Consider the following 60,948-nt stretch of genomic DNA (forward strand, 5'->3'; position numbering starts at 1 on the left):
AGTGATGTTGGACTGGACAACACCAATGTAAGCAGAAGGAATGAACATTGTATTGGTTGTGTTATGTATTTGAAAACAAATATTTATAGGAAAACAACAACCTATAAATACAATTAAGGTGTGGTTCTTTAAAAATGGTTATGATGCAGTATGTGTTTGCTGCATCATAAAGAGTTCATTTCAGTACAAATAACTTAAAATGTGTCACATGCACTACTCTATTAGTGGATATCTGCCTTTTCATCTTTATTACCCATTATTCTCATGAATAGAAACTTAATGAGAAAATCCTGAATCTTGAAATACATGAGCCATGGAATTTCAAAAGAAATTATTGGGGTAATAATTATGAAGATCATTTTCTTCATAGTACACAGATGTTCTATGATCACCTGAAAGTAAAACTGTGTTGTCTATATTTAAGCAAAACTCCTAGTGAAAGGCCTACTGTGAACAGAGCTAGCCAATTCAAGTTCTGAAAGTTGTCTGCAGCAAGAGGTTAAAAGTTTGTAAATATTTTTAAAAGCTTATTTAATAGTTTTGTTCTTGTCAAACATCACATGGTTAAAGAAAATAAAACACATTGTAGGGATATTCAACAGTACAGTTTAAAATATGTGTAAACTCTTCCTATGTAAAAAATACATTGTTCTAAATTAACAAAATGTACATAATCGAATGTAATGCCAGCATTACAAATCTCAGAAATAATCACAGAACTGTTTTCATAGAGGTGAATGTATGTGAACATTCTACAGTACTGTCGTAGAATCTGAGGCACTTTTTGTGCTGTAGGAGTTTTTCTGCAAGGATGCTGCTCTTTATATCTTGTCCAGGTTCTTCAGAGAGATCGCTGTATCTACAATAAATCAAAAGTAACAGTGCAGTGAATATTTTAATCTTAATTAATTATGTTAATCCATCAGAGGGTAGAAGCTGCTTGTACAGCTTGTAAACCTGTAAAAATATTGTACTGTTTTCAATATTATTTGATCAGCTTATTTATTTATTTTTGCATCATGATTAACACTTTCCTCATAAAAAAATCTTGCTTTACATGCAGTTGGTATTACTCTTCAGTTGTAGTCTTTCAGAAACATAGTAGAATTGCTTCCGTTACCCTCAACGATCATTCAAGTGACTTTGACTATTGGTCGTAGGTTTAATTGGGTTGTGTTTGGTCACAGGAGATGACGCGATTTAACTTGTTGAATATCAAGCCTCGTGAAAATTAAGAAAGGAAAATGCAGAAATACAACCTGTCTATCAAGAGAACAATGTCTGGGTGTCACAGATACAGTATGTTAGGGACTGGACTGAGTCACCTCAGGAGGTCTCACCAGTAATGGAGTTACTGTATGTCCTCTTTAGTGATGAAGCAAGAATTTGTTGAGATCACCTTGATGAAATGTAGTATCTAGTTGCTACAAAACTCCACGTGTAGTTTTTGATGGCAATCTGACTACACAGCGTTACATTGACCAAATCCTGTGATATGTTTTTTGCCCCTCTTGAGAGCAGATGCATTTTTCTTTTGCATTCTGCCTTCCAGCATGCTAATATGTGCTCTCATGCTTTTTATGTAACAATATTTTTTTTTCAAAATGAGAGTGTGTCAGTTACCCTAATTATCTGACTTGACACCTATTCAGTATCTGTGGGATAAGCTGAGATGATATATGGCAGGCACATGCCTGTGAGATGACTGGGACAGAATCCGAGAAAACCTGTTGCACAGTTTGCATTATGAGATGCACAACTCCCATGGCTTGCTTCTAATAGTGCCAACACACACTACTAAAGTGTGAACTTCATTGTACAACACCTGTTGATAAACCTTTTTGCAGCAGTGCACTTACTACAAAAAATACATTTTGCTGATAACTTTGTGAATTTGTGGCAGAGATAAGAGATAAATTCCTTTTGATAGTCCACATACACAGTATGCATTTGAAACCCAGATAGGAATCACTGTGTGAAGCACATTCTTGAGTATTCAATTCACAGGGACCAAATCCCAATCATTACTTCGGTGAAAAAAATACTAAGACAGAGATATCTAAAACCCAAGAGGATTGACATTATTTACTTATTTTCTGTTTTATGTTTATAATTATTTTAGGATGCTCTGAAGAAATTTTGTTTTCAATTTAACATTGTAGAGTGCTTTGTGTTGATCATTCTATATTTCAGCACAGTAAAAAATGAAAAAGTCCAATAACTTCTGATAGCCACTTTAAACCCACACCACTCTATGAAGGCAGTCTCTTTTAAACAGGTACTGTATGTACTGTACCGTACATGGCAATTTTCAATGTTAGTCATAGAATGTGTACTTAGCTGAATACAGGGATGCTATGGAAACTATTTTGCTCATATTATGAAGAATAATTTAAAAAATCTAGAAACACATCAGTAACCATTAAATGGTTACTAAATCTTAACTGCCCTGTCACTTTACATGGTTCCAGTCATTTTTGTATTAATTCTTCAGAATTTTCTACAACCTAACTTGACAATGTCCAACACCACATTCTCACCTCTAATCATGCTTCTACAGCTCTGTCTCTTTGTATGCCTGACCTTGCTAGTTCTGCATTTTCTCACGTTACTCCTGCCTGTCATACTGAATTGGTATCTCATATCACCCATCTGCAGTTTGTTGGAACCCATTCTTTCTGTTTTGTTTCACTCCTGTTCCTCTGCCCTTTATTCCTTGGTGGTTAACATAATAAATTACTCCTGCAGTCAAACCAGTGACAAGCAAACCTAGCCTGGCTTTCAATAAACTGACTTGATCTTTCCTGGGAAAATATTAGAATGTGCTGTGCAGTGCAACTAGCTGATATACTGAATAGAATTAGTATAGAAATATTAATTCTATTAGAGCTCAGTTCTGTATTCAATACTGTAAATGGTGACATCATACTGAGTTAGAGGGCTTGTCTGGAATCTTCACCACTATCAGATTTTTTTTCTCTTGGTGGTTTTAATTATGAAGTTGCTTCGGGTAAACCCAGTGTTCAAGACACAGTATTGGGGCCTGTGTTATTTAGTGTTCAGTATTAAGTTTCCTCTTGGGTCAAATACTAAATCTACATTGTTTAAATGATAATTTCTATTCTGATACTCAAATGTATTAATACACTAACCTCATACCAAGGTACAGTAGATCTTTCATCTCCAATATAAGTTCAAATAACACAAAATGTTTTGCAATTCTTAATTTTGATAAGACCTAGTTCATGGTTTGGGGTTTCTCCCCTCAGTTATACTGTACAAAACCAATGCTGTAACTTTGTTTCTTAAAAGCATTGTGCTTGAGCGTCAGACCAAAATTAAGAATTTGTAGTAGATTTGTGATTCTGAATTGACTTTTGAACCCAGTGTGCAGAATACTGGGAAGATATCATTTCACCAGCTAAGAAATATTGCTAGGTGTAGAGAAGTGGTTTTCAATCCTAGATCTGTAGTTCCTGTCAGCTGCTATGTTCCAAATGGACCCTTAATCACCAGTGATAACTTCTTCTTAGGCTTTTTTTCTGAACTCGGGTCTTAGCTTAACAAAAAAAACCTCAACACAAAGGTTCTCGGTCCTCTCTCTGGGTAACCCCTCTGTCTTCTGGTTATGCTTCAGGTGAAATCATAATTTTAGACTAATTTATTTTAATTTTCTTTATGAAGCCTTATTTTTAATTTGCTTACAGCTCTTGAAAAGTTTAATGGGATTTGCAATTGGTTTGAACCATGTGCTAATTAGTGAGGTTTAGGACAGCCCTCATTCAGGCGTGCTAGCTGAAATATAACAATTTGGATTTAAGCAGAAGAGAAAACACTGACACTTTGTAGGAGTGATACAGTGTCATTCCCACCTGTGCTACTCATCATAAACTGACCACCTACTAAGAACAGTTTAGCCTTATATAAGTGAGCAAATTCTTAATTTGCAAACTGAGGAAAGACTGCACAAAGTTCTGTGTACTGATGTTATTGGAATTAATGTACTGTACTGTAAGTAGACTATTTTTGAAATCATGAACTCAGAGTAGAAAAAAAGTCTAAACCAGCAAGCAAATCATTTACAAGCACCAATCAGCACTGGTGATTAATGGCCCAGCTGAAACAAAAACCAGCAGACGAAGGCACATCACACAGCTTGTAACTGGACATGCAATCACGTTATGGCTGTCTTTGAGTTCTTGCACTGGCTTCTTGTCAATTTTCAAATTCATGGTAAAGTCCCTATGCTTATGTTCAAGGCTCAGTCTACATGGTATGATTCCTCAGCATCCAACTAATATGTTATCTCTTTGCTCCCTTCCATGAGAGCTTTAGCCAGTTGGTTCTGGTTGTTTCCCTGCACTCTACAGGTGACTCCATAGGCCTTTTATTTCTATGATCCAAAGCTCTGGAACTCCATTCTGAAAGAAACCGGAGACTCGGTACATCATGTTATTTTAAATCGAGAATGAGAAATGACTATTTCGAATTATTTTAATTTTTCTTATCTTCAACTTTTGGTTTTGCTTTGCTTTGTTCTCAGCTTTGATTTTTTTTATTTAATTTTCTTTTATTGTGATACTGTCTGTGCTTTTCATGTATTGTAAATTAGTTTCTGATTGCAGCTTTAAAAGACACTAGGTAAAATTAAGTTGTTTTTAATTATTCCACAAATATGCATTGAGTTTGTTTTCTGCAGAAAATATGATTCTAAAATTGAAATGAGGAGTTTGCACATATTGAACATGTTTTTTTTTAAGTACCACAGAAGTACTATGTGCTAGTGAAACATTTTCCACAGTATTTTTTAAAATCTGCCCATTCTAACATCCACCTCCAGAATCCCAACAACTGGAAATGAGAATCTGTATTCAGCTTAACCTCTGACACATGTCCTAGGATGTCAGAGCTCAAAAAGCACAGAGTTTGTTAGAGCATCAGTGACATACTGTACAGTACACAGCTTTAATCCACAAGAAGTGCCTACTGATCTGTGAATCCCTGGACAAAATAACAAGGGATTAACCCACAATCTAGAACCTGCTTTTTACTCAAGAATCAGTGTCTATAGAGGAGGCATCCTGTGGGCTTTGGGTGCCCAGTGATTTCTTATCTTTCCTTGGTCATGGAGGAAATGAAAACAAAATCTCCCAATGGTTTACTAAATCTATACATAAAGCATAAACCATGTAAATACAGTAGTTGTAAATTTCTCTGTGGGACTGTTGTTGTAAAGGGAGCTGAAACAAAATGATTGACATCTGCCGATATTGTGTGGAAATGCTGAGTTTCACATGTCCTATCTTCTAAACCTCCAAACAAAATTTAATCAGTATCTAAACAGAGAGTGAGCACGCGTCCTATGTTCATACCTGTGAATAAGAAGAAAATACAGAAAAATATTTTTTCAAAGTGCTAAAGACCAAAGATTCTGATTTTACATACAGTATAAGTGGGAATCAACGAATCGTTTGCACACATTTTGCTGCACCTGACTCTCTTAATTGAGATGGTAGGGTGCCCTTACATTTTCACACAAAGCTATTGAATGCTGGCTGATGTTTTTAAAATAAATAATGACAAAGTAGAATTATTATTTTTGATGCATCAAATTAAGTTTTATCTACAATTAGAACTTGGTAAGGACTCAGTGAAGGTCAAATATGTGTAAACATAATAGCTATAAAATATGAGGGGGGTATACTTTCTCACCACACTGTAGAGGTTACAAAGACAGCACATTTCTGAAAAAAGGAAGTTGCTTAACAGTGTACAAATTAATTTTATATGTGCAATGAAGTACATTTACCTGTAAGACACCTTCCAGAATATGGCTGCATTTATGGCCATTAAAGAAGCTAGCAGAAAGAAGAATCTTTCCAAATGACCATTGCTCAAGCTATTTGGAAAGCAGGTACCTGTAACAAGAAACCAACAATTATTTTGAGTTTTAAACTCAGATATGTGACTCCGGTAGCTCTATCTATTTGTGACATGGAAAATGTATCATTTCACATTGTATTTTGTTCAATTTTTAAGCTTAAACTATACCTAAAATAAAATCTCTATACTGTAGCCATTTGTGAGTAAAAGGCCTTGAGAATCTCCTCATATATAGTTAATCACCTGAGAAACGATTAGCAATGCTGTATTGCCTGAAGCACTTTCCTCTTATAGTTTTCTGCCCCTTGAGAGTATCCCTTAGATACCCTCTGAGAACACATCCCCTTGGCAGGGTTGCTCCGCTTTCAGATTGTGAGCTTCCATTTAAGCTTCATGCAATAAGACTTGCTCTTCTCTTCCATGTGCCACCTGTGGCTACTGCTGTCATCCATTTTTGATAACTCCAGCTAAAACGCCGATGGTTTACTTTATTAACCTAGGTAGGACCATCTTTGAACATATTTTCTTTTCCATGTGTGGCCCACTGAAGGTTGCAGAGCAAAACTGGAGACTGACAATAAGTGTGTTATTATGAATTTGGGTATCTGCCTACCTCCTGAGAGCACATACACCAGCTGAATAACAAGCGCCCCAAGAAAGCAGCCCCCTCCATAGGAGAGAGTGAGGAAGTTCATGGAGATTCCCCGAACACTGCCAGGAGCCAGGCGAAATGATATGAGCGAGCCTGTGAGAGGACAACAATGTGGAAAGCAAGGTTCACAAGAAATTCTCAAGGGCCAAACTCTCCTTGCAGTTTTGTCGCCCGAGGCTATAACAGATTCGAATTCATCTGCTCACTCTCCGCCCTCCATGTCACAGGCTTGCATGCAGGATGTAATCTACCAGAGTCTTCAGAAGGTTGGAAGTTGCTTTTTTCAAAGTGAGTTCAGAGGTCTATTTAAAAGATAACTTTTCTCAATAAGTAAAATTTCATGTGTCGGTGACCTAACTAAATCACCCTCAAAAAAGATTATTTTTTCTCCTTGCACGAGGCATATCATAGAATGATGAAGTTTTCCATTTATTATTAGCAGTCATACTGCTTGAGTCACATTGGGGGGGAAAAAGTGTTTGGTGTTTCTAAGCACTTAAATGTTATTGTACTTAAGATGTTGAAATTTGTGTAACATAGATTATCTGTGCTTTCATACAGTATAATGTTTAGTATAACAGGTAATTTAAATGTAGAATGACTTACAATCATCAATAATGAAGACAAAATGAAGTATTATTAATCCTTCTGTGAGTAAGATTACATTTTTGGATAAGAATATGCCCGGCCTCCTCAAAAAATGAAATTTAAAATAAAACAACAATATTAGAGTAAAAGAGTACTGTGCGGATCAAACAAAATATGGACATTTCAAAACAGTCATTTTAAAATAAGTATTTTTAAATAAATCTAAATTCTGGCAAATAATACCCCAGGCCAGACACAATAAAGAAACCAAAAAAGAACTGCCTGCTTTAAAAAACATGGTATTACACTAGAGCAAATACAGTATCTTCAAAGCTCCCCAATATCTTTGTGGCTTTACTTAAGTATATCCTAAAATCAAAAAGAACGATTAAAACAACATGCATAAGAAAGAATTGATTCTCACAGGCTGGAGTGACCAATGCTTCTGCTACCCCCAAAAGAATATAGTGAGGCACCAGCTGGAAACAGATCATGGATGAGACATGCAGGACTTTCCCTGAGAGAACCTGCTCCATAGTAGCGAACCCTTTCCTGTGTATCTCCAATAGCCCAGCAGCAATTGCTGAGACTGCAGCACAGAGGTGACCAGCAACTGGAAAACACAGGGGCACAACTGTAAATAGGCTTGCTAATGCTTCTTAATAATGTCAAATTTTCTAATTGATTCTTGGGCAAAACTGTGTTAAGACACTTCCAAATAAATTGTTTTTTTTTTTAAATAAAAGCCTTCATATTTGTTTTGAAATGCAATTATTTGGAAAATGTTTAGCTAAACAAATTGGAGCAGCATGGTGTTGCAGCTCACAGTGCTGAGGCCCTGGGTTCATTTCCAGAACTGGAGTGCTATCTGTGTGGAGTTTGTATGTTCTTTACACATTCACATTTGTTTCCTCTGGGTGCCCTGGTGTCCTCCCACAGTCCAAAGACATGCTGGTACAGTAGGTTCATGACTTCTGGGCCCTGGTGTGAGTGTGTGGCAGTGTTTGTGTCTGTATGTGTCCTGTGATGGACCGTCATCCTGTTCTGAGTGTACCCTGCCTTGTGCACCTTGCTTGCCAGGATAAATTCTGGCTCTCCTGTAACCCTTTCTTAGAGAGGTTAGAAAATGGATGAATGGATAAATATACAGTACGATCTTTTCTGGAACAGCTTAGAGGAAAACAGCACCAGATACAGTATATGAGGCCTTTGCACTACAATTCTTACTACTGTCTTCATGGAAAGCAAACCAGTATGTAAAGTATGTTGTCTGAAATATGTAAAACATGATATACAGCATACAGTACTTAAAGAAAAAGACAAGGCACATCTGGATGCAAGGGAGATGTGCAAGTAAAATGTTATTCTTACATTTTAAGGCACATCATTAATTATTCCAGATTACTCCTCACTTGTTTGTATTTTTTCCTTTCCTTTAACATTATTTTTTTGCAGAGGCTCCAGGTCAGTAGTATAGATCGGCGAAATCGTTCTATACTCAGATTTATGATTCTCAGTGCTGTGACACTGATGCTGTGTTAGGGCTCTATGGCAATTCAGTGATTAAAACATGCAGTATATCTACTGTATAACACCCCTATTCTTATGTCAGTCTTCTTTTTTAAGTTTTATTTCTTCACCTTCAAGAGTATGTTATTTTATCCATTAATAAATACAAATAGAGAATTAAGGGTTGAACAGATATACAGTTGTGCAATGAAGCACAATTTCTACCACAGATAAATTAACGGATCAGTTTTACTTGTTCTCAATATCCTCCAGCAGAGGGATCCAAGCATTAAAACTGGCTTGTGTACTGTAGATCCTCTGTTGTCTGCTGTACTGAAGCTTTATTTGTCTGAATTAAAGATAAGGATACACTAACCCCGCAGGAATGAAATAAACATGTTCAAGTAATTTAAATACTGAAGCTAAACAGCACGCTCCAGCCGTCTGATGGTGCCACCTGTATCTATTTTGTTTTAATCCTAGACAGGATAAATAGGACGGGGAAGAACCCTCGCAAGCAAAGAATGAAACAGTTAAGGAACTACTGTACATTTTCTGATTGTTTTTTTTAAATACAACAGCATCAACACTTACATATCAGTGCAGTTGGAGACAGGCCACCTTTCCGCAAGGCCAAGGAGCAGGAGGCAATGCACTCCAACACAGGCGCAAACACTAATAAGGGCAGAATGCTGACCACATTCATCGCTGCGATAGGTAGAAGAAATCCATTGATATTCAGGTTGGAATTCATGGTTTGTATGTAATAGCCTGAAGGAATCTAAAAATTGAGAAATATAATTAGATGCATACTGTATGCACTAGTGCAAAAAAAAAAAACTAATTATAACAATGTTTTATACTATACCATTTAAAAAAGAAATAATAGCACTGGTATTCCCAGAAGTAATACAATAATTACAATGGCTCACAACATTACATATTGGCCCACAGTATCCGGCGCAGTTGGAAAACATTTTTTTTGAATAGCCTGTTACTTGTGACAAAACGTTTAAAAGGACCACACAAAAGTAATAAGGCAGTAAGCTGTAACTGTGGTACTCTGATCTTATTGGATATTGGTTAAATATTGCCGAGATTGTGTAATGCTCAGATGCTTCCTTAATTCATTCTCTCACATTCATATTTACTGTATATCTTTTGTTCAAACAAGTATCATACTGTAAGTGCCAGTGTGAAACAAATGGTCAAAGCAGAAATGACAACAGAGAACCTCCAATAAAGGTTGGATATGATATAATAAACTAATTATAATAAACTATTCTTTCAAAGTAGAAAACAAATTGACATCTGGTTGTCAGCACAGGAACCAAAAGGACAGCGTGCACCTTGTTTCGCTTGTATTAAATGTAGGTTAGTTACAGGGTGCGAGTCACAGTTAGCCTTAGGGGAAAGAGCTAGGTTTACACTCCAGTTTGCTAGGGTTTGTCACCAGTGATCCCCTTGATATATTAAAACGACAAATACAAAGCTTCTTAAACTTGCCTGTGTGACACAAGCTCGGTAGACAAGCTGCAGGGCAAACAGGGGGAAGAGCTTGACCAAGATTTTCACATTTTCAACATGAGCCTCGCTGTAGCGTCCTCCATTGTTTTCCTTGGCCCGGTCCAGCCAGCATGTCACGTCACCACTGAGGAGACGATATCTGATGCAGCTCATTTTCAAAGAATTCAGGAAGACCCCAAATGTGGCCAGCATTGAACCCCCTAAGGACAACCACATAAGTGAAAATGAAATATATACTGTACAGTATTTTTGTCAGAACTTTAGCCAATAATTTTTGTCCAATACAGAGTAATGGGGGAGTCGGAGTCTATCCCGGCAAGCAACAGGCGCATGGCAGGGTACACCCTGGACAGGACACGAGTCAATATGCAGGGAACATGCAGACACAAACACACACCAGGGCCAACATTTTTCAGATGCCAGTTAGCCTACCAGTATGTCATTGGACTATGGGTGTAAACTGGAGCACCTGGAGGAAGCCCAGGTGAACACAGAGAGAACATTCAAATTCCATGCAGATAACACCCCAGGACCCCAGTGCTGCAAGACAGCGTTGCTAATTACCGTGCCACAGTGCCGCCCCCTTATCATTATAAAGGAAAATGAAATCAGAAACGCATAAAGAAGTAATCCATTAATACTTTCATTACCTTTCTTGGGACGGAAGGTGAGATTGTTGCGTGCCATGTGGATGGCAATGAGCGCCAGCAGGACAGAGGTAAAAGGAATGAGAAAGCCAAGGTTTTTAGCCACAGATTGCTGTATATAAGCTATGCCCACAAACACTACCATTGAATTCAGATTCACGATCCAGTAAAACCTGCAAGAATTAAGTAGGAGTAAATCTTGAGAAGGTTTTAAAATTAAGCAATTGTGCTCTCATATTGCAAGTACTGTATAGTGTACTTCAAAAAGCCTATCCACTTGTGAGCAATGTTTAATTTGCATTGTTACTGTACTTTCAAAGCAGGGAAGTAATCAACCAGATTCTGTTTGCTAATTTCCAAGCATGTTATCTTAGTTTGTGAAGGAACTTAGCCCTGTGCTTCATTTTCAAGTCACACCTCACTGGCTAGTGAAAGTAAAGGTCCATGCCAGAGCCACAGCTCATTCTTAACTTCATATTTAAAGCATTAAACATCACAGAGAGCAAATGATTGACCCCCCCACCCCCAGCCAGTGGATGGGACCTTGAGCGATGCTGGTCCTCACTTTTACAGCTGGTATACCGTAACAACTGGGGTAAAACACTCAGTCTGGGGTACAACCACAGTCTCTGCAGCAGAGACTGGAACCCACAAGCTGTCTGTTTCGAGGCAAAAAGCTCACTTGCTAAAGTGTGTCCCCCCATTTGCTAGTTGTTGGTTGACTGTCGTGTTTGTGTTTAAATCATAAATGATGTGAGCTATCAAATGTACTGTATCAAAACCTGAAGAATTCATTGTCACTGCACTAAATCTAATGTATGTGTGCTATACTGTAGTAGTGTATACCAGCATCACTGAAATGACAGCCAGTTAAGGCATTTTTGAAACCATTTCCTCTGGCACTGAGAAATCGATTAAGTGCAGGCACCTAACCCAGTGTAATGCTAATGTAAAATATTAATACAAATATCAATAAAATAATAAATCAGACCTGTATTGAATGATATACAGCAAAGCTTACCAAAAGAGCATCTATGTACTGTAAGTCATTCTGAAGATCTTAAAAGTTCCTTATTAATTGAATTAATTGTGCTTGTTTCATTCTTTTCCTTTGTACCTGACCATACTGTAAACTTTATATAGTAACACAGTCTGTATAAAGGTGTATGTTAACAATAATTTAAAGTTATGCAATGGCTGTAAATACTCCTTTATTTTATCCATAAGTTATGTTGGTTAAGTGGGTTAACAGACTGTAACTATGGTACAGTATGTGATGCTGCAGTAATGTATAAGCAAAAGTTTTTGACTGATGACTAACCAGTTAAAGAAGGAGAGTAGCTCATGCTGGTTGTAGTCTTGCAGGCTATAGGCAGCCAATGGGCAGAGAATGGCTCTGATTCCCCCTATTCCCAGAGAGACAGCCAGGAGCCCAGTGTAAAAGAGAATTTGCTGCTCCTTTTTAGCTACAGTGTGCATAATGTGGTGTGTGTCAATGTAGAAATCTTCAAAGGGGAAAGCCACTGCAGGAAGCATGGCAGTACCTGGAAAACATTTCATAGAGACAAGTTATTTTAGAAAATAATAATAATAATAATAATAATAATAATAATACAACCGAGCTAGATTTTCAAAAGACTATGGTTTTACTGCAGATTGCTGAAATGAATTAGGACTCCATGTACAGCCGTACAGTATAACATGTCAACCTGATTGTACTGTATCAAAAAGTGGATCAGTACAGCCTGTTCCTGATCCAATGCATCCAACACATTTTCAACACATGGCCAATGAGGCCAGATCTAATACATACATTACATTGCTTATGAGACACCATCATTAATATATAGCAATATCAGAGGGTGCCTTTGACAAAGTAGTACAAAACAGTGAATTAAGGATTCACAACAAACCAATGTATGAAGAATATTATTTTTTTCTTAACATAAAAACATGCTGCTGCATAATGGCTTCTTAATCCCTTCATAAGTGCTGTACAAAATGTTATAATAACACACATAATGCTTTACAGGGACAGGTGCAAATTACATGACAAATTCCAGTCTTAAGATCACATGAAATGGTGTTGAACCATTTATACAGTAACAGCTATTCATAATTTCAGTGTTTCATAGCTTAACCGAATAGCACTTCATCATGCTGTAGCTACCGTGATACAGTACTGTTGTCCATAAAAGTGAGATTTACACCTCCAAAAGGCAGAACTTCGCTAACTTTTCACTTTCTGAAGTTAGACCCAGCTTTCCTGAAGAAAGATTCCTACATGAGTTCAAAGTTTTAAAGACTTCAATACAGTATGTGAGTGTGAGGTAGCATCCTAATGTGTGTGTCTCAGCAACTCTGGGTTACCTGCCACACTGTGATGAATCTAAAATCATTCATACAATATTCCTGACTTTTTTTAGATCTTGGTGCGAAATATCAAATTTCTTTTTTGGACTTAGCTTTCAAGCCAAGAGAAACTACTTCCTAAATAAATAAATTCAATTTAAACCATTGCTGGCATCCTTGGCAAAGCACGAGACTGGCATAACATAAATGAGGACAAAGCAAAGAAACAAGCCTTGCAAGAACAGACAGAGGAAGAATTCATGAAAAAAACATGAAGGAGAAAATTTGCGATATAGAAAAGGAGTAAACTGGAAACTATTAAACAACTTCTCTCTGGTAAATATTTCTAGGGGGAATTTCACAAAATCTTTTATCAACCCACAATATAACAGATTGTCATGTGCTCTTTGAAGTCTGGCATTGCTGTCACTGTGGAGTCAAAATGAGTAAATAAAACATCACACTTTACTTTTGCTTTGCTGGTTAACAGTATAACCCTGCTGATCAAAAGAACATTAGCTTTGATTAATCAATCAATACCCCAGAGGGCAAATCCTGTCAATTGATCTTGCTGCTAATAAGATCCCAGTAAGGAGGCTTCTGCATGAACAAGCAGCTCAGCATGTGAAGTGTTATACTGCATTTTCATGCTGAGCAGTTCTAATTTGGAACTGAACTGGTTCAAGGTGTACATTTTTCATTTTCCAATAATCTTGTGTCTTTAAAAAAAAAATACAGCTTAGGATCATCAAGTAGTTTGTGCCCATTCATGTCCCAGATTTGAAGTGCTGATTGAAATTCTACCCAACTTGCCACTGCACTCCTGCAGAAAAGGCATCCTGAGCCATTTGTTGTTAGGTCTTCTTTCACACCGCAAATCAGGAGCAACGGTGGAGCTTGCGTGTCAGCTGGAGGACAGACTTTGTCAGCAACATGAGTAAACTCTTGCATGCCAAGGTAAGAAGCACCTAGCTTAACCTCATTTGTAACCCAGAAATGTCTGCACTCCCCTGTTGGCACAAGCTTGAGTCTGTCTGAACCTGCAGCCTACAAAGCTCAGAGATTCATCCTCTGCTCTACTGTAGGTGCTGGCGTTGCCTGGATGTCTCATTCGGAAGCCCTCACTTTAATTCTTTTCCATTGTCAAAGGCCACGCAAAAGAAATAAACTGGTACATGTGCAAGTAAAATATGAGAAAATCACAAAAAACTGAGATAAGTGCTAGGACAGCATTTCAACTGGTCCCCGAACTTCAGAACTTTGGAACATAAAGTTACAGATCACACTGGTTTTAATCACATTAATATTAACAAATATAAATAACACATTATTTAATGATTTATATAAGTGAATTCAATGAAACTGGATATACTTCAGTTTTTCAAAAAGGCTAATAAAAACTTTTAAAATGATTGTGCCTTATTATCATTTCCAAATCCAAATCGACTCTTGTGATTCGTTCAGAATGTGAACAAAATGCCAGAGAAAAGATGACAATCATGTGAAAGGATGAAAGTGAACTGCAGCAGTGGAAGTATCGCAGTGCTAACACTCCTTTTAGGGAACAGAAGTCTTAAAATGCAGTAGACAGAATCAAAAAACCTCTAATACTTTATGACAAACAACAAAGCAAAGTGGAGGAAAAGTTAACACAAACTTTGAAATCACTGTTCAGTATAACACAATGACAGAATTGGAACAAGATTTCAAGCTCTCTATTCCACTGGGAGCCATTCACAAACAATCAGAAACTTTATTTTCCTTTCGAGAATAATATTGATTTGATTTCTAGATGAAAAATGTATAACAGTGTATAGATTCAGGATTAGATTTAGTATTCAGAAGCACAAAACAAAGACGAACATACTGTATAAAGGACAATTCATCAAAAGATTACCATAAGGATTTCAATGTCCAAGGAGCTGCATTTGCCAAAGAGTAATGTCATTTGCCTCCGAGTTTGCGCTGGAATCACAGATGCACTTCAAAGGATAGTACTCATTCTTCTAAGACATATTTTCCATTAGCAGAATACATTTCACCCACCTCCATCTACTTTAGGTGCCCAGGACAAGTTCTAACTACTGTAGGCGTTATGTTGATTAGCCTCTTATTCTTTTACACTTTGAAAAAAAAAAAAAACTCCTTTAACTTATTACTTGTCTCACTTGAGACAAGGTAATATTATATTTAACTAGAAAGTTAGATTGTTAGATTCTTAAAGTCATTTAAGCAGGCTTTCTTAAATGTAAGATAATGGTAAAGGTGAATTCCCTGACATAATATAATACCCAGATCAATTATCACTTAATTATTTACCACCTACTGGTTACATTTATGCTATTTAGCATTATTAAAATTGGTGAACTAAAGATAAAAATTACTTATGATACTACTGCAATAACTGAAAATTTGTATGAAAATCTGAGCTATTTTACATGCTTTAAAGTTAAAACATGAATTCACCAGTTTGACTACTTGAGGGCTGATGAATGTCCTTTTAAAATATTAACTGTTTAAGACTGAGACAAAGACTCACGGTATGACTGGACCAAGTTTACTGTTCTTCACAGGTATTCACAAAGTTGTTCATTTTAAAGACCTAGACAACCTGCTGGACTGAAGCCCTTGAAGATCTGGACTGGGAACCCTTGCTTTAAACCTCATAAAAAATTTCAGTGCTCTAATATTGGTCTAATATTGATTCTTTTTAAGAAACTATTGAGCATGTTTGATCTGGTCTATAAAGCATATTCGGTCTTCCTTTGAACTATAATGTTAAGCTCTTTAGAAATGGCCTTTCATTTTTTTTTCCACTGGAATACCTAATGGCTGCTTTGACTTTTAAGTGTATTTTAAGGTCAAGCAAAAGGAAAGTTCCAGTGGCTTCACTTTGCCCCTCCTATGTTCACTCAGTTCTGAACATACAGTATGATACATAACAAAACCCCTGCTGAGAACCTCACTCAGAACTTCTTAATTACAGCATCATCCCTGACTGACAAGGCCCATTACAGTGGAAATTATCTTGGTAATTATCTAGCTGAAAGGAAATTCATATTCCTTTATTAACCAGGCCTACCAGTCCAACACGTTATTCGTCAGCACAGAAGTGGTTTGTTAAAAAGCGCTCTAATGAGTTGAATACTCTGTTAGTAAGAACTCAGCCAGCAGTTCCCCGAAGAGCACCCACTTATTCTAATGCACGTAAGTGAGAGAACTTGAGCATACTCCCTAGCCACTTATACAGCGGCTGTCTTTAATTAGAACAATTTATGTAATGTTCCTGGGCTCTGACAATGCTTTCTTTCATGATTCATGATGTCGACAGCTGTCAGTACCAAGAGTTTGACACACATTAGTAATTTATCATTAAAAGAAGAAAGATTATTATTTTTAAAAAGTTATGCAGGTACCGGTTGCTATGGACACCAGAGAGAATACATTTTTGCAGTTCACTTTTCACATATATAATTGAAGTCCTCCATGCAGAAGCGGATCAAATGCATTTTTGTTTTGCGTGAGATAGATACAGTACATTTAATATTCAGCTATGGGTACATATAAAATGCACAAAACATTCTCCCATCATTTTCAGCTTTGCTTGTTTAATTGCCTGAGAACAAGGTCCACCACCCTGCATATTTTGTTGGAATTATAAACAACACTGTTTTCTTTGTCACTTTAGAAGCTGATGACGTTTCAGGTCTAGCCCACGTAATAGAACAAGAATACAGTTCAGTTGTGGAGTAAGAGTCATAGTGTTCAGCTTTTATTTTGATCTCTCTCCACTTCCTTAAGCCCGATAAGTTTTAAAATTATAAAGTGACATACTGTATTTTAAGCAATAAATCACAGTTCACTCAATCACAGGCATATTGACCAAAAGATGTACTGTAGAAATCTGTATGGCCAAGAATAGAAGAAAACCAAATGATTGTTGATTTTACTCATTCATGGATCAAGGAATGAATAAAAGCAAAATAAACTGAACAGCACTAAAAATGCAACAAAAGCTATACGGTCCAATATACTCAATACATATTAAATATCAAATACTGTACACTAGGTGGTGATTGTTAAGAGGCAAGATTGACTATGACTGCTGCTGTACTGTAAGTGATGTTGATAGACCAGTAGGCGGCGCTCTTCCCCATGGAGCAGAATTTCCAAGACCAAGGCTCCAGTAAGGTGACTGGGGAAACTAGGCCATACCAGCTGCTGTCCTGTAGTCCTGGGTTCTTGGTCATTAAAGACAATGTGGCACTGTTTCTAATAGTGGCACTGATTTATGAATAAATTACATTCTCTAAATTCCATTCTGCACAATCTAGCTCTTCCAAAGTTCCCTGGTACTTTATTAATTTCTTCCTCATATAGCTATTCTGCATATAGTCGGACTGCTGGCACATAATGGCTGATGTACAGAACAAGGTTAATGAAGTGGGTCCACTCTTCTATGTAAAACACTCTATCATTCTTCTGTTGTTCATTAAGTCAGTGATTGGTGTGCTGGTTTGATCGTTATCTTGAAGATTACTATATTCTTCAAGACAGTTTATTTGAAAATACTGTACTGAAAACAATATGCTTAAAGGTAGATTGGTTTACCCAAAACAATAATAAAGAGATACTAAATGTTTAGGGTTAGATGCTTAATGCATATTCCATCAACACAAGGTTAGTACACATTCATTAAATTGTTTAAAGGACAAACATTTTCATTATTAGCAGTGTGTAAAAAAGGGGCATATAAATTTAAATCATTTGTCTCGGTGCAGTAGAAAAAGCAACTGGTAAGGCCAGGGTGTGAAAGGAATCCTTGGTAAATTATATTCTCATGTGTATGTGGCTGTCATATTGTACTCATCATTTTCTCACTTACCTGGTGAGGCCAGAGGGCAAAGCCCTGGATTTTGTTTCACCAAATGAGCTAGATGACTGAGTGGCCTCCACTCATGTGTAACCTTTCATATGTTTTTATTATAGTCATTTCATTTAGAGCAAGTGCTGAGCTGCATTAGGTCAAAAGAATGGGGTCTGACAGCTGATTGGACTCACACTGCGTAAGGGCACTTTCAGCAGATTAGAACGCTGAATGTAAGGCACGAGCTAGCAGTGCACTCAAGTCAAGAGCACAAACTGTTCAGACAACACTTTGAGCATCTGGGGGATACTGGGAAAGACAGAGAGGACACATACAGTAGGTTGCCTGCTGGGTTGTCTAAGGTTAATAAAATAGAGGTTCCTCTCCAAAATAGAAAACTGTCTTTTCCTTTTGTGAACCACTTTCTTGTATTTTAAATAATCAAAATGAGGAACTACAGTAAGACAACAGGGTCCAATTTTTCCTATCTGCCAATGGCAATACCCATCTCTATGTTACCATGAAAAAGGTCCCCAGGATAAAACCTGAAAGTTACAACAGTAGCACAAAGCAGTAAGGCTTAAGACTACTGTATGTCAGCAACAGGTTTCCTTTATTTCACTGTCTCTTCACCACCATCACCTGCACCATGGACCTGAGCAGTAGAGAGCTTCATACAAATGGTTTTTGTAGCTGCAATCAGACCAGATAACCGCAGTTGTAGCTTCCAAAGGCCAAGATTAGAATAATTGTGAGTTCAAAGTAAGAACAAGGAATATCTCAATTTAGAATAACGCACAGATAGGAAACCTGTTTCTAAAACTTAAGCACATCTGGACACTCCTTAATTAAACATTATGCCCATAATGCTTCACTAACTGAGTGTCCAAAAGAGATTAGGCCCTGGCTTTGTCTGATATTTCTACAAGGGGGTTAGGCACTCTGTGAAGCAAATTTAAAAGAATAATTTGATAGCTAAGATTACTGGGACCAGTGTTTCTTTAGCCCATATGTTTTCTTATGGAAAAGCGTCATCTGCAAAATTCAAGTCACAATTCCAAACAATAACATTTGTATGAAGCCAGTAATAGAAGCCAGTTTGGTCAAACAAATTCTGCATTGGAAGTGTAAAATAGGGTATGTAGACATGGTTGTTTCCTAGAGGATGTCTCACTCTTGCATTGCTGAATGAAGACAAAATTAAAAAAGAAAACTCATACTGAGATTGCAATTCCTGGAATGACTGAAGACCACCCTCACTAAAAATACCTACTAGAATGTGAGCTCCTTTTCTTTTTTGATGTGAAACAGAGAATTTCCAGTAAAGTGTACTGTATATAATTATAGAAGATATGAAAATGGATATGCCGTTTTCTGTGATTTTTCAACAGGTCCTCTGCATTATAGGTAGCCCTGCTATACATTGTTTTGCACTTACAGTCATTGATGAATTGAGGAACGCAAAGTAAAAATTTCCCACACTTCAGTTGTTCTCACAATGAGTCACCCCAGCAAATTTTCAGCTTGTGTACCAGAATGCTCAGTGATGCCTCTATGTCCGTTGTATTCTCTCACGGTATGACACTTTTTCTGTTATTTCAATTTTAGCATGTTTCATCTTTGCAATCCCTTATAACAATGAGTAGTAAGCAAGGTGATAGTGGAGTTCATACATCAAAGAATAAACCTACTGCAGTAGTATTACTCCATGTGTCAAATTAGATATGATAACCTAAGTCCCCTGTAATAGTGGTTGATGACAGTAGCGACGATGAGATGGTAGGCCATTCATTTGCTAACTGCTTTATCCAAAACAGGTTCATGGTGGGAGCTGGAGTCTATCCCAGCAAGCAATGGGAGCAAGGCAGGATACACCAGGGCCAATTTTCCTAGAAGCCAATTAACCTAGTATTATGTCTGGACTGGGAGGAAACCCAGAAAAACACATAGAGAACCTACAAATTATTATTATTTAAGTTTACAACTATATAGTGCTTTTCATCGCAAATGATTCCAAAACAATTTACATAAATATGAAGGGATTTATTATATAACAAAAATGAGACTTTCAAAATGGCAGTATGTATAATTTAAAACAAAAAGGACCTAACTGCAACTCAAGTGACAGATGAAATGTCAAGGAATGTCATCAGTGCTTGGTTTTGTACCGTTTGTCATGCCCTGAACTGCCTCCTTTGGCTCAGTTAGGAAAATGGACACCCACAGAATAGCTGGCTCTGCTGGACTAGACTAGATTAAAGTAAGAAAATGAAGAAATCTTTCACATTTTTCCTCATCAAATCATGTGTTTAAACTGTATAATTAGAGTAAAATGTGAAATTTATCTGCACAGCATCTGACAGTAATACCCCCTAAGCAGATCTAATAGACTCAATACTAGTAAATGTCTAGGTCGACATGCCATTAAAATAATGATTCGGCTTAGATCTATGTATAAGAAATTCTCCATGATGTCAAAGCAGCAATTTTAATTATTTTTAACAAGATTTGATTTTCAATGCAGTAGCTTTGAATTTTTCTCTGGAAAAGCCAACATGGGTGGGTAGCAACTTTTCTAAGATGAGATTTATGCATTTGTGAATCTAGTGCAAATACAGTAGAAAAAGCTTCAACAAAGCCATTGACTGCATCCCAGAGAAATGCAGGAGTCATCTAAAAGCCAGTCAAGAAATTCCTTAGCTCTCGTTTTCTGTAGTGTTACAAATATGCACCAAATAGAAAAATGACATCTGTAATTTTAAGATTAGTCTGTAATGTAGAGCTTGGCTAGAGCAAAAACCAGACAGCACAGTGTTCCTCCAGGACCAGGGTACTGTAGGCAGCCATTGTCTTAAACAAAGGCTAATGACTTAACTCAGACAAAATAATGAATTGAAAGATCTGTGATGCAGGTGAAACTAATTCTGCTTGTAAAGCCTGGAGTCAACATCTAAATCATGGATTCAGTAAATTGACCACTAACCTGAACACAACTATTTAAAGTTTAGTGCTCCGAATTCCCCCTTCTCTCCTCAAGCTTTTCCAAGGGAAGTAAAAATGATTAGAAGCGGTAAATGTTTAGAATATTTTTTTTATTTTGTTTAAAAATTGTTAATGCAGTCTTTACCTTCCTTAGTCAGGGTATCCATCTCAGTGAATGTGTGCATGCAGGAAAGAAATGTTAAGGTAAAATCCTTAATTTAAAATGTAAACCTAAAACATTAATGACTGGTTTTGGAGAGCCAACATGTCTTCCAATTTTCATTCCACCCCAAACATTTGATGACTTAATGTTCAGTTGTTAACTAAAATTAGTTTATATTGTCATTTTTTCTGGGTCTTTACTCATTGAGGTCTATCAGTAGACCTCACTTTGACCCTGAGACAAACAGAGCCGGCAGCCTCAGGCCCGAGCTTAAGTAACCTGTGAACCCTGGAAGACTCCAGAAGTAAATTTCACAGCTCTAAAGCAACCCTTTATGATTCATTATAAAAATAAATATGAGGAGGCTTTAGGTCAGAAGACGACATACCCACATTCCCAAATCCTCAAGCATTCAGTTTTATTCTTACTTTTCCTTTAGTTCAAAAGCAGTGCAGAGTACCTTGTATATAATTTTAAAAGTACAGTAATATGTACAGTACATCATGTTTTAGAATTATCTAGAATGTCTTTCCTACAGCCATTGATCTCAAGAGCAAACTATCATCAATCCTTCTAGGACCCATTATTCTTTATTAGTTGCTTCTGTGTCAGATTCATACAGTAAATACCCTCACAGATAATTAGTACAAGAAGAAAAAACATAATAAAAAAGGCTTACCGAAAAAATGGAGCAGGGCACATAAATAAAGCACTTTGGTCTTCCCCAGACAAGACTCTGCAAACCAGCCCACCAAAACAGGCGTAAGAGTACTGGTCCCCACAAAGGCCAAGTTGACAGTGGCAGCTTGATAGTTGTCATACCCCAGCTTGACAGTGCAGAAGAGGATCATGTTGCAGACAATCCCAAAAAATGTGAACCTCTCACAGAGCTCCACCAACAGGATGCAGATGATTACTTGGAGCTTCTTTCTTGCATAGAGTCTGTCAGAAAGCCTTCCAGAGGCTTTCTTCCTCTTCCTGCTTTCAGAAGGCTGGGGAGAAAAGGGCTTTTCCTGAAAACCCTTCAGGTCTATGACTGCCATGGTATATGCTGTTGTGTGCCGCTGACCAGCTAATGAGCTGTCTGTGGAATCCATTGTTACTTTTCACCTCTGTGCTACTTCAGGTCTGAATTTCACACTCAAGTATTGGTATTTCAGAGTGATTGTCTCACCTTCTTGTAGCTGTACGACTGATCAAAGACTTTCAGGGATCTAAGTATGTTTATGCTCTTCTGTGTTTATTTGAGTTTCTTTTGTGTTGCTTTTGAAAGTTTACTTTTGCCTCCTAACCTGTCAGCTTTCCAGCTAGTTTGAAGGTAGTTTTTTAGGTTACAGTATGTAATTTAAATCAAGGAATATGATTTTAAAATTGCACAATGCAATGATTAATTATCTCATTCAGAATTGTGTGTATAATTTTGGTTTTATTTGTTTAATATTTAAATTTGTTTAGTTTGAATTCTAATGGCCTACTAGTGCAGGAAATTCCTTTCTTCTGTCTGTCTGAAAGTTTTCTGTCTGATTGCTGATCTCTGGATTGATATTTTATATTGTATTTCATGATTTTTCTGCCTACATCTCTTAAAAAAACTCCTTTTGCATCTCTAAAATGTTTGCCGATTCCTACAATTTTGGTGTCATGAGACACTGACTAGTTTAAAATCGTTCATGTGAATTAAGAAGAAATTCATATATGACCATTTTGGTACACTTATTATTTGCATCATGAAAAAATCAGATGACCAAAGATGATGTGAGAACGGTCACGATCGTCATCCCTCCTGTAGAGGGCACTCCATCCCTTTTGTATTTAAGTTTCATTTTTACGTTCACCTGCCCCTTGTTCCTCGTATATTAGTTAAACCTCGTGCCTCTGAAGCTCAGGGCTCTTCATTGGAAGACGGACACCTGAAGGCCTGCCTAGCATCAAGTCGCCCCACGTCCGTGGCTTGAGGGCATAGGCCTCCGAATGGCGTCCTGACCAGCTGAGTCCGGGGCTCGGAGCGCCTGGCCTCGTTACTCTTTTAGCTTCCATGTTCCTGGTTCCATGTCCCCGTTCCCTGTTTTTATTCTTGTCGTCTTCTTGGATGGACCTCCTGGTTTTGGATATTGGACTGTTCCCTGGTTTCCCTATTTGGACTGTTTTGGACTTGTTTGCCTGCGCCACGCCCCTTGAGCACCGGATCACTGTGGTCACGCCCCCCTGCCGGTCATCCCATCCTGAACCTGCTGTTTTTTCCCTGGTGTCCTACTCCAGTCACTTTCAGATTATACCGTCTGCATAGCGTCCTAAACTACGCACTACATGGGAGCGAGGACCTGCTCCCGTTACAAGAACTTGGAAAGAGAATATCTGAATGAGAAATACAAAACCAAATTATGGAGAATTATTTTATCTTCAAATGTATACCCAGATCCTGTATACCTGTATCTCACACCAACTAAAATTAAAAATAATAATAGGTTAAAGGACAACACCTCCATGTAGTAGGGAATGTAAGCATCTACGTTTTTAAAACATAATGTTTTTATTTTACTAGCAATTAAGTTAGATGCAGGTGTTTGTCAGCCAAACTGAGGCTTAAAAATAATGTAAATTCAAAGTTTTCACAAAGCAACCAAACTATGAAAGAGAACTGTGTTTTATATGATAACTTAATGATATAAAGTGGTCAAATTTATGGGACCATATTTGGAAGGCTCCATCCTTCCAAATATGATGAAACTGAAAAAGTTCTCCATTAGTACTGGCTTTACTTGGCAAAAAAATAAACCCCCTAAAGTGCAAGACCAAGGGAAATCACTGTCTTGAACGTGGATTTTTTAAGACAAGATATTTGACTCATGATTGAGGGGGCTCGATTCAAAAATATTATTAATAACCTTGCTCTGGTGTATTAATTGCCCCATCGAAAGACATTCCTGAAAATTAATTGTGCAGAGAAAAGCTGTAACAGCAAAGCTCAGACAGGATTTAACTGGATGTAACTCTCCATTATAAATTATGTAAATTATGTATATGTATATAAAGTATGTATATTATGTAAAAATGCCTTTTTTATTGTAACCTGCCATTACATCACGTGTCAAAACAGCTGTTGAAAAGAAAGTTTTATTAATTTAGAAGAAGTCGTCAGCCGCACAGATGCAGACTTTGGTGTGGTATCAAAAGTAGAGGATTTGGTTGTGTATATGACACCATGATTGCTTATCCAGTTATCAGAATCTTCTGCTTTTGCGAACACCAATACTTTAGAATTTGTTGATCCTAGAACAGTATACGACTAGGTGGTGCAGTCAAAAATATTTTTTCCACTTTTTATTATTTAAAGCTATAATATAATTGCCGCACATTGCCTCTGCTTATTGCCAGAGAGAAATCTTTGGCAATTTTTAATGGTGTGGTTAGTGTGATTTACAGGGCAAATTAACTTCTGCTTTTAGCATACTTGGAGGAAGTTAGACTAAATATTAATGGCAGCAGTTTCACAGGAAAAAGTGAAATGACAGCAAATGTATAAGACAAAAAACAAGAGAAATACTGAACGCCAAGAAGTCACAACTCAAGCTTTGTAAAATGTCCAAACACAGTATACTAATGATTTGACAGTCTTCCTGACCATCTTCTTGAAATAAGGCATACAAAACAGGAATGGTTTAAAAGAAACTTGAAAGTGAATCTTCAAAACAGAAATAAAAACATAAAATAATTTCTCAGACTCAGAGAATAGATTTAATATACTGTACAAACAGCAAACAATGATACTGTATATGCGGTACACAAGGTAAGACTCAATATTGATCTTTGATATCGATTGACAATAGTATTTCTGTTGAAACAGAACTAGTATTGCCATACAGTAGATACTGTATATACTTAGCAATAAAAAGACGATTTTGTAATAGTTCAAAAATGTTCTTAATACAGTTTCTTGTTTAAAGATTTTTAACACATTAGTTAACCTAGAACCTATTCTAAAATTGTCTTGACTACTCCCAAGCAGCCTCTTTCCACATACTGTATGATCCTCCAGTTAACTTCTAATTATTGTTTCCATAACTTAACACATAAATTAAGTAAGATTTATTGGTGTATAATTACTTGGATCGGTTTTGTCACTCTTTATGGATGGGCACTATATTAGCAATTTTCCAGTCAATGGGTACTATCCATCTTGGACAACTGCTGGAAGAGTGTCGTTAATGGGCTATAATTAGCGTTTTTGTTTCATAAAGTACAACTGGTAGAATACCATCAAGCTTTGAGAATTTGTTTATCTTAAGTCCGACCAGTACCTGTAGCACGTCTGTTTCTTCTAATGCTAATATTATTGCCCAAATCAGTTTTCAGTAATTAAAATGCATTTAACACTTCAAGCTTGTTTTTTGCTGGGTGTAAAGTGAAATACCTCTTTCCGTGGTTACCCTAGTGTGACCCAATCCCACTCTTGACCTGCTTTGAATTCTCATTTCACACAGTTTTTGGTGTGCACACCAGATCTCTAATAAGCTTACTAATTCGTGAAAATGTTTAAGGCAGTGCAGGTCAGCAAGCTCAGTATTAAGGTCACAAACTCTGGCCTCTTGGCATTCAAGAAGCATGCATTGTGTAAAAATAACTTCTTCTAGAATGTCTTCATGTTTGTTTTATGTTGCTTCAGAGCCCAAAGTTACACTATCAAGACAGCATGTCCACCAGAATCTTGGAAAACGTTATTGATTCTATCAGAATAACCATCAGGGTAAACTATTAGGACATTAGAATAATACAGTTTGCCTTTCTAGCTGCATGTAAACTCTCTGGACTCTTGCCAGTAATTGCTACCTACTCGGGAACAATTTAAGGCACAATGAGATCTAGTGAGCACTTTGGGTGCTTCTATGATATGACACATTAACAAATCCTCCAAATCTAAGCCAATGTGTTGTCAGAATTATTGCTTGGGATATACAGTATGCTAAAAATACAATCTCTCCCCAGTCCTACAGTCCTGTTAGCAATTAAAATGAGACCCGCACATAAATAAGTATGTTAATGTACAATTACCCATAAATGAAATAATTACCAACTAACTAACACAGTGCTTCTTCTGTACAAAAGCAATCAATAAACAATGCATTAATTTAAGCTGCAACATACCCAGATAGTGAGCTACCTAATGAGATAAGAATTAAGCACAGGGCATATAAAGAATACAAAAGAGATAATCAGTAGATAGAAACAAGAAAAAAAACACATTAATAATAAAAACAATGTAAAGATTAACAATAGACAGTAATTACTATAAATAAACAAATCAGTAGTATAAATGAATAAAAGCTTACAAAACCCAATTAATTCAGACAAATGATGCAAGGAAATGAACCGTAACCGACATGCATATCCTCAGGAAAACTGGGATTTTTAAACCTTCCATCTACCACAGATGATTTAGAATTAAATGTTTAATTACATTGTTTTTCTTTGATTAAACATTTCATTTTCCTTTAATTAAACATTTCATGCTAAGAGGTGCAGTAGTGTTTAGCAATAGCTGTCTGCCTGATCTCACAAGTCTATTCTCTCCCTACTTGAACAATATGAATTTAATAAGTGCTTTTTATTGCACACGATCCTAACAAGTCCCACTGATCCTAAACTGATATAAAGAATAATAAAGTAACCAGACTTTAAGATACATAATTGCAAAATATGCACTAATGATGTGTGCATCATGGTGATGCACAGAACTAACTGATATTTAATGGGGAAAAGAGAAGTAGTGTTCATGCAATGGATTAAAGATCAGCTTTGAAATTTGCTTCCATGCCAGCTAGATGTGGCACAGGCCAGGTGAGCCACACATGTAGTCTCTCTTGCCTGGGATTTTCATGTTCTGAACCTTTCTTTCTGATGTGTGGCTGAATATAGGTACGGTACACCTTGCATGTCAAGATCAGAAACCCTGTATCTGTTTTAGTTTAGGAAGTGAACATAGAAAATCAAATTTCCCAATGAGCAGCCTGCATGTCCCTGGGTCTCAATTAGCACCCAAGCATGAGCGGTTCTAGTCTGTACAGTTTACAGGAGTCCAGGTTGAGTCCATAAGTGAAGTATTTTGAATGTTGTGTATAGTCTATATTTAACATACTTTTGCATATTAAGTATTTTAGAAAGCATGAGGGGCCAATAATGAAACCATGGAAAAGTGCAGAAACGATGGTCAAATCTGGAATATCTACTCATTAGATAAGACTATTAAAACCACAAGAAAACTACTGAATATTACAGAAGACTAACTGTTGTGAAGTTCAATAAGAACACTAAAGAAACTTCTACAGCAGTGGTTCTCAAACTGTGGTACGCGTACCGGCAGTGGTACGTGGAGTGCCGCCAGGTGGTACGCCAAATGACCCTGGAACTGTGTAGTGTGCACTGAAAAATCGGGACGGGTTTTCATATTTTGTATTTTAATACGTGTCGAATATGCAGCCTACGTACTACGATACAGTGCGCGCTAATACAGTGGACACAAGAGATACTCTGTAATTCTATACCACTCTGTAGGAATGCGTGCTACGGATGCAAGTGACCAATTGTATTTAAAAAAAGCTACTGTATCTCCAGCAAATAGGGAGAAAGGAGAATGGGCGTGATTTTGGAACAATGCCAACATTGTAAACACAGGAATGCATAGAAATACGTGCTACGAACGCAGGTAATCTTGTGAGCACACGAAAGAACTGTTCGAATTTGAGAAAAATACACTGAGCGTCTCTGTGTTTTGCTCCCATGCGCATGAAATAAAAACTTTAAATAAATACGGAAATAAAAATGGAAACGCGGAAAAATGCAAGCTTGCGGATTGCTAAAGCAGGTAAGCTACACTATTTTTGAAGAACCTTATTTACCGTTGGCAAAAGAGCTGACACGTATTATGTGTAGAGAAAAAGCTGCTAAACAGCTCGACCTGCTGCCCCCCTCCCCCTGAAAGACACAGTCATTCATAGAATTATTGAAATGAAGGATTATATCAAAAGTACACTGATAGAGCGTGTTAAGATGAGCAGATGTTTTTCACTGCAATTAGATGAGTCTGTAGTCGATTTGGCCAATTTGCTCGTTTACGTTAGATACGAGTTTGAGGGTATGTCCCATGAAGACTTTCTGTTCTGTAAACCGCTACCAACAGGAACTACAGGAGAGCATATATTTCAGCTTCTGAATGAATTATCGAAGAGAATGGGCTCGACTTGATAAAATGCGTCTGAGTTTGTACAGACGGTGCTAGAGCAATGACAAGCCGATTTAATGGTGTAGTTGCACGAATTAGAGAGGTTGCTCCAGAAATTAATGTATGTATTACAACATCCACCGCGAGACCTTTGCCGTCAAGAAAATGCCTGACGATTTAATATCTGTTAGACTCTGTTGTGAATTGTATCAAGGCTCGAAAAATTTATTCACATCTCCTTTGCTCAACTAAACAGGCTCAGCCCTCTCACTGAAATGGTGCTTTTTTATTAGTTGTTGTTAATGTTTTTCTCAAAAAACACTTTGAGAAGCCACCTTTAAAGGCGCTATATCAAATAAAGTTTATTATTATAATATTTATTATATGTATGTGTGAGTATGTGCACGTACACTCATGTTGGTCATTGAGAATTTCTGGGGTTCCTATGAGATGATGACTTGTAGGTGGTACTTGGATGCTTTGGTTGGATTAGGGGTGGTACTTGGTCCAAAAAGTTTGAGAACCACTGTTCTACAGTAAGTAGGAACCCAGGAGTAGGCTGATATCCTTTACTGCACTCCAAGAAACTGTCAGGTCTTATTACTATTTTTTCAATTGAACACTGCTTAAGAATATAACATTTCTGCAGTAGAACCAGCAGAAAGGGTTATGACTTTTCCAGAAAACTAAAGATGAAGTGATTACTGAACATGTGGGGCTTGTGGGTACAAGAAAATTACACAGTATGATATCTTTTTCATATACCCCTAACAATGTGACACTGTCTTCCAATGCATAAAATGTTTTTGAAATTTGAAGCAGTTGCAATATTGTGTTTGTTAAAAATGTAAAGTTGAATAGAGTTTTTAAACTCTATTTAAAATAAGCATGTGCTTAAATCAGGATAAAATCCCAATAAAATATATTGCATCACATCACTGATGGCAAAGCACCAGATACATGTTTCCAGTAAAGGCTTGTTTTTTGGAAGCAGGCCCTTTGGAAACAATCATGACGTCTCTGTTATTGCATGATAAATCAGAGAAAAAGTGTTTTTAAATCAGTGTTTTTTGGATAAGCTGACATCAGGTTAGCTATCCAATGGCTCAACTTTTGCCAAAAAATAATAAGTAACGAATGCAAGCTCCCTAGACACTGTAAAAACATCTACTTGGTAAGAAGAAGACATGGGCTTGGAGAAGAATAATTATAATAATAATAATTGCTTACACTTATATAGCGCTTTTCTGGACACTCCACTCAAAGCACTTTACAGGTAATGGGGACTCCCCTCCACCACCACCACCAATGTGCAGCATCCACCTGGATGATGCGACGGCAGCCATAGTGCGCCAGAACGCTCACCACACATCAGCTATCAGTGGGGAGGAGAGCAGAGTAATGTAGCCAATTCATAGAATGACCTCTGCATCATGATATGTTGCTTAAATCCCTCCAGACCTAGATCTCATAAACACTCTCACATGAATAAAGGAAAAGCAATTACAAGGATACATAGTATGTAACATTTACCTGTGAGAAGACAGACCAAGGCAATTGATCACTCACCTCACTTTACTGTTAGCACAACACTGTGAAATGAGGAAACTTGGCTCCTTAGTGGTTCCTGGAATTCTACATCTAAGAAACTGAAGACTGAAAGTTTTACCTCTAGATGTCAACTGTGATGTCTGCATTAATCAGTGGATATATTTAGTATGTGTCTGTTTAGAGCATGCGCAACAGCGACACAGAAACACAGATATTATAGAGCTCTGCTGAGATAGAAGTCCCATGCTTGTGGTGCAGCAGAATTTGCCAGTGTCTAGACTAGAGAATGGTGCTATACTTATATATCCTTTTCCGTACCCTTTCCTTCTCATGACTATGATTGTGTATTGGCAGGGCAGAGCAGAGCTGTACGTTGTACTGGTACTGTGTAGAATTGTTCAGTGGCAAAGGATCCACACTGGTGATGTGGAATTCACCTCTGTCTATGGAGTGGCGCTCTGAGCTCGCGAGCAACCGTAATCCAATACTGGAAGGTCAGAATAAGGTAATGGTACAGTGTACAATGCCCCCATGGCAGAAGACTCAAACTTTTGGGACAGTGGAGCTCATCATCAGAACTAACTCTTTCACAACTGAGCATTGTTGGTATGAATGTATTACTGTATATGGTATAACTTGTGCAAATACAGTAAATGCAGCCTACTGTACATGGAGACCAAGGTACAGATCTTCAACAGGGTGTGGTTTGCTATGATGCGATAAGCAGGTGGAGAAAGCCGCATCTTGCTCACAGGCTGAAGAATGCAAAAGCTTTGATCCTAGTGAAGGCTCGGAGAGTGATGAGAGCTGGGGGAGGAAGCCGAAGAGGGTTGGAGAGCAAAGGCAGGTGGACAAGCGTTGGCAGATGGGTTACTTTGAGACTGTAGACGAATGCAGTTATCAGAGCTCATCAGATCAGGGCAGGGTGGCTGCACTTCCATGCTGGGTTTTAAGACTGGAAGTTTAGTTGGTGCCACTGGTGCAGAGTGTCCTGGGAAGTTTGCTAAGTGGTGCTGTGAGCACTACCCTGGTCAGAAGGTATCTCAATGACAGAGCACCGGATCAGTTGTGGATCAGGGTTTAATTCCTCTTTGGTTGATGGAATATGACCTTGTTAATTAGAGGCAGGTGGTTGGGCTTTGGGACAATTGTCCCAACCGAGTTTGCACAACCCCATGAGGTATTTGACTCATGTGAACGTGCTCTGTTTCTGCAGGTTCTAGCTCACTTGGGCATAATGGGTTTCATATAAAAACTGAACCATTGCAATGGGCCTATCTCTAGCTGACTTTGGAAAGTGTCCAAAGGCAATTGTTTTATTAATCATGAAGTAAATGGAATTCATTTAAAAATCTCTTGTTTTACCTTGGAAATAATACTTGAAAAAAGCACATCTGTAACAGAAGCCGGTCCTGACTCCCGTGTAGTGCGTAGTTTAGGACCCGATGCAGACGGTATAATCCAGAAGAGACTGGAGAAGGAGAATAGGGAAAACATGGTGAGGAATAAATGGGTTGACAAACAGCGGGTGGTGCAGACGTTGTTCCAAGGGGAAAGGGGGGAGCACGGGCAAACGAGTCCAAAAACGGAAGTCCAAAGCGGGAAACTAGGGCACAGTCCAGAGTCCAGGTACTGGGAGATCCATTCAAAGAGTAAGGCTAAAACCAGGGACAAGAACAGGAACCAGGAGATTAAAAACCAAGTCCTGGACTCAGCTGGTCAACATGCCGTGGTGAAGCCTATGCCACCAGGTCGTTCCAGGACCAGCTGGTAGGCGGGCTTCTGGGAGTCCATCTTCAAGTGCAGAGTCCTGAGCTCCTGGAGCACCGGGTTTAAATAATAACCGGGAAACAATGAACAGGTGAACGTTATAAACTAGAAACAGTACGAAAAGGGTGGGAGCGCTCTCTAGAGGAAGGAAACAACCATAACACCTCCTTCTGTCAACCCCAATAAACTACATGCTTAACTCCTACTGGAAAACTTCCATTTTTTCCTACATTATATTTTAAGGAGATTTTAGACTATTGTCAGAAATCTATGTGTATACTTGGCCCCAAATCACACCAGCCCCTGCAAAGTGTACTTTTTGGAATAATGACTTTGTGACTTGTGAAAATGTAAAATTTCATCAGAGAAGTGGTATATAAATCATTCTTTATGTAGTATTGCCATAAAACAAAAAGGCATTTAAAGCTTTTATCACCAGCCTGTATTCAGTGTATATCATCAAGTTACTTAGAGAAGATGTCTGGAGTTTTCCGTCAAAAACACAATCAATCAATTTGACTTCAGGAAACCTGAATACACTGTAAAAATATATAATGTGTATTGTGCAGTCTGGTGTCCTTAATATTCTGCAAGGATTGGATATTACTACATGTATGTAGTGCCTTGCCTTCAGAAAATAATGTAGACACTAATGTCAATCAATAAAAATGTATAGTGCCCGGAACCTTTTTAAGTGGCTTTCCATAATTAAATCAATAGCAATGCTAGGCTTCTGGCATCTGGATTATTGGGCAGGCAGTAATTTAGTCAATGCTGTCTAACATCCAAAAAGTGAGCCGACTGCCATAAAAAATCAATATGAGGATGCTGCAACCCTCATCCCAATTACTGGCGAAATGGTAAAGAAATCAATAGAAGTTTGCCATCGAGTATCCTGGTGGGATATCTTACTGCATATAAAGTGCAGTCTCCACTTTGACCACTTTCAAGACAGCAGTGACAAATAAAGTGAAATCAGCACTGCAGAACTTGCTAAGAAGATAAACTCTCCTCAAAGGACATTCTGATACCTCCTGGGGAAATTAAGACAGAATTTAGGTTTTCCTTGTCATATGTCATAATAGATAAGATAACTCTCCCTGGATCATTTAATTGGATTGATTTGTACATTTGATTTAATTTCCCACCTGTACAAACACCTCTCTTTATGAAGCTGTTTGCTTGCTTTCAGTGTACAGAACATGGTATAAGGACGGTTCGCTGAAATACTGTATCTTAAGAAATATCTCAAGACAAGGTTTTCTGCCCTTCAAATATTATGTGAACCTTAATGTCTTAAGAATGCTTCACTTACTGTATAAGAGTGAAGAGAGAGAATAGGTAAGAGGTTGGTGATAAAGTCGGATTCTCACAATATGCTCTCTCAATTAAATCAACTTTTCAGCACTTTATGAATTAAATGCAAGAATGGAAGCACTTTTCTGGGTATTGTTTAAAGTACGTGATCATCATGCTACCAGAAAAACTTTAATTTTGCCTTTACTCCTTAATTGTACAGTATAACATACAGTATTAGTTGATTTTGCCATGATTTTGAAAGTTTACTTTCTTTTTTAATGAGGATTTATAGAAAAACAGAAAAGCGAGTGACTTTGGTGAGTTAATCAACCCCAATTGTAAAATCTCATATCATAGTAAATATGAAATTTCAACACTTTTCCAATGTTTATTAGCTATTAAACTTCTAACACCCTGTCTTTGTAATGTGTATCATTTTTATTATTGAACCATGCTGTTTTTTTAGCATGTTCTATACTTTGAGACCATTAATATATAAACCGTTTGTGAAATAATATCCCAGATTACAGACAGTGTTACATGCAAAATTTCACTAGAGATTCAGGTGAGTCTCATAGAAATAAATGAACTAATAAAAAGAAATCCAAAATATGTACAGTATATGTATTTCAAGTAGGTACAGTAGCTGTGTCAGCATGCTTAGGCTGCAAAGGAACAAGTGAAGGTTTATTCCATGCTGAAAAGAAAAGAAACACAACGTTTCAGCTGTGGAGCATTCTTTGGGGGTGTACAGTATATCTATACAGTACGTATAGTGGACTAGATAAAGAAATTGCTGGCAGTGTTCTGAAATTTTAGGGAGTGTGATAGAATGGTCCAGAAGATGCCAGCTATTGAAAACCAGAAAGCTGTGTTGAATGACTCTCCATCATTGGCCACCTGATCAATTGGTGGAAGACAACTGGGCAGGTGACATTTAAAAAACAGGAAGCAGAGGCTTACAGTAATAAGTTGTCCAGGAAGAATGAATTAAATATATAATTGTGGAACCTATGAGTTTTGAGAATGTTGGGAATTTAAGATTTTTGGAGAGAAAAAGGTATTTAGAAGAAATTTTTCTGAAGAGAGGTTTGAAAGCATGTCAGAAGGAAAATTTTGGTCAATTATAGGCCGCAAAGCTGTCTGACTACTTGAGAGAGGGACTGAAGAAGTCTAGTCAGAAGCTCAAACTGGAATTTAGGCTTTTGTTTGTGTTTTGTGAGTTTTGGAGTTTTTTTTTGTTTAGTCTTAACACTGTAAATAAAAGAGCACTGTATTTACCTAACGCCTGCGTTGCTGTGTCTGCCTATTTAAAGATCCCATTACTGCACCCCCATTAGGTGTGTCACAGCTTGTTGTTTTCAAGTACTGCATCAAATTGGTGATGTGAAAAATGTAATAAATTCCAAAATATCCAAATAAAGCTCTGTATCCTCAGCTGTTCCGCGGCAATCTTAATTTAGTCATCAAATGAATTTATATTTATTATAATATCTCTGCATCAAAATAACACTGGATGTTATATTATTTTGAAATGGAAATGTATGTCATTCCTCTGATAAAAGTTAGTAATTGCCTACTGCAATGAGAAGGAATGAGACCATTTATTAATATTGTTTTTACACAGCCTTCTGTCTGTTCATTTCAAAAGATATAAAAATACTGAAGTGTTTCTTCTGTTATTCTGCACAGCTCTGCTTTTCAGCATGATGTCTGCACAGATGCTAGTTCCAATTTTCAGATGTCAAAATATCAGATATTACCATACAAGTACACAGAATACACCATTGCTAAGTTGCTTAGTCATCCTGAATTTGCATATTAACTTAGCAGTACTGTGGTACAAAGATTAGACATACACCAATGTCACCAAAAGTGCAGTGCCTTGCAAAAGTATTCATACCCTTTCTATGATGTCCCATTTTGTGAAATTACAAAATGATGCACATACATTTTGTCAACATAATGAATTCCTGAGTCCTCAAACTGAAAACTTCTAAGGGTAAGAGCAGTTACAGTAAATGTGAGCAAAAACTAAAGGGAACAAAACACTGAAATAATGTTCAGATCTCTGAACTACTGTAGTTTCCCTGTGCCGTCATTCGAAACCCTGCAGCTGAGGTGGATGACCAGTCCAGGTCATGGCCGACATAATCGAGGTGAAAAGCCACGTTTCACAATCTTCTCTGCTTTCTTTCAAAAGTTTATTTCAAGAAACCTTTAATGATAAATAGCTTCGGACTTATTATTGAAGCGAGGAAGAACGCCAGAGCTCTACGCCCTCAGCAGTTCTTCATACTAGGGCATCAAAATAATGCAGTGGGCTTAATAATTTCTGGCACCCTTAATATAGATGAACAATAAAAGCCATATAAAATGAACAGCACACATAATGAGTTATATTTCATGCTTTCAAAAGTGAGAAATGTACAGGTTTTATTCTAATTCTAATACTATTATTTCAAAACAAAGTGTCAAAATCAATGTATCCCCTGTTTCTAGTACTTGGCACAACCTCCTCTGGCATGGATAACAGCACAAAGCCCTTTCCTATAATGTTTAATAAGGTTGGTGAGCACGTTGGGAGGGATCTTGGAACATTCCCCTATGCAGGTTTTCAATCAGGTATAGGTCTGGAGATTGAGATGGCTATTGCAAAACTTTGATTTTGTTTTCAGTCAACCATGTTTCTATTGATTTGAAGGTGTGTTTAGGGTCATTGCCGTGCTGGAAGGTCCACCTGCAACCAATTCACAATTTTTTGGCAGAGGCAACCAGGTGTTTGGCCAGAATACCATTGAGCTTAACGAGGGCCCCAGGGCCAGTCGCAGAAAAACAGCCTCACAACATCAACAATCCACCACTGAAGTTCACAGTGGATATGAGATTCTTTTCTTTTTTAGGTATCCCTCTTCTTACCAAATGTACTGATGGTGTGAGTGGCCAAAGAGTTCAATTTTGGTCTCATCTGACCATAGCACCTGGTGTTACGCTACTAGCCAGATGGATTTAAGGACCCTGTGCATCAGCTGACAGAAAACAAAGGCAGTGAGGGGAAGAAGAAAAATCCGAGCATACTTATCCGAATCAGGTCATGAAGCCAAAGGTTGAGGAGTGAGGTAAATCATGAGGAAGTCCGAGTGAGAGTGAGATGGGGAGCTCTGCTAGGTAAAAGCCAATACTGAGCGTTGAGGTCTACTGTAGGTGGTGAGGGGTTAAGTAATCCGGGACATGGAGGGGGTGGTGATGGAAGAAAGATCTGGTTGGTTGATTAATTAGTACGACTGCCTTTGTTGGAAATGGAAAGGGCTGGAGTCTGATTGGGAACAGCGCGGGGTCGTTAGCGAGAGGTTGGATTCTGGTTGTGAGCAGTCGTGACACTGGTTTCAATCAAAGCCATAGATGACAGAACCATCAAAGATTACCAGTCGCAGAATATATGCATTGAGCAGAACATGTGTGTTGAAAACTTTGTTCCATTGCATCCACCAACATGAGGATTGACGTGTGTATTCCTCATCTGGGATGGGAATTTGATTCCTCAGTGCTTTGCTTGAGAACAAGACCTTAGGCTCTTCCGTTCATGTGAACTTTTCTGTTCCTTTCTAGTGGCTTTAGTGGAATAGTTCCTTTGCACATATGCAAATATACTGTATGTTACTTTCCCTGGACAGTAGGTGGTGCCATCATCCATCATAATCTGCTTGAAAACTACTATACAGAGAACTACTGGCAGGCTGATTAATCAATGTACAGTATTAGCCATGATGGAGAGTGATGTGGAGCAATTCCCACTCTTGAGACTGCAGAGATAAGAACAATTGATTAACTTCACCAGCATTCTGTAAGGATGTTTGCAAATGACTAACTGTCACCCAAAAGGCTCAACCAACCGTGAATCAACCCCCCCCCCCCACCCCCCAAGAATGCAGAAGACATGCAGCTTTTCTGCAATTTTTCTACACAAGCAGCAGCTAAAGAAAAAACACATTAGGAGTAACTGGTGTTTGTGAAATTTTCCAGGGAATGAAAGAAACCGGATGAACGATATACCAGGTGCAAGGAGTTAGCAAGAGATAAGGTGCCCTAGGCTCAGAGGGGTTTAGTTATGCTGAATGCTGTGAACTCCTGAAGGCTACAGAGCTCAGGCTTATCATGTGCAATATGCAAGGTTATGCTGCTGTAAGCTAGGAAAAGAAAGAAGACACAGTTTAAGCAAACTACAGGCCTTTTTCCCAGTTTAACAAGCACTGGTAATTAAAAACATCACATACGCTATACTATTATTTTTACCATTTTAGTGAGCCAACTAAAGTAAAAGCCTTTGAAGTCACCTTTTATGTACAGTAGTTCATTATTACACAAGGAGAAGGTCAATGCTCATTGTTCAACACCTTAAACTTAACATTCTATCTTTGAATACGTTTTCAGTGTTATCTTATTTTTTGACGCTTCTGTCTAGTCTTTGACCTACCTGTATGCTGTTTAACAGGACATTATTTTTTGTACTCTCTTTATACAGGGCCTCTATTATGGACTTTTTCTTTACTGCAATGGATTTGTAAGCTTTTTAAGAAACTTTTCTAGTATGATCTTTGTGTTTAAATTGTTGTTGTTATCCAAAATAAGCATGGGAATAAGTGACTGAATTCCAGTCTATTTGACATCTAAGACTATTGTTTTAACAGCTTAATACAAACCATTTCTATAGGTGTTAATATATACAATATAAAACAGTATATCGATTTTCTGTTTTTGTGTGTTTTTTAAGAACATTAAAATAAAAAACAGAGGCCTAAATATGTTATATTAAACATATACCAATGACAGGGCAAACAAATAAATAAGTTTTAATTTAACAAATTTAAGCAACACTTTTCATAGATGTTAACCATTACCTTAGCTCTCTCAAGTACAGTACATTGACCCATCTCAGGCTTCAAATCACAGACTCTTCCAAAGATTTCATAAATGGCTTGCACACAATTACAACAGTTCACTTAAATCCAATGTTTTGCAAGAATCCATTTCATTTCCAGATTTTGGTGTGATTCTGATAAAGGGTGTTATGTCTCTGTAATTCCAATGTGCTGAACCTAAAAATAAATTTTAAAAAATGATGAAAAGAAAGTAAATTTGGGCATAACATTTCTTCTTGCAGAAGATTTAAGTGAACTATGTTGTGTGCAGAGCTTTTTTGAACTTTTCAGAAATAACATTTTTTCATTCATGAGAAACCATCATCCTAACCATTTTTTAACAAAGCAGCTATTAATGTTACAAAGTGAGGGCTACATTAATACAGTACATCGTCACATCAGTTTTGGATAATTATCCAAGTCATCTAATTCTTATTTTCTTAAGTCATGGCTCCCAAACAGGAACACAGTCAATGATTATGATTATAATGACAGAGTGCTTATTTAAGGTGGAATAGGGGTCAGGATCCTGGATTTGTAACTTAAAGGTGGTCAAAGGGAAGTCCTTTAATTGACACTCATTCAAGCGATTTATGTAGCAACTCACTTACAGTTGACTTATTTTTTTACTTATTGTCCAAGACATTTAAAAGAGTAAAATCAGCTATCAAAAGCACATTGCATAATATGGAGATTTGTATTACATTGCACCTTTTCCTAAATTTTAAGGGGTGTGGAAGAACATTGCAGAAAACTGAAATTATTTGCCGAGTTGGCAGAAGGATTTCAGAATTTCCTACAATGATCTGGCATGTGTCTTCCAGTGTGATTAGCCTGTCTGCCTGTTGCTTTTATAAGATGCCATCATTATTATTATGATCACATTAACATGGGCCGCCACTAACACAGTGGAATTTATTTTTCTGTGACCATCTATATCAGGCCCTGAATGCCAAAGCACAAGGCTAAGGTCATCCAATCTATGTTTGCTGTTTTATCACAGCGGTATAAACTCTGTGATAAAAAGGGTCAAGGCTGCATGGAAGAGACACAGAAGTATTTGATGGCACTGCTAGGGCAAATCGACCATATCTAGACAAATACATAGAAAATAGTTTGCATCCTTGTTTTTTACCTTTCACATAACATTTCACAGTAAATTAAATGTGAGCTAAAAAAGGTTGCATGGAATCGCTGTATGACTTGAAACATACCATACTGTATGCACCACTCGATCAATTATTTGCTTGTTTATCTAGAAGTGTATCTAAAACCTATAAAACCTGTTTCACCACTTTCTATAACAGTGGCCTCATTGACAGACGTTGCATATTGGCGCTATGTAAGCATGAGTAAGCATGAAGCAGACTGTCAGAATTCCAGGACAAGGTTTGCATTCCAGGCGAAATTGTTTATCTCAGCATACATACGTGCATACATATGGATAAAGACTAAAGTAAAAGAATTTCCTACAGTATATGATATGAGATGGAAATGTTACTAGCAGTTACAAAGGTGCATGTTTAGTGTCTGTTTATTAATGTTTAACTTTGCATTGGCGACTTTTGGCGCTGAAGATAAAAGCCTTTTTTCTTCTTTCACCTACAGGCAATACATTGATAACGTTCATAAACGAAGCAGACTTAAAACTGAGTAGATGTCTCTATGTTTGTGTACATTAAAAAACACATAGAAAAATGTTACAGCTCTGCTACGTATACTACAGGTGTGGTTTTAAGGTTGGGAGTATAAAATACATACCCAGCTTTGCATTGCTATATTTACTAATATACTGTAAAAATACAATGAGATTTGTGAAGACATTTATTTTACAATAATTTAGTTCCCACAGTAATTATTACCTACCCCCTTTAGATTAACATTTGATTTTTAAAAATAAATATATAATTTTACTCTTATACTGTATATGCTATTACAAATATGTTATTTAAAACCCTCAAAGATCCTTTGTTTGATTTACTACAGTATCTGCATATATACACTAAATGATGCCTCTTTAATTTTATAAATAGCTAAATTAAAGTCTGTATTTTTTAAACAAACGAATCGATATACAAAAAGGCTAAGAAGATTGTGATATACTGTAAGAACAACAACAACAACGTACGTGGGGCTATATATAGTGAAATAAATGCCATATTCTGTGGCTTTTTAACAAGTGCAGTACAGTACATTTATCTTTTGACCGATTTCACGGTGAAGGGAGGTTCTTCAGTATCCCATGATGCTTGTGGTGTTGATCATGATACGCCCATTGTGATTTTGTAAAACAGCAGTTGTTTTTCTACTTTGGCGGTGAAAGACAGGTAAGAAAATAGTGAAACTTCGTTAAAACGTATAAGCGATCAAGATATATATTGTATATATATATAACTACATTTAATTACACATCAGATTGTTTTTATTATATAATGTGCAATTTTCTCGCAATGTCAATTTAAAAATAACATTCAACTTGAAGAAGAGTTACTGTAGTTTGCAAAATGGCTTAGCAGTTGAGTTGAAATTAAACTCTTTATGCTTTGTACATTTAGTTCTTATTTCAAAAGCATTATTACAGACATTTGCTCTCCATATATGAGACCGTTTTAATCATTGCAAGTTGTTTATGAACGCAGTGATTAAACGAACTACGCTCTACCTCTGGTGTTCACTGGTGTTATTTGAAAAGCATAAATACATTGTAACACAACACAAATAATATTGCTAATGATCTTTTACATTATGGCTAAATTCGAGCGATGTCTTCGCTTGATTTATCTTGGTTGCAGTATGTAGACTGGTGAAATGGACAGGTTTTTCAAAAAAGACAAGTGCGTGTTTTTTGGCAAGAGATCGTATACGAATTATTTACAAATCCGGTACTATTAGGTCGTAAAGATATATTTTAGGGCGTAAAAATGTCTCTGTTCTGTGTTCCATGTGACTAATAAAATACCCTTTTCAGAAGTTGGGCTGAATTATCGAGACTATTTTAGTCTGTAAAGTGCTACTCTCTAGTTCCCTTTCACGTAACGGGTGTTGAGTTCAGATTGAGCAAGACGGGAAATCGTGTGTGCGAAATGCTTTGCTAACTGGTTTGTATTATGAAAGCTTCTCGTCTGTGTTTTAGCTGTGCGGTCTAATTCTCGTTTATGTATTTCGGCTTCCTAAAACAGAAAAAAACAACAAAATGGCAGAGATATCTCAGATGATTGACAGCGAGGTGTTCCTGGCTTTTGCCACCTACGCTACTATTGTCATTCTGAAAATGATGTTCATGGCACCCCTGACTGGATACTTCCGGATGACAAGGAAGGTAAGCTGTTATACATAAGTTGTCACTTTCTGCAATGTTTTTTGTCACTATTTAGAAGAATTTATGAATGTTTCATTCAGTGCATCTAACTGGAGAACTATAATCAAATTCATCGCTTTTAAGAAAAAAATTATCAGCTGAATACGCTTATGAAGGCCAAAGCATAAGTAACGGTTAGTATACTATTGCCATCTCTCAGTAGTGACATGCTTTGTAGTAGTTCTTGAGGTGGGCAGGTTTGCATGTTAAAAGCAAGAAAATTGCCACCTTGGACACAGCGTTTTGTAAATAGATGTTCAAGTATTGTAGGTACCTGCGTCATCATGTTTAGGCTACAAAGGAACAGGTGAAGGTTCTTTCCATGCTGAAAAGTAAGGAAAGAAACACAATGTTTTGGCTGTGAAGCCTTCTTCACATGTGCTCCACAACTGAAATGTTGTGTTTCTTTTCTTACCTTTCAGTATGGAATGAACCTTTATCGGCGCTTTGTAAATGATATGTGGATCATTTAAATGCATATGTACAGTAGCTTTAACATACTGTATAAGCCTGTTCTATGGTAAAAGCCATGTCAGTTTAAAGTCAGTGTTTCTATCCATATTTAGGCTTTTGCTAACCCAGAAGATGTTTCACTTAGAAGCAAGATTGAGGACGAGAAAAAGAAGATGCTTCGTACAGATCCTGATGTTGAACGAGTCAGAAGGTAAGAACAGTTTTGATACTGTATGTTAGGTTACCCAAGTACTGTTTTACATATATATTGTGCCCTGTTAAGTTATAACTCTGTCAGGAATTCCATATAAAATAATTTAAAATATGAAGTGACCCCTTTCAAATCTATTGGGCTCCATGCATACTGTATGTAGGCGAATCTTAGTTCCAGTCTTCATTACTATGCTATTTATAAGTTCTCATTTTTTTAGTTACATCATTTAAATCATTTTACTTCTGATGGTTTTCATTAAAAACTAAACAAGAAGACAAGCCTTATTTCATTAACGTAATACAGTACATTGTGTAGGAGTGATCTCTGCTCATCAAGTCATACTGTACACTAAGGATACAATGTGTATTCATTTTAAAATAATATTTTTAACTGTGTTTTTTATTAATCTGACCCATTATATTGGGCTAAAATCATTTTATCAAAATTTAACAAATTAGAATGCATATTATAGAAGTGGAAATTCATATTCTGCTTCAGAACATGCTCTGAGTGTAGTATAGGCTTACCTACAGTATATGACATGCAAATTCACAAAGGTAGTACGGGGAAACTGAAAAGAAAAGGCTCTGAAAAGAAAAAGCTCTTCCATGTTATTAAGTAGACTTGACATACAGTAAGTACATTTCTTATGCTGATTAATATTTGCCATTACCAGCATTTATCATTCTGGGGCCAACTTTGCAAGTTACGGGCTAGTTGCATGTATGGCCATTGTTAGAAGCAAAATTATCTGTGAAACATGTTTTTTGCCGGTTTACTAATGTTATCTTGTTGGATTCTGTACCATTCCTCTTGTAGAGTCTGTTCAAGTGTGTAGCAGTTTACTGGTCTTTGAGAGAGACACACGTTATCCCATAGCTTCCTACAACTGTTCAACAGGGCTTAAGTATGGCATGCAGGGCTTTCAAAACATGACTGTTACATTCTTCCCTCGCTAGAAAGTCTCGTTTACACAAGCAGCATGGTGACATGGCATTGTCGTCTCATTGGGATGAGCCTGCAGGCAGGACAGCAAGTGGGGTCTCACATCTGATGTCATCAGTCATTTCAAATGGTGTTCTGTAATAATTTAACAGTCCTGACCAGAATAACACAATTGGACCTCCCCATCAGTTGCACTGGTCTACACATCTTTTAGCATATTGATCTGCATATCTGCACCACACTTGCTGGCTTTCAGCAACATGGTCGACACGAAGCCTTGATTTATTGTTAAAGAGGACTTGACACTGTGTTGAGCAGCAGTGTACTGAGTTAGTCCAGCTTCCAACATACTGAATGTATAAAAGTACTGTTCTCTTGATGAGCAGGTCATGTTGCTTATTGTGTGGATTCTTCTTTCTTGATTTTCCTAAAGCTTGATATTCAACAGGTTAAATCACCTCATCACGACTGCTCAGTTAGCTCTGTCATTAATTCACTGCTGTTCGGTGCTTAAGGAACAGAATCGCTCAAGTGCATCACAGTCGGTTATGAATGATGATCAATTAAGCAAAAATCTTTTTATTTTTATATTAGCATTTTCAGTTAAACCTGTTGTGCAAATTTGCCATATCATATGCTACAGCGTTAAGTACTCCCATTGTCTAGAATTTATTTGAATGAGTGGATGCAAATTTTGGTTCCATTCATTTTTAAGGTAGTCAAGATGATTTTCTTTGTGTCTGAATAGGAGAGTTCTCTCTCATTTTACTACTCAGCTTCTAACATTTGAGGTCATTCAGAGAGATTGTTTCTAAAAATAACTTTGAAACTGAACATATTTCTCTTTCTGATCTCTCTGTAGATGCCATCAGAATGACTTGGAAAACATAGTTCCGTTTGTGGTGATTGGACTGTTGTATGCACTGACTGGACCAGATCTCTATTCCGCCGTGCTCCACTTCCGGGTTTTTGTGGGCTCTCGGTTCTTTCACACCATCGCTTATGTGACCCCCCTTCCTCAGCCGAGCAGGGGTCTGTCCTGGATGGTGGGTATGGGGGTCACCTTCTCCATGGCATACAGGGTTCTCAGCACAGGGCTGTACCTCTGAAAACCACCAACACCAGCAGCATCCCTCAGTTTTGTTCAGTCAACCCAGTTTATCCACTAATGTGCCTTTTTTGTAAAGGACTTTTATAATGGCCCTTCGGAAATTTCTATCGCGGCTTGATCTGGGGGAAACTCTGATCTTTTGGGTAAGGTCATGTGCTTGCTTTTTCTTTAGTAAATGGGGGGCTATATTGAAGACCACTGTGATTTTTTTCTGCTTGTTGTACTTTTCACAGTATGACACAGTATGGTTTTGTTTCACTTCACACTAAATATCAATTTTCTTATGACCAGTAGTACCAGGTCCCTTTGGGTTGACAGCTTCTAAAACAATTATAAAGTCCGTGGTAAGTTTGTGGAAAACATAGACAAATGAGATTGAAAGTTTCTTCTGAACAGATACACACTGTTGTGGGCCTTTTTTAAATTTAAGTCTCCATATGAATACGTTCTGGGTTCTGTTATCTATTTCATTCTTGCTATCTTAATGCTGTATGCTAAATCCATGTGACTCTTTTCACAGCCACTGTATTAATGTAGAGACATCTATGCAAAAGTGTTCCTAATCTAAAGTTCTTCTCCTGGCCAGAAGGAAATGTCACACTTCATAGGTTATTGTTGATCTTGGCATCACTTCCCAGTGCTGTTTCAGAAACAACAGATTATTGCAGCAGGCCTACGTCTGTTTTTACCAAATAAAAAGCAAAATTAGCTTTCTGTTCTCTCCAAGTCTAAGCTTTTACCATCACATCCTGCTGTGTGCACTTAAGAATTTCTGGCATTAAGATGTTTTTTCCTTCAGCAGCCCTCTTGTGGCTAAATGATGCATCACCAACTGTTGCAATTACAGTTTGTAAAGTGCTAAATCTTTCTCTATGCCTACATCCACGGTCGGGAATAAACGATAGAACTATATTTTAAAATACCATGTTTAAAAGGCACGTGTAGTGTTTTTTTTTTGGTGGTGGAATTCTTACAATCTTAATTGTTTAAGAGCATTAAGTTTGAGGCTTTCCAAGTTCCAAGCTGGGTTTTCCAAGTTTTTTTTTTCTCACAGTATGTTTAAGGCATTACCACTAAGAAAGAAACACTGTTCTGTGAAATGTACTGGTTCTGCCTTTTGTATGTGAAAATATTACTATTTTTGTTAGAGAATAAATATATGAGAAAATAAATCTTGCTTTACCATTGCTCAATTCGTTTGCATTGCTGGAAAAAAGCTTGTTTTAATTTAGGCTCCACTGGGGGATTTGTTTGCTAGTATGTCTTAATTTCTCTGCCTGCTATTGCTTTTTTATGCAAAAGTTTGAAAATGTAAAACTGACAGTCAGGATTGTAAAACTGAAAAAGAATGTCACTGTTTTGTCTTGACGAGAAAATAAATTTTATATTTCAACCTTGTACGCTAATGAGCAGATGATTGCAAAGCCTTCTTGATTATTAACATTTCCTGTAGGACAAATCTACAACTGCAATGAAGAGCAAGAAAGTACAGTAAGTATAACTGTTAGTCACCTTGTAATCTGAAATGAGGAAGGGAAAAAAGGTGCATACTTTGTAATATAAAAAAATAAATAAAATATGGTCTTTCAAAAGAGGAGGTTGCTTCTGTTGTTAGTATTCATAGACCAGTAGGTGGCACCATGCCCTCTGGACCACAGTTTACAAACCAGTGAGTTATTTTGTAGACAGAGGATGCTGTGTTTTTAACCAACCTTCTGATGAGATCTTACAGTGAGGTCCATTGATTATTAAATAGCCCATGGCACTGTTCATTAGTTGGGTGGACTGGCTAAATTGCAATTTGACCTCCCTAAATATCCTCCTAAATTTAATTGGTGAATGACCCGTTATGCAATGGTGCTGCCAGCAAATAAAAACTACAATGTCTCACCAAAGTGGTTTCTAAAATTCAGTGGTAGATGATGTAGCCATCCTTTGGGATTGAGAGAGCTGTACAACTCCAAGTACTGTAAAATGTATGACTTCAAAACTTGAATAAAAACACTTTTTTGGGGGGGAAAAATCCCCAGATGTGCCCATGAACCTTTTGACCTCATTTTGTTCAGCGTCCACTAGAGGGAGACATTTGAAAAGACAACTTTAAATTTAGCTGAAGCTCTGCCTGGGGTTTTTTGGCTAATGTACAGTACCTACTGTACAGTGGAAACAGAATTTTTTGGTCTATCAAACGATCCACATGTTGCTAAAAAAATAGTTTTAGCATGGAAAGTACTCAAGGGATGAGTTTAATATAAAATAGCATTAGTTACAGCACTGACTTGTATTTTAAAATTGAACGTCCTAGTCAGATACAGTTTGGTATAAAATAATGATTACCATATCCAATTACAAGAATGTTGCAGGGTTTTATAGCTTGAAAAATATATATTTTCCTCAGTAAGATGATGACAAATCTTTAAAAACCTTATGAAACTACTGTATGTGGGAGTGTGTACTACAAGAAAATCTTTTACATTGCACAGTTTTAATTTGAGGCAGTGGGCTGCCTCATGTGGTCAGGATTTAGGAAAAAAGTCATGAATCAGAATTAAGACATACAGTTGATGTTCACAAGTTCCGACAGTGCTATATATGAAAACTGTAGCAAATGAAGTAATTACTTAATTGTGTAATTCTTCATGTCCGTGTCAAGTTCAAACCTGATTATCTAAAACTAAGAAAAGTATTGAATTTTATTTTAAATACTGTATAGTACGTAACTGTACAAATAGGTTTGTGGTGTTAATTACCTCAGTAATGTTTCTCTAAGAAAACAGTTTTCCTTCAATTAATGTATCTTGCAGAGAATGTGACTTTAACACAGCCTATTAGAAAATACAGTATATCCTCTAGTATCTTTGTTTGGCCTGTTCTTTATTCCCTCTGATGTCCGTCACATACTGTATATTTAGGGAGCTGCTGACACCTACTGGTTATGTGTAACACAACTGACTCGTAATAACTACTGTTACAGAAATGAAAATATAATTGAGTGGAGTGTCCAGAAAAGTGCTATACAGTATATGTGTAAAGAATATCTGAGAGCAAGGAACATGATATAAGTCTATATATTAATAAGTGAAACTTTACTGATTTCTGGTCTTTGAAGTGTCAGGTTAAAGCCTATTTAACTCACTATTAGATTTTATAAATAAAAGTAGTGTCATGTGCTATAGTGCATTTTCCAATATTTTATTTTTTACAATCTAAATTTGCAGGTTTTATTTATTAAGGAGGACTCTGCAATGACTAACATTTTACACTCCTCAAATTAACACATTCTTAGTACTGTGTCTTGACTTTCTAAACTTTTGCTGTTGGGTGTGCTATTTCTGATAACAGCTTATGGATGCTTATAACCTTGTTCTTATATGTATTGTCCACCATGCCTCCATTCTTTTAGGATCATATTTAACCCTTTCACACCAGCAATTATTTATCACTGTGGATGTCTTCGTGTCAGAATTGAGTTGGGTTGAAAAAAATATACTTGGTCTAACCTGTGGAGGATCTCTTACGAGGCCTTTCTAGATCTCCGGTGTATATCACAAACTATTTTGCTTTTAACTGCTGGAAGTTTCACTTCAGCTTTGCTTGAGGATGGCTGGCTTTGTGCTTCATCTGATTCTTCAGATTTTTGCTTAGAAGCATTGAGTGATTCAAAAAAGTAGAGATACTGTACAAGTTACTTATAGAACTGTAAAATTGTACTAGAAAAAACACTTTGCTAAGAAAGAACATTCATATCTTTCATCAAGCCGAGAAAGATGCGAATAAAGAATTGCTCCCATAATATTACAGTACTGTACTTCCTTTGTTGTATAACTGATTGAGATTTACTTGTCTTGCTGTAAGGTTGGTCTTATTATTACGGAATCCGCTAAAACCTGGCTACTGGTGGAGTAACAGTCTGAGCACCTTAGCTAATACACAGTGCATGATCAAAACAGAAAATGATTTTATCAGGTAGCAGAATGTGGTAAAGAACTGCTTATTATAGACCTAAAGAATAATACAGTATACTGTACAGTAACAGTGGATGTCAACTGAAATGGAAATGACAGAATTTGTTTCCTCTAAATTACAATTTAGCCACATTCTGTTGGCGCTGTGTTTTCCCATTGTCAGACCTATGTAGGGCACATGCACAGGTTTTGTCACATCTAAAAAATAAAAGAACAAGAGGTTACAGGATTGAGACGTAATGAGAAATCCATCTCAAAACCCATGGAGGAAAGTTATCACAGGATAAAAACATAAGAAAATGTACTGACAATATAATGAAAGATCACTGGCTTGGTCTCCACATAGTTTAGTTATCTATTACATGCATTAATGAGAACATTAGTTGCACACAATATATTTTAAGCAATTTAATTTAATTAGTCAAGATATTAAATGTTGCCAAATTAATTTAATTTGTTAAGTAGCACACTATATCACATTGTGCAGTGTGTATAACGCCACTTGTTAAAAACTTTTTTAAAGCTTTGATTTTAAAACAAATGTCTAGTGTGAAGATGACAATTTGAAAAGAAGGCGTGAAAGAACTTTGTCCATTTCTGGAATGTGGAAGGCAACTGGTATAAACAAGAGGGTCCTCAAACATAATTCAAGCCACAGGATAGTACATACTGTATAATTAAAAAATATCTTCAAGAGAAAGGAAGGGTTCATAGGCAGTATCAGTGTTTAAAATACTGATCACATCAGCAGGAGGGTGTGGGGTCTTTAAACCAGATTACACCATTGGAACCCACTTAGGGTTCAGCTCAGGAGTTGAAATGTCTTGTAATATAATATCTACAATAAACTGTCAATATGATGAAGGTTTGAAAACAGTTAACATTAGAATATTAGTTGTATATTTATGTATTATATGGTATATTAGTCAATATTTTAGTTAAGTACATTGGTTATTCTGTATATTACACAGTATATTAGTTAATATTGAACAATATCATTTCAATGTACGTAGGGCTTAAGTACCTGAGAGCATAGCTGAAACATAAACCAGCAGGTGTAGGGATTCTGATAATTGGGCACATTACGGGACATAATGATGTACAGTATCTTACAACAAAAGACAGGCTCCACTTTTGTATTTACATATTACTTTACCATCGCTTTGTGTGCAAGTGAATAAACAAGTATTTTTTATTTTCATTAAAAAAATTCGTCATTTTTTGTTAAGAGGTTTGAAAGATTATACACAAGAACTTGTTTCAGATTGACTAATGTGGTAAAACATAAAGGAATAAAAAACCAAAAAGGTCCCGTCAGCAATAATACTAATCATTCTGTTTGTTTTTTTTAGAATCCAGATGGACAGCAGAGCATGGTGATTATGTGTTAATGGACCTTATTATGCTGGTTCTTAAAGCTATTGAATACATTTTCCTTTATTAGGGTAATTTAATGATGGATTTAGCACTCATGAGAAATAATAGAATCCAGGGTGGAACGTTTAATTGTGGACCAATGAAATTTGATCGTTTCTGATGTGATACTTGTTGTGATACAGAAAGTGTATTGCAAGGATGGCAACAACATATCTGTTATTCAAATTAATTCTAATATTATATGAGTGGTCTTGTTAGCTTCATAAGAGCTTAATTAGGCAGAACTTCAAAGTCGCAGTATCAATAGAATTTGAGGTATGAGATGTATATTGTTTGATGCTTCGTGGGTTTGAAAAAGTAATGCATGAGTTCACAGACGTCCAACTCGTGGTTCTTATTATAAGTGATAAATCAATTATATATTAAATTAATGTTGTTTTACCATTATATTTGTTTACAATTGCATTAGTTGCATATGATTGTAATGTTTTAATAGAGACATTTGTTCTAAGTTACAACAAGGATAATGAGAATCTCCTAAAACAAAGAAGTTTTTATCTTATGTAATTTAAAAGCCATATTCTGTTACTCCCTATGGGTATGGAAACAACAGTTCAAGTTAGGTTAGAATAATCTTTACAAAATAGTGGCATTTTAAGAGATGATCCTAGAAATGGAAGGTCATGATTATCTGTCTTACAAGGAGCCTATGAAAAAGCTGCACTGATAGTTGATACCGTGAAATCACATGATTTGATATATTTTGATTTCCAGAAGGCTTCTGATGAAGTCCCTTGTAAAATGTTAATTCACAAATTCACAGCAGGAGGAATCCAGGGGAATATACAGTATGCACACAGACTGAAAACTAGCTACCAAATAGGAAACAGTGAGATGAATCTGGCCCTATCTCAGAAGGTAAGCAAGTTTGGGACTGATCAATAATGAATTGTGAGGCCTGTAAGAAAAAGCAGGTTGCTGCTGTAGGTGTTGGTAGACCAATAGGTGGCAATCTGCTCTCTGGACCAGAATACCCCACTATGGCTACAGGGGACACTGCTGTCCTTTGAGACAATAAACAGACATCCAGATTACTTGATCATTAAAAATTCATAAGAGTTGGGATGTTATCCCTGGTGTCTTGGCTAAATTTAACCCTGGGCTTTCACTACAAGGCTTCCCTAAATACAATTGGTGAAGAAATGTCTCACTTCTCCACCTAATGTGCTGTGTAGATGGGTTATTTGTACATGCAGTGTGTGCATTTTACTGATGGATGAAGTGGGTCCTCTCCATTATGTAAAACATTTTGCTATTATTTTCTCAAAGGTCTTACCTCAGGCAAAAGTACTGTAAATAGGTAGACCTACGTCTGTCCCTGATCTACAGTGCTTTACATTATGATAAAGTTAGCTTACTAGTTCAATCTGAGGATGAGACAAAAGAAGGGGGAGTGGCAAACCTAGAAGTGGCAGAAAGAGACTTGCATAAAGGCGTACACAAAACCATGAACATTGAAGACATTTGGCAAATGAAATTTGACTACTTTAAGAAGTGGCTGGATGAAATTTAAGATAATAAACAACTAAACAAGAAAGAGGGGTCAGATGTTTAAATCACATTGGCTACATTTCTTGTCTTGTGTTCTTTATCAGAATGCTTTTGTTTTAAAAAGGTGTAGTTTTGAACAAAATTGAGAGCTAACTCCTGATTTGTGCAAAGGTCTTTTTAAACTATGAAGAAGGTAATTTTACAATTATTTTTCTGTGACTCCAGGCTCTACAGTATATAATTCTGATGGAGTGGAACATACAGTAGGTCTCTCTAAACTCAACTTACATGGCTGCCACTGTATACCATATAAACTCCTTGCCCGTTCGGTATCTTACTGCACTGTCTTCTGATGCTCAGAGACCTGGAGCTAAAGCATATTGCAGTTTAAGTATGAGACACCAGTTGCAGAGTGCAGTGCTCAGCCCTCATTTGAACATCTCCTACCTGCACAGTAATACAAATGGACCTAAACTAAATGATCGCTCATTACATGTTTCAATTTCAGAAGCTTGGCTAGGGTCAGCAGATTGCTTATGCTGATCGCAATGATTTGAGCGCTGTGATTACCATAAGCAATTTAAATTTTATTGATTTAACCTTCTGGATGCTGTAATTGAACCTTGATGTTGGGCCTGTGGCTCTCCGAACTAAATTGTGCTTGCAAACCAGGCAGCCTGGATTACTAGGGGAAGCGAGGGGGAGGAAGAGGTGAATCAATAAGTAGTTTGTCATGGTAACAATAGAACTGTTCAATTAACATACAGTACTGGATGAAGAAACTTTATTTAGGGCCTGGTTCTTGTTTGTTTTACTGCTTTGTCGATAGGGATATGTTGTAAAAGCAAAGTAATATCTTTTGTATGCCTAAGACTTTTAAAAACTTATTAGGCAGGAACTGATGGTAAAGTCCATTTAAAATAAAAAAAACATGTACCTAGAGTAACATAACATCTGCTTATTAAATTTGGATTTCTCCTATAAGATTAGAACCAGCTCTAACACTAGAGCATCTGTTTTTAAATGTTGCGTTTAACAACTTGTAAAAAAATAAGATTTGCCTTCTTAATAAGCACAGTATTTTGTCCTAGTAAGTAGTCTTTAAAATCCTTTTTTATTGTTGCTTAATGCATAGCAGGAAACCTATGTTTTCAGGCAGTCTTTCTAGGATATTTTATTTTAGGATTTTGGATTTATGGGACTTTGAAATATTGCAGCACATTTGCAATGCTTGATTTACTAAATCTTCTTCATCTATCCATACAACACCTGGTAAATGGAGATCACTCAATGCAGTTAATACTCAGTATCTAAATCCTTATCTACTAGACTAATTAGAAGAAAAAATACTATCCATAAAACTTAGAATTAGCATATAAATACAGCAGGCTAATGCAACTGATGTCGATTCACAAAAGAGGATGGTTCTCGATGAAAGAGAGAGATAAAGAGAACAGTTAAAAATAAAGAATGGCTAAATTAGGTATTCAGGTGTTTTTGCCAGTCTGAAGAGAATTATATGAAAATGCATTAGGGCTAACTGAGTTAATAGATCACATTGCATTATTTTGCAATTCTTTTTTCTTTCATATGCGATAGTGCATTCTTTCTAAGTAATTATTGCCGCAATATCCCATATTATTGCAATGATAGTAATGTGACTATTTTTAATATCGCCCTGGTATGTAAAGGTAGAAACCTATGGTTTGTGTTTGAAATCTTAAGCCTAGTTGGTTGTTGCTAGTATCATTTCTTGAGGTGTTTTCAAAGTTTGCATTTCAGCCTTTGTTACATGGCTGTTGGCTGTAAATCAAACACTTCTTCCTCTTTCCTTCTTTTTGTGCTTTGACTGAATATAGCAGCTAAAATAATCATGTAACAGTTTTAGAATTCAGTTCATTTTCAGTAACAGCCTAGTCCAATACAGGGTCATGGTGAGCCAGGGAACTACTCTAGGCACCCAGCAGACAATGGGCACCAGGGAGGATAGACAGGACTCAAGTCCATTGGATAGCATAGATTTCACTATAATTCCAGATGTAGACAATATAGACACCAGTTCACACATATCTCTGGACTCTGGGAGGGAACCAAGGTAGCTGGCAAAAACCCAATCAGTTACGGTCAGAACATGCAAACTCCACACAGAAAGGACCACAATTTGAAACTGAACCTAGGGCCAAACTAATGCCACACCACAATCTAACCCTTGCTACAATTTTAGTGAAATATATAATGTATATTTTACTTCACTTCCTCACGTTTATTATTCTGGCCAGCTTTGTATGGCAGCTGGGATGCCGAATTTGATCTCTCACCTACTGTAAATTCTGGAAGGTATTCTTGATGAAGAAGCTTAGGCATCATGAATATCTCTTGATCATACCCTCTAAGCCACATCCTCTTTTCAGCCCATTAATGTATTGTGGAGGCTTGTGAGTTATTGATTTCCTAAGGCCAGAGTTCAGCCTGCACAATCTCCATTGGGCTTCTCTTGGGAAGAAGCTCCCAGTTCAATGCTGATGGGAAAAAACTCAATGGATCTTAAGAAGCCTTTCATCTGCATCACAGGTAAAGTTGTCTAAGGTACCGATTATCATGCCTGATTTGTCTAAATACATAAACATGGTATTTAGCAGCATGTGCCAGACATATACAGTATCCAAGTGTCTTCATATGAATTAATTATATTTAATGTATTGGGAGGACATTTTTAAAATACTTGCTGCAGGTCTAGAATGAGGTCATCTGGGCAGGGTGAAATGTCAGTAAATTTAAAAGAATAAAGACTGGTGGAACATACGACTCACTGCGCTTTGGAGATACTGTATTTCTGGTAAAGTGAGCACTACCAGAGATTAAAACCCATCAAGAGAGATGAATTCCCAATAATTACCCTGGATTTTCATTGTTCTCTTTTTGCATTTTGTGTCAGTGGGTTCCTTCTCTGCCTCTTGTAACTACTTGGAACATGGTTGATTGAGCCACTCTCCTCCGCTCATTAGAAAGATAGACCATGATCTGGCAGAATGCTACATTAGATTAGTGTAGCACTGAGCTAAGACAATTATTGCCTGACCCCAACAGACTCAAAGTGATATCAAAGAGCCATCTGCACACCTTTCAGACATGCCACATTATACCAATTACGTCACTGGCATAACTGGCTTATTCGCGATGCAAAAAGAAGCCATTGCATTAAAGGACAGGGATGCTAGAATACTGACTAGGATTGAGGTAGACATGTCGTCTTTGTTATGTAGATGCATGTCCAGAAAAAAGAAGCTTGCCAAAACGACACAGTGCTCTATGGTGCTTAGGTTTACGGATAGAGAAAGAAACAAGTTAAAAATCTCTTCAATTTGGCTCATTGTTGAAACTGGGGAATGAACTCCTACACCCGCCCCATAGATTGGCTCAGATTAAATGTCTTTGACTCCAACTTGCCGTATGTTTTGCAGGACAATTAAATATAAGGAAGGCGTCTTTTAACTTCTCCTGATGAGACTTTTTCTTTTTTCTAGTTTTGGGTTGGCATAATTCGTATGCTTCAGGTTTATCAAATCTGTTTTGGGTTGAAAAAGACTGAAGGCTAATGGGGGTGTAAAAATTTCATTGCTTAATCAGAAAGTGGCTAAATAAATATTTGTGTACATGTGTAAGGTAGTACAAAAAAGAACTTTTAGTACTGGTAGTAGTTAGACTCCTACAATGGAACTTTAATAGACGAGGGTATCTGTCTGCTTTTTGCCAAATACAGAAATGGAAGTTGTGGCTTCAATACAATGTGCACAATATCATGAAATTATATAAAGCATTTTATTTGATCAGTAGAACAGTGCAATTTAGGAGCTCTTATAGATTGTAGCCCTTATTGGTCTGGTGTGTTCAGTGTTCATCAAAACAAACATCAGCTATGATTAGCAAAAATCATAGACCCTACTGAAATACAGAGAATCTATCCAATTCTGGTTGTCAGAAAAACTAACTGCTGCTCTAAAATGTAGAGTAGATTGGAAATTAAGGACATAAAACGTATCTTGCAACTGACTGTTTTTTAACAGTTCTCCTGTTTTAAGTGTTACCTGTCAGTTTGCAATATGTTAAAGGAGATATTTTGGACATCTTGAATGTCTGTATAGGACGAGTTTAACGGTACCCTGGGGAACAGATTAATGCATCACAGAGATATGGAGCATACATGTCTAACAAATTATATTTTCTACATGAAGACTAGGGACAACATGTAATAGTAGGCTTATCATTTATTTTGAATGTGGAAATAATTTTAAATAAATATGAACATGACACTTGAGTAGTATGTAATTAAAACCTGACAGTTTATTATTAACATGCATTTGACTGATGTATTTCAAATGTGTGTGTATGACACTGTGGTAAACATAGGCAATATTATAAATTCATACACGTGCCTTTACTACAGCATTCACAATGCATAATTATGTATTTCCTTCATTATGTTGCTCATTATTTTCTTTTATATACACAACACACGTATGATGGAGTAACAATTGCATTTAGATTTTGTTTGCCCTTTAAATTATTGATAAGTTCGTTGGCTGAAGCAGATAGAAGAGTTTCAGACAACCTGTGTAATGTTTCCTTTACTGCTACTTATTCACATTCATTGAACATCACAAACTTCAAGCCATAAAAACCATAGTGTTTACTTTTAAATCATAATTTGTGCAACAGTGTAATGACATGTAGGTGTTGTTATACTAGCTCCTAACTTAATAATAAAGGGTATGTTTTTCTTTGACAAGCCACAGGTTTTTGAAGCTAGGATCAGCCAAGACTTCAATCCCTTCTTGCTACATTCCGCAGACGAGCACTGGGTTCTAAAATGCATTTAGCTTGCTCTGTGCAAAGCAACCTGGTGGCAAAAAAAGGATAATTTTATTTGTCTGTTCTGAGAATCGGCAGAAATTAAACTAGCTTTAGCAAGTGTCATGTAAAAGTAATATTTTTTTTCCCCATTTTGTTTTCTGTCACTGCAAGATCAATGACAGGTACAGCGACAACATGACATAGTTCTATTTTATCAGAGCTGTGTGCACAGCAAGAACAGAAAGCTGCCACATCCATGATATCACTGACAGGCTGGCAGCCGTATCTCTTACTTTCCCGTGCTTGCAATGTGTGCTGTGTTGCTGGCAGAGAAAGAAAAGGGGTGTCCTGCTGTTATATTAATAGGAAATTTACAACTTCATTTAAATGAAAACTCGAATTGAACTGCAACAGAACTAATAAAGGGAATATATATTACAGCCGACTACATATGAAAAGGACATATTGCTAGAGCATTGCTCACATATTTCATTGCTCCTATGGGTATACAGAGCACCACATCTGGGGAAGCAATACGACTCCCTGTTGCAGGCAGTGAAGGTAACAGAGAATTTATCGCCTGTTTAATTTTGGAAGTACCTAGTGGCTCAGGGTAAATAATGAACACTTCATCCCTCTCTTTCCCTTGAAAAACTCTTTCAATGGGATGTGGGATTTCATCCTTTCAAGCTACAGCTGAATTTTATTTTGCACCTGTTGTCCTTACACTTCCTATTAAGAACATTTTTTTCGGGCTGTTTTGAGACCTGAGATGAACTGAGATGTGCTGTTGCTTTGGGTCTCAGAAAGGTGGTTGTTGGGATGCAGCTCTATACAGTAAATATAAGATAAAAAATGTCTGGTTAAAAAGAAAACATTTTCAAAGTAATAAAATAGAGCCCAGTATAGATGATCGGTGTCTGAGTTTCTGCTCACTTCTAAATCTGAGCTTTCCTTGCTCCATATGGAGCTGATTTAAAGGAGGCCTGTTCTAATAGTAGAAATAGTTGTCATCACCTTTGTCAAGCCTGGTATTTGAAGCTCGGCTTGCCTGCTTTTACATTTTAATTGCACTGAACTTACGGTTGTGAAGCACTGACCTTTAACTCTAAATGATTTCTGCTAAGTTGCCCATATAAACTTGTTAGTTATGCATAACATCCACACATTTAAGAATCTTGAGTGTGTTTTCCATGTGTTCAAATGTAACAGTGAAGTCGCAATGGGTTTAGACTCTTTCAAGTTATGAGGCCTGCTACATCCTAAATGGTCAGTGATCTGAGATCTGGAAAGCATGTTATACAGTATATCGCTCCTAATTAAACAACTGATTGATCCAATTAAGTCATTAAAAGCTTGGCTCGAAAGAAAACTAAAAGAGTGTTTCTTACAGAGCAGAATTGCCGACTCCTGTATAAATTACATTTATTCAGAAAACAAGTGTAATAGATTTAAGAAGGGTGGCATGGTGACATCCTCGTGAATACAAACTGGGACATCTTCTGGTAACTTTGCATGTTCTTCATATGTCCTGTGTGGGTTTTCTCCGGGTGCTCTCTCCATAGCCACATTTCGAAGCCATGCTGGCTATATGAGTCACAGTAATTGTCTGTGACTGTCTGTGTACTGTATTCACTGCAATGAACTGGTGACCTGTCCACAGTGCTGTCCCGCCTCACACCCTTTGTTTCCAATATAGGCCCCAGGTTGCATGGCCCTTAACAAGAGAAAGCAAGTCTGTGAATGGATGGATAGATGGATTGAAGAATTCTTTCTATTTTGTTGTAGCGTAACAGAGGATGGAGCTACAGTACAAAGACACATAACCACGTTTGAATAAAGTGACTTATGTAGATCACCTGCACGTTATCACACTAAATAGATGAGAACTCAACAACCTCAGCCAAAATGTTAACATAAAGAAGCTGATGACTGAACAGAACTACGAACTGTCCTTGCTTCTGAAAAGGAGTAATGACAGGGCCATGGGGAAGAATGGCAAACATGGGGAAATGTTCTTTTTACTGTGAGATTAGCTTGGTAGCCCTGTTTCCAACACAATTGTAACTTCGGTCCTTTTACAAAATACAGTACCACTGACTGTGGACAAAATAGGGTAAATATTGTAGAGCTTTTAAGGAGAAGAGTGAAAAGTTAAAACAACTGTTTCTCCCAGCAACAGAAAAAGAAAAAGAAGAAATTGTGTGTCTACCTTCAGGCATTACCTTTTATCTGAAGTTCATAGAAGGAAGGCTGCTGTAATAGAGCCACTGTTGCTCTGAGCGGACCTTGTTGGTTTAGGTGTATGGAAGAATTTAAAGAGAAATGTTGGACATGGGTTAAATGGAGTCCTTTGCACAAGGGAGCAGTAGAGCATTCTACTGATGTCATTTAGAGTTCTGTTTATATTGGTTAAAGGAGTCTCCTATAAAAATGTCTCATTATTAGAATAATCTCTGAGTTGGGGACAGTTATTTGGGTGATGATTGTTTGATTATTGATTAAGATCAGTCTCTGATTCTTAATATTATGTTTACAGTTTTTATTTTCTTTTGGAAGGCTGGGAGTAGGGAGTTCCTTCATGGTTAGGAGTGATGGTATTTTAACGGAGGTTAGAGAAGATGTGTGGTTTGATGGGAAGACAATGGTGAGAAGTGTAGTTAGCAAACCCAACTGCTGCAGTGTCACTGGTGCCTGAATTATCGAGAGGTGTCTTTTCTCTCCCCCTTGACGATGATGATTATAGATGATGAGAAAAAAGCACCTTATGACCCAAGATAGGTACTGTTTCTTTTACAGAAATGCAGATGGTCAGTTCTTATCAACAACAAGGAAGTGGAGATACTGTACATTACCTTTGTTATATTGTTCTTATACTGGTTTCATGTGTAGTACAGAACTAACATTATGATTATACAGTACCTTCAAGCAATAAGTGGATTAGTCCCAAGAACATTAGATATTAGAAAAAAATACATATTAGATATTTCCAAAATGCATCCTAAGATTCTTCTTCTGGTGTGTTGCTGTGTTTTCTGTGGGTATGTGAAACTACAGTGAGGGACTCTAGCCTCTCTGAGTTATACTGTAGGTATCCTTACATAGAATTTTTAAATCCATTTTTAAATCCATATTGTAAAAAAAACAGTAACTAACTTTTCTATCCAAAATTTCAAACCAGTTATCTGATGAAGGCTTTGAATTTGGTAGAAAAAATAAGTCTCTGGCAAAAACTGTGCAGTTGGTGTCTTATGGGTAGGAGGTATAACTAGTAAAATTTGTTATGGTCTAGTACTCAAGACTATCCTTTTGAAACTCCCTATTATCTGCTTATTACTTGCTTTTATTGCTTGGATTCACTACTTATTTTTATTATATACCTTTGGACATTTATGACCTGAATCTCTTATTTCTTATTTTAACCTTAAATTATCTGTTGTCTTGTCTAACGTCTATTACATTAAAGTATTATTCTTCTCTCTGATGTCTCTTGAGATTCCTATGAAAAAAGCCCCACAGAAATGGAAATTGTACTGCTTTATTTTTGTTTTGTACTGTGAAAGCTATTAGAAATTTCTCCAAGACAGCTTATCCTTGACACTGCCAAAACGTGATTCGTCTTTCAATTATAAAGAAAATACCGTTTTAAAAGTATTTCCCAATGCCTGACCTGCCAAAGAAGAATACATTATTGTACTGTATATAAATACAGTGGAAAACAAAAACTACCAGTCAGGAATCTTGTATTTCAAGGTTGCTTTTTCTCCTAGTGCCACCTCATTGTGCTGTTATAGAAAGCATCAGTGTTTCCAAGCAATTTCATTTTTTTTTCTTTTTTATGTATTTTGGAATGATTACAGATCTGTAATTATTCATTTCTTTATGTCAAATAGAAAATCAATGCTGATAATGGAGAAGTACCTTCACTCCAGATTATTTAACCTTTTTTGGTGCAATATGACAGGTTTCCTGCAATCATATTTCTTGCTTAAAAGCCATCATACTGTCTTCTGAAAAGAAGAAATTGTGTTTCAATGTGTAATGTTATTGAAAAATGTAAGGTAGTCCTCAGTCTTCATTTTTGTTTAGTCTATACTTTCGTGAGGCCTGATATTAATAACTCGTCAAGTTACGCACGGTTCCAGCTGCAATAAAATGGTCAATTGTACTTTTGAAGGTATACAAGATACACCTCATGCAGCAGAGTGAAATTGCTGGAAATCTACCTTTTTCCTTTGGAAATTTGCTGTTTTCACCATTCTTTGGATTAGAACAAGGGAGTTCTTACTGGTTATGTGGATGATGACATGTTGGTTTTGGTTTATTAGTTCAGCTTCCTCTTCATGTGTTGTAAAGAATGGCCCCCTAATTTTCCTACTGTGTACTGTATTTTTAATTTCCCCCGATCAATTGTATTTTCATGACCTTATCATTAGTCTCTTTTGAAAATTTATAAAATGTTGTAAAACTCTAATTTTATATTTATTAAATTAAATAAATTGATTTTATTTTTATATTGTGGACCTCCTAAAAGCTGATATTTGTGAATCATCATTATAATTTGCTCTATTACAGTATGCTGTAAAGCATTTATCAGAATTTAGACTGTTTTTGAAGATTTTTGCTTATGTGCTGTTTTCAAACACCGGAAGACATACAGCATAAAAAGATATTTAGCACATAACATCATCAAACAGAGACGAAGTTTCTATGTGTTTTGTATGGGAAACTGTTATTTTACATACTGTAGCTGATTTTTCTGTGCTTCCTTCTATTGCTGCATCGTGAGAATTGTTTTTCATTATTTATTACAACTAATTTTTCTTTTTACATTTTATGTTAAAGCTCACGTTCTCTGAGATTATTCCTTTGAAGGGTTGCTATTCTCTAAAATTGAAACAAAGACAAAGCAATCTGTCTAAAACCTCACCAGGTGTGATTAAAACAATACAACACAAGCCATTATGGTTTTGTGTGGAGGCTGAATGACTGTGCGGTTTGTGTGCATTGGCATGCACAAGCCTTCTTGCACATTCTCTACATAAGTCACTGGTACTAAATGACGTGTCTGCTTTCACCTACTTTCTGTCACCAGTACAAGACAATTTTTTAAGCCCTGTTCCCTACACTGCATATTAACAAGGAGGCTCTACAATTTTTGTCTGGTCTGTCTTGCCAGTGCAGTATTTATTGCCGTT

At 36.9% G+C, this 60,948-nt stretch overlaps 2 protein-coding genes across 2 annotated transcripts; one reads left to right on the plus strand and one right to left on the minus strand.

Annotated features, from left to right (window-relative positions):
• Positions 1-541: 541 nt before the first annotated feature.
• On the minus strand, positions 542-22,267 carry slc15a5 (solute carrier family 15 member 5). Its single transcript, XM_088646599.1, has 9 exons — positions 21,850-22,267; positions 12,128-12,350; positions 10,810-10,979; positions 10,139-10,359; positions 9,227-9,413; positions 7,548-7,736; positions 6,497-6,628; positions 5,810-5,918; positions 542-859 (listed from the first exon to the last, which is right to left on the minus strand). Exons 1-9 carry the CDS (start codon positions 22,265-22,267, stop codon positions 712-714), a joined length of 1,797 nt encoding a protein of 598 aa, XP_088502725.1. The 3' UTR covers positions 542-711.
• Positions 22,268-40,099: 17,832 nt separating this feature from the next.
• LOC148654747 (microsomal glutathione S-transferase 1-like) lies at positions 40,100-45,404 on the plus strand. Its single transcript, XM_088644657.1, has 4 exons — positions 40,100-40,252; positions 41,105-41,244; positions 41,850-41,947; positions 43,758-45,404. Exons 2-4 carry the CDS (start codon positions 41,119-41,121, stop codon positions 44,002-44,004), a joined length of 471 nt encoding a protein of 156 aa, XP_088500783.1. The 5' UTR covers positions 40,100-40,252; positions 41,105-41,118; the 3' UTR covers positions 44,005-45,404.
• Positions 45,405-60,948: the final 15,544 nt, after the last annotated feature.

The sequence above is a fragment of the Lepisosteus platostomus genome, chromosome 9 (assembly GCF_059453375.1).
Source record: "Lepisosteus platostomus isolate fLepPlt1 chromosome 9, fLepPlt1.hap1, whole genome shotgun sequence".
NCBI classification, from domain to species: Eukaryota; Metazoa; Chordata; class Actinopteri; order Semionotiformes; family Lepisosteidae; genus Lepisosteus; species Lepisosteus platostomus.

Excerpts from the sequence above, each read along its gene's own strand:
- LOC148654747 (XM_088644657.1), top strand. The coding sequence starts at position 41,119 with ATGGCAGAGATATCTCAGATGATTGACAGCGAGGTGTTCCTGGCTTTT. Across the intron at positions 41,245-41,849 it reads ACTTCCGGATGACAAGGAAG|GCTTTTGCTAACCCAGAAGA; the intron begins GTAAGCTGTTAT and ends ATCCATATTTAG. Across the intron at positions 41,948-43,757 it reads GATGTTGAACGAGTCAGAAG|ATGCCATCAGAATGACTTGG; the intron begins GTAAGAACAGTT and ends ATCTCTCTGTAG.
- slc15a5 (XM_088646599.1), bottom strand. The coding sequence starts at position 22,267 with ATGGATTCCACAGACAGCTCATTAGCTGGTCAGCGGCACACAACAGCA. Across the intron at positions 7,737-9,226 it reads GTCTCCAACTGCACTGATAT|TTGCTGGTCACCTCTGTGCT; the intron begins GTAAGTGTTGAT and ends TGTGTTTTCCAG. Across the intron at positions 860-5,809 it reads TTCTGGAAGGTGTCTTACAG|ATACAGCGATCTCTCTGAAG; the intron begins GTAAATGTACTT and ends GATTTATTGTAG.